Below are 71,387 nucleotides of genomic sequence, written 5' to 3' on the forward strand. Positions count from 1 at the left end.
ACCTTCAATTTTTATGTAGATAATTTTAAAAAAATTATTGAAGGCGTTTGTTAGTAGAAGATGCCTTTAATAATTCCAAAATTTTTTAGAAAAAAATTATTGAAGGTGTTTTGTTATTAACAAACGCCTTTAGTAATTATGTACTAACAAATTTATTAAAGGCGTTTATCATCAAAAAATACCTTTGATAATTCTTAAAAATTATAAAAAATATTTTGAGTAGAAAATCACCTTCACTAATATCCCATGATAAAGGTGGAGGGAATTATTGATGGCTTATTATGTAAAAAATGCCTTTAATAATTATGAACTTCAAAAGTTTAGAACAAATTATTAAATGCATTTTATAATAAAAAGTGCCTTGATAAACTCAAAAATTTTATAAAAGAAATTATTCAAAGCGTTGTTATTTGCAAACACCTTCATTAATTATGTACAAAATTTAAAAGAAATTATTAAAGGTATTTTTCTTGAATATATGCCTTCAATGAATCTGAGTAAAATTTGTCTGGTAGTATATTGAAGGCATTTTACAATAGAAGAAGCCTTTAATAATCTCAACAAATTTTTAAAAAAAATTATTAAAGGCATTTATTACCAAAAAACGCCTTCAATTTTTATGTAAATAATTTAAAAAAATTTATTGAAGGTATTTTTCAGTAGAAGACGCCTTTAATAATTTCAAAATTTTTTAGAGAAAAATTATTGAAGGTGTTTTGTTATTAACAAACGCCTTTAGTAATTATGTACTAAATTTCAAGGAATTATTCAAAGCATTTTTCTGGAATAAACGCTTTTTATAACTATAGTTGTATATAGAAGGTGTTTTTCAGTAGAAGACGCATTTAATAATCCCAAAAATTTTTTAAAGAAAATTATTGACAGTGTTTGTTATCTACAAATGCCTTCAATAATTATATACAAAATTTAAAAAGAATTATTAAATGTATTTTTTTTAATATACGCCTTCAATTAAGGTGTTAAAATTTGTGTAGCGATATATTGAAAGCCTTTTGCAGTAAAAGATGCCTTTAATAATCCTAACAAATTTTAAGAGAAAATTATTTAAGGCGTTTGAATGGAATAAATACCTTCTATAACCTAGTTATATATTGAAGGCATTTTCTAGTAGAAGACACCTTTAATAATCTTAAAAATTTTAAAAGAAAATTATTGAAGGTGGTTGTTATAAGAAACGCCTTTAATAATTATGTACATAATGAAATGTACTCAGTGAAGCTGTTATTTTGGAATAAACGCCTTCACTAACCATAAAAAATTTAAGAAATAAATTATTGAAGATATTTTGCACTAGAAGACGCCTTCATTAAATTGCTTCAACATATAAAATGAATTAATCAAGGTGTTTTTGTAAAATAAAAGCCTTCAATAACCCCTTAAAATTTAAGTTGTGTAATATTAAAGACGTTTTCGATAGAAGATACCTTTAATAATCTCAAACAATTTTTAAAAGTAAATAATTAAAGGTATTTTTTATAGAAAATTATCTTCACTTATATTGTAAGATAAAAATAAGAGAGTTATTGAAAGCGTATTATGTAAAAAATACCTTCAATAAATACATAAAAAATTTAGATGAAATTAGTGACGGTGTTTTATATGGCGTAAACACCTTTAATGATCCCAAACAATTCTACTACGATTCTGTTGAAGACGCTTATAATATATTCAATAAATATTTAAGAGGGAATTATTATAGGTGTCTTTCTTAGTAAACGCCTTTCATAATCCGGTCCAATAAAAATCTTCTCAAACTTAACGCATCCAATCACCAACTTTAAGCTTCATCTTCAATATTATACTATTTCTCTTTCCAGACCAAGTACAATTTACTTTTCCTTTCCTTCAGCTTTTAGTATTCGAGCATCGTCTTTTAGAACCCTATTTTGACTATTCATTATTTACTTACTTTAGCTTTTATTTTATTCGACTATTTCTTCAGCTTTTGCAATTCATAATTTTTTTTTTGGTGTAAACAATTTTCTCCAAAACCCATATTATTTCAACCCTAACTACAAATACTCTTAGGTACTGTCTTCATTAGCAGCAGAGTTTTAACATTCATAATATCTGGTAATTGATAAATTACTTCATAACAATGAGTTTTGGTTTTGTGTAAGTACTAATCTTGTTATTATCTTTTGTATTGTACATAGTAAACTTAAGTATTGTACATGTTCATTTTCATATAAATTATTTATATACATTTGGTATGTTAATGTAGCAAGTACTAAATGGATAAGAGTTAGATGCAAAAGTTAAGATTAAGTCAAGAGTACAGAGATGGAGTAAAAATTTTTCTTAATTTTTCATTTAAGAATACAAGTGAAGATAATATGATATTATACCCATGTGTGAAGTGTGCTAATATCGAGTGGTAAATGCGTTAAGTTATTTTTGAACATTTAATTTGTATTAGATTTTTTTCAAGATATGTTAATTGGTATTTTCATGGAGAGTCTATACCGTTAAGATCTTTCACTAGAGTTTCTTCAACTTCAAGGGCTCCCTAACACCAACATGATCTTTTTATAGCAGATGACATTGAAGGTATGTTGCGAGATGCTTTTAACATTCATAACCAATATTTTGATAATCTTTCTCCCAAAAATGAAGGATTTAATCAGTTCAATGTTGAAATACATGAATTTGATGAACTTGGGATAGGTGTGCGTGACCAATAACCTAGAGGAGAAGCATCAAAGTTTTATAGGTTGCTTGAGGATATGAATGAAGAACTTTTGAGAAATTGAAGCATTCAAGGTTATCTTTCTGTGTTTATCTTTTTCACTTAAAATGCTTATGTAGATGGATGGGAAGAAACTCACTGACTTTATTATTAGAGTTTATGAAAAAAATGTTTCCTTTTGTAAAAATTCATGCATCTTGTAAATAATCAAAGAAGATGATGAAAGATTTAGGTCTCAGATATGAGAAAATTCATAGTTGTCCTAATGATTACATGTTGTATTGGGAAGATAAAAAAAATCAAGAATCTTATCATTTGTGTGATATTTCTCGTTAGGTGGATAAAAATCCCGATGAAAGGTTGAATGGAGATAGTGATGAGGTATGTGTCAAAAAGAAACCTGTTAAGATTTTACACTATTTTTCATTAATACCAAGACTTCAATGACTCTTCATGTCTTCTAAAACTGTAGATTCTAAAACTGAATTGATGGAGTTAGATGATAAATCTTGGGCACAAGCACATCGATATGTTCTTTTTCATCATGACTCAATTGAATCATTTCACACGTAAGTTTTTTAGCCAGCAAATTATTCATTTCATTAAGTATAATTTAGCATCAAAGTTTTTTGTATTGTTAATACCTTATCATGATGCTTTATAGTGAGTATAGAAATAATTTGAGAGATCTTGCACATTATTGATGATTAAACCCTCGAGAACTTGATAAGTTATTCACTGAAAACTTTTATGAATGGTTAGAAGTAACTGTAAGTAATGTCATAATTTCCATTATGAGAAATCTATATAAAATGCTTACGGTATAAATGATATAATAACATATATATTTATTTCACTTTTATAGGTTTGGAGTGAAATTCTTGTTAGTGAAGAGGTGAAGTATCTTTCACACTGTCTGAACCAAATTGTGAAACGATACAAAGATTTCATCATCAATGGATTTAGATTTCACACTAAATTTCGTGAGAAATTTAGAAGTACACAAAATTCAAGAGTTGTTGTGACTTCATCAACTACTAGCTATGCTAGTGCTAGGGACACAAACCTTTTAGAAGGAAATGTTGACTATTATGGCATGATTAACGACATCATTGAGTTGAATTATTATGACAAGTAAAAAGTTATCTTATTTCGGTATGATTGGGCTGATGTGAATAGTACGAGGGGTATTAAGAAAGATTAGTATGGATTTACACTTGTGAATTTTTCTCGATTAATTCACACTGGACAACAACTCATCGATGAACCTTATATTTTTTTCATTTAAGTCAAACAAGTATTTTACTCTGAAGATCTCAAAGAATTAGGTTGGTTTATTGTTATTCGAAACACACCTAGAGACTTATTTGTTATGGGGTTAAATACCAGAGATGATGTTGAACATGGAACTAACTATTATCCTTTTGCTAAATAAAACTTAGATGAAAATATCTTCAGTACATATGCTTAGTAGGTCTCCGAAGATGTTACTGAAAACATAGATGACCCATAAAATGGTGCATCTATAATTTGTAATTCGAATATTTAAGATATAATATAGTAAATGATTGTATGTAATTAATATCACATTCGATATTGTATAATTATTGTATTCTAAATCATACATTATCTTTTGATTCCCTTAAATTGATATGTTCTTTATAGATCATAGGTTTTGATTTCTTAACTTCTTAATGTCTTTATATATGTTCTAAACTAATATCTTTTTTATATTCACTTTTATGATGTAGGTAAGCTAGAATACAGAGAAGTAGATTGATAGGAAAACATATCAAAGATATTAGTTCAGAATCCTCTGTAGCACTTGTAGATATTGGCTATGGACTGAATCTTTTGGAGAAAAATGAACGTACTGTCGGATTTAACTCCATCACTTTTAACCCTTCAATTGATATTGGATTTGGCAATATGAGAAGTCCAAGTTTAGATAGTACCCCATCAATTGATTATGCTTTAAATTTGAAGCAGGTATGATATACTCCAATTTTAAAGTTTGAGTATAATGATAAAAGTATTACGATTTTATAAATTTATTTTTTATTTGTTGCAGTTGATAACAATGGTCAATGAAGGACTAGAAGCCAGACAACTTTGAAAGAATTGTTTGCACTACCTCCTAACGAGTGTATTGTAGTGTCTACAAACTTTGATAGATAGTCAATTGGTGAATAGGCTCAACTGTTGGCTGAATTTCTAGGCATGCTAGCCTGTAATGGAGTGAAATTGCCTATTCATTATAAAACACGACATAAAGTTTCAAAAGAAGTTAAGGCTGATGCTTTAAACTTTATTGAGGTGTTAGTGTATTTAATTAGACATAAAATTTTTTTTATTTTACATTTTGTTTACTTATTCAAACTTTTCTTATTGTATTATTACAATCAAGATTTGTACTTGAAATACCAACTTTATTTGTACTTAAGTTATTGGGAAAGAAATAGAAATATTATAAGTATAGTTTAAAGAATAAGTATTTCGATAGAAAAACTACTGTAGAGGCGATGATGAAAAATCTACCACGTAATGTGATTAGGTAGTAATATAAACAATTAGTTAGATTTTGATTCTCAAGAAAAGGAGAGGTACTAGTTTATAACTTTATATAGTAGAATGAAATGATGAAAGTATTTTATGGTTTAAGTTGGTAATATTTATATTTTTTTCATATATGCAATTATTTTTTATGACAAGAAAAAAACATATTGTGATTGGTAGCAGAAAGCAACAGAAATATAGCCATACAAGTGGATCAAAAAGTTTTGCAAGAAAGCAAAAAAAAATAGTAAATATATGATAATAAACTTATTTCAATGAATGAACTTTTTCTACTGTTAAAAGGTAAATATGTAAATTAATAGTTATTGCTCTGTTTTAATAGTTTTGATAGTTTCAATACATGATATTAAACTTATCGAAAGTTTTGAACTTAGTTGACACGGACAATCTGTATGAAAAAGTTACTGTTTATGTATATTTGATTAAACTTGGTTTCTACGATTCATATGGGAGAAAAAGTTGTCGTTTATGTCTATTTGGGACTATTTTTGCATATAAAAGTCAAATATACAAATTAAACTTTTGGATGGCTTTCAACATATTGAATGGCTTCAATCTTTGATATTAAACCGAAAAAATAATTGAATTTGGTTTTCATGATCGATATATGTGAAAGTCTAAAATATTTTTATTGTTTGTGTATGTTTAAGATTATTGTGTTGTTACCGGGCCAAAATATAAATACATGAGATTAAAATTATTCAAAATTTTAATACTTGATTGACAGGTTTAATATGCATGAATAAGTTACGATTGATATGTATCTTATCAAATAACATATATTTTTGTATAGAAGAATGAGATGTGGGGTACAATTAGATGTGTGAAACTTTTTCACATAACACAAAAAAAAAGATAGATCTTACATGAATGTCGAAACATAAGAAATTATGGTAATTTGTATCATTTATTTTAACAAAAAGTAAATATTTACTCTTTTTAACATATTATCAATTAATCATTAAACTTGATAGTTGTATATGATAAATTCACAAGAGAAAGCGAAAGAAAAAATGACTGCTGAGATTGAAATAGCATATGATAGTTCTCTTAATATACAAGAAATGAAAAATCGGATATTCATAGAAGTTGCTGGAAAATAAAGGCATGGATGGGTTCGAGGCCTTGGATTGGGTCCAACACCATCTGCCTACTATGGACATAGCTCTCAGCAATTTACATTCTTAGCAAGTCAGTCTTCGCAAGACATTTCAATATTGAGAGGGGAGTTACAAATTATGCAACAACGTTTTCAGCAAATTGAAGCAGAAAGAGAACATGAGCATGCCAAAATTGAGGAAGAACGTGCTAGAATAGAGCAAGAGCATACAAAATTTTAGCAGTTGCATGATCGATTTGATCATCTTATGAATTTTGTGCAACAATAATTTTCAGGAAATGATCTTGATGCTCCACCAGCTTATGTATTATAATTAGTAAATATTTAAATTTTTAAATATAAAAAAAGCTTACATTAAAGTGTTAAAAATTGTATGGTATTATTCAGTAGGTTCTTGAACACGTTAGTCACCAAGGTGGAAAATTTTCTTCATCAATTAGCAGCTAGCAAAATGTATACAGTCATCCATTTCATACATTTTAATTTTGATTTTGTTAATGTATTAAAAATATTTGAATGTTATTATACTAATTATTAAACTTTGTATTAATTAGATATATATTTAAACGTGAATTAAGTTTATATTAATTTCAGTTTCTGAATTTAAGCTCTTTAATGAAAATAAAATTTATTAACAGAAATTAAAAAACATACATTTTTACATAATGGCGGCATTTGTATTCAACAATGTCGCTAAATGACTAATTTAGTTGGCTTTTATATCATACAACGCTACTAAAAATAGCGGTGCTCTTACCAGCAAATGTCACCAAAGCAACGGTATTTTTCTCATAAAAACATCACTAAATTAGTGACGTCTCAAAGATACAAATACCGCTAATATAGAGGTATTTTTAGTTACAAACGCCACTAAAGCAACGATATTTTTCTCATAAAACACCACTAAATTAACGACATCTCAAAGATATAAACATCGCTAATATAGAGACGTTTTCAGTTACAAACGTCACAAAAAGTAACGGCGTTTCAAATATAAACGCTGCTAATATTGAGGTATTTTTTCGAAAACGTTGCTATTTTTCATGATGTTTGTATAGCGGCCATTCTGAGTGGCGTTTTTCGCAAACGTCGCTAAACTTTTAGTGGCGGTTATAAAAGCCACTAAACATTAAAAAAATGTCATTAAAAACCTAAAACTCTGTAGTGACTTTCAATACAAAAATATGTCTGATACAACTTAACCTACGCTTTTTCGACATCTGTTAATCTTTGAAAAAGGGAGAAAAAAATGAAAATACAGCAATATTATGATTTTGAAAGCATAAAAGTCATACAATCACATGATTTGTAGCAATACTTGTTAAAGATGATAAATTAACAAAATATCAGATTTTGATGACTTGAATATTTTAAAATTTAAACATGATACCAAAAAAATAATATAAGAACATGAAAACAAAAAAAAAATTGAGTTTTGAGCTATAGCCAAAATGAAATAACTTATTTTGATGTTTTTGTGAGAACTTTATTGAACCGTTGCCAAAGCCCAAAGTATAACGAGTCTTAAATTTCCAATGAGATATAACGTAAATTCGTAAAAGTGGTGGGCAGTGGCGGGTCTCCACACCCATGGCGCTTTCGATAATCGCATAACCTTATTATAGTAATAAACTAAAAGCCAACGACCATATTTATTGCACTTTTCTTACTATTTATGTTCAACGGCGGCGAATTGGGTTTTACACCACATGCACATCGACTTTATCTACGTAGTTTGTCAGAGCCGCGTGTGAGAAAATACACTATTGTTTAAAATGAAATAAATCTAGCATCAGTTGAAAGTTTCTAATTAAGCGAAAACAATTCATGTATGTGTAGGTTGATCCAGTACACTTCAATTATATTAGTTTAAGAACGTAGCATGTGAAAATGGTTGGTAAGCATATCTGTCACTTGTAGTCAACTTCTCCAATGGACAGAAATCTCTATCGTGATTTCTTCGTCAACTTTTGCACCTTCTTTCTTTGTGGGGAGGGGGGGGGGGGGGGGGGGCTTTAGAAAAGTTGATTTTATAAGAGAGTCTGTATATAGACTGCGTTTTCATTGAGAGGAACTCCTTTTTGGATTAAAAATATTAATGCACATTAATAATGACAAGGATCCAACCCCATTGATTCACTATAAATTCCGTGCAAAAGTGTCCCCATCTTCATCAAAACAGTAGTACCATCACATCAAGTTATGGCCACTGTCCCTTCCTCTTCAACCCCCACCACCGTTCCCAATTCCTCATTTCAAACTTCATTCTTTCCAAAAACATCTCAACTTTCCTTGTTCAAGAGGAAAAAGCCTTTCAGCTTTGTCTCTAATAAAGTAGTGCCATGCAAAGCCACCGATGGGAACCAAAAAAATGGAGACTCTTCTCTCAACAGGTTTGATAGAAGGGATGTCCTTATTGACCTAGGAGGTCTCTATGGTGCAACCAGCCTTGCCAATGACCCATTTGCATTAGCAGCCCCAATAGCCGCGCCCCTGACCTGACCCTTTGTGGTGATGCAACTATTAAAGGGACGGAGACCATCTATTGCTGCCCACCGTCAAATACTAAGGTCATAGATTTCAAACCACCGCAATTTTCCATGATACGCTCTAGGCCTGCTGCACATTTAGTTGATCCTGACTACTTAGCTAAATTTACCAAGGCCATGGAGCTCATGAAAGATCTTCCTGATGATGATCCACGTAGTTTCAAGCAATAAGCTGTACATTGTGCTTATTGTAACGGGGCTTATGATCAAGTTGGGTTTCCCGATCTTGATCTTCAAGTTCATTTCTCATGGCTCTTTTTCCCATTCCATAGATTATATCTTTATTTCTATGAAAGGATTTTGGGCAAGTTGATTGGTGATCCAGAATTTGCCATGCCATTTTGGAATTGGGATGCTCCTGAGGGCATGCCTATACCCTATCTGTCCACTCTATGATGAAAACCGCAATGTGAACCATCAGCCACCCGTATTGGTTGATCTTGATTACAGTGGCACTGATGAGGAAGAAACAAAGGAAGATCAAATAAAAAGTAATCTCAATTTTATGTACAGGCAGATGGTGTCGAACAAGACCCCTTCTCTTTTCCATGGAGCGGCGTACCGTGCGGGTGATAAACCCAGTCCTGGAATGGGTGCCATTGAGAGCATTCCTCATACCCCGATCCATAGGTAGTGTGGAGACAAAAGACAGCCACATTCAGAAGACATGGGGAATTTCTATTCTGCAGGCAGAGATCCATTGTTCTACGCTCATCATTCCAATGTAGACCGAATGTGGTGGATTTGGAAGGCATTACCAGGAAACAAGAGAAATGATTTCACTAACCCAGATTGGCTTGATGCCTCGTTTATTTTCTACGATGAGAATGCAAATCTTGTTCGTGTGAAGGTTCGTGATTGCCTTGACACCAGAACTTTGGGCTACGGTTATCAAAGAGTTGATAATCCATGGCTTAGAACCAAGCCAAGTCCTCGAAAGTTTGCCGGGAAAGGGGGAAGGCATCATCATCATCATCATCATCATCATCATGGTCGTGCAGTGGCTGCCGAAACAAACAATAAAAAAGCGTTATCCGCAATGCCTTCCCTATAGTTTTAGACAAAATAGTGAGCATCGAGATTCTAAGGCCAAAGAAATCAAGGAGTAAGCTTGAAAAAGAAGATGAAGAAGAAGTATTGGCGCTGCAGAGCATTCAACTAGAAAGAGATGTAGCGGTGTAATTTGATGTGTACATTAACGATGAGAATGATGAGGCACCAACTGGACCGGCAGATTCGGAGTTTGCAGGGAGCTTTACGAATCTGCCGCATAACCATAACCAAGGGAAGAAGTTGGAGACAAACTTGACTTTACCGCTATCAGATTTGTTGGAGGATTTGGATGTTGAAGGTGATGATAATATCGTGGTGACTTTGGTGCCCAAAGAAGGGAAGGGTCTTGTTGCTATTGGTAACACTAATATCGACTATATCCGAGACTGATCAATTAATTTGTTGCTTGTTCCATTGAATCCGGGAAATATTTTTCTTCATCCTTGTGTTCTTGGGATTGATGGATCGATCGCTATGTTCCCTTTGTTTTATGTATGTATCTGAAATTATAAATAAGGCCATCACGTATATGTTATTAGGAATAAGGAAACCTATTTAGATTTTATGTTCGGGTCTTGTCGTGCATGTATTATGTGTTTGTCTTCCGGATAAATGGACGAGATATTTTTTTTTTCCGTGTTTAATAATGAAAAAGAAACTTCTAACTTAATTAATAAACTTTACTTCTACCATTTGTTTTATAAATTAAGAGAAAATTTAATGTTACCAGTGATGAAAGAATGATATGAAGTAATTTACGGGGGGGCGCGAAGTCTATAAGTTTAATCAGTAATTTATGGTAGTTATTATTGTTTTTATAAATTACAATTATATTATTATTTATTTCTTTTAATATTATTAATTAATCAATATCATTATTATCATTGTCATCAACCAATTAAATTATTTTCTTTTTTATTATTAAACTCCTACATACAAAACACAATATTATAGTTTCCACATATATCAGTTTAATTATTTCTTTTTAATCTTCAATTATTATCAAAATTATTTTTTTAAGTGTAATTGAATTGTTATGGACCGTATAAGTGTTACACAACAACATATCAACCGGAGGATAGAAACTATTCTGCCTTAGCTTCATACGGTGGTTCACTTTTATTGTAGGTTTGATAAATTTGTTATTTGGAAGATTGAAATTTTCATAAAGGAAAACGTGACATTTTATTTAGTAATTTGGTTTTATTTCTCATTCTTTTTGTTAATAAATATGGATAATGTCCTTTACAGCTCTTTATCTATTAGAAAATGTTTAATGTGTTATTTGAATTTAAAAATGTTTAATAAAATATTTTAACTTTGAATATGAATATCAAATTATCCAAATCTTTAACATTGATAAAAAAAAAAAAAGGCAAATGTGATTGTCAATCAATAAAAATTTAACACATATACTAACACTAAATATATGAATAACATATGATTATCATGACATTCATGTGATTGTCATGTGTCATAATTAAAAAAAAAAAAAAACTAAACAAAAAAATTCTAAAAAAACTAAACAAAAAAACTAGAATAGTAGTAAAGTACGATCAATCAGCACTTGTTTAAAAGAAAAAAAAAGAGTTTATTTTTTAAAAAATATTAATTAATTATTTATTTTAAGGGTTAATAATTGTGCATAAATAGAAAGTACATTAAATATAAACTAAAAAAAATTAGCATTTTACAATCTCAGGCAGGGGAGTTTGCTAGTATCTTTAAAGCATTTTTCAAACGCCGGAAGCAGTTTTAATTTCAAAGGCCATAAAAATCACAATTCGAACAGAAGTAGCATTAATTTGGTATGTGCTATACAATACTTTGCATGGGTATTATAATTAATGGTGTTAAGGATCAGTCTCGATTTCGTGAGCCAGTTCTCGGGTCAGCTTGTCTGCACGATCATCATGTCCTCCAGCAAATGTGTAAACCCGGAAAGCGAATTGGAAAGCCCTCCACAGCATTTTAACGCACACCTTCTTCTGTGCTTCCGCTTTGGTTTTGGACCCTTCATTTTCTGCCAACTTTACTTCTCTTCTCTCCTGAATTAAGTCCCAAAAATGGAAAATACAATTATCATGTGCTAGGTAAATAACAACCCTCAAATTTGATTGAGATTTGAGAATTAGTTATATTTATGACATATATTCTGAATCGAGTTACCTTCATTGCCAACTCCATGCAGTTGGAGGAAATATCAACCATTGCTTCTTTTATTCGTACAAGAATCTGGAAGTCAAAATCGATATTGTGGCTCTTAAATTTCTTGGATTCTTCATCCTTGGCTCTCTCCAGGGCATCTACATCCCCTTTGATCTGTTAAGTAATTGGTATTAATTTATCATTTTGGTTAGTTGTGGAGAATGCCTTGGAAGGTAAGGATCAGAATGGTATTATCCAAGAGCAAAATCATACCTTGTTGAAGTAACGTTCAAGCTTATCAAGAAGCTTTGCCAAAGGAGACTCAATCTTCCAGTTTTGTAGTTCAGTCATCATTGATTCTAACTTCGAGTAAAGTGCTGATGCTGTTCTTAATGCCTCCAACTTTTTTGTGGGGAAGCCTTCAAACCTTGCTAGAACCTTTAGTCGAAAACATTTGGAGGTAGGACAACGATGCATGAAGCAATAGAATCATCAGTATAAGTCAATAAAAGTAGATAATTAGCTAAATAAACGGTCTCAAATTAACCTGAGTTTCATCTGTTAAGTTCTCGAGAATGGATTCTACATATTTGTGGAACGCAAGCAGCTCAGTCATGTCCTTTGTATTGAATGTGCTGATGGCAGTTTTGAGCTCTGTGATTGATTTTGAATATTTCTGAACATCTTCTTCTATTTGTTGGAAGTAAGCTGATCTGAGACCCAAAATAGAGTAAAGAATATGACGAATTGACGAGCCACTTATTCTTAAAACGGAATTGACTAGATTAAGGTTCATGTGCCTATTATTTCTTAGAGTGCTGTGAGAAACATACCTCTTCGTCATCTCTGCTAATGCATCAGCCATCCCTTGTTTCCCACTGGCGCGGCTTCCAACCCCACTCTTTTTTCCATTAGATGATTGGCCTTGCATAGGACGTCCTTCTACTTTGCCCTTGAGAACCCGGTATAGATTGCCCATATGACTTGATCTCTTCAATTTAGTATTCGCTTTCTTGGGGCGCAAGGATTTTGCTGCACCAGGTGGAAGAGGTGGTGGAGCAGCTCCATTCGCCAGGAACATGGGAGGTGGTGCCGGGGGCAATGGTCCTGATCCTTTTGAAAGCATCATGGGTGGTGGTGGGGGCGGTGTTCTTAACGCGCTTCCAGATGGTGGTGGTGGTGGTGGTGGTGGTAGTGGTGCCCTTTTTGCCACTACTTTTGACTGCAATGGGACTGGAGGTGGTGGTGGAAGGGTTGCTCCTGTTGCCCCTATATTTGACTTCAATGGCGTTGCAGGTGGTGCTGGCGGCGGCAATGGTATTCCAGTTGCTGCTGTTTTTGTCAGCGTTGAAAGTGGTGGTGAGGGCAACTGCGGTTCTAATGCTACTAGTGTTGGTAGTGCAGCTTCTACATTTGGTTGTGGCATTGGGAATAGGGGCGGGGGCGGGGGCAATGGTGGTCCTCCTGATACTACATTTGGCTGCAAGAATGGTGGTGGTGGTGGTGGTGGTGGTGGTGGTGGTGGCGGCGGCAGTGGTGGAAGTGATCTTATGTCTATTTCCATCTCTGTTAACAGTTTTCCTGGCTGTGATGGTGAGGTTGGCGATAAAACTTCTGCCGATGGAGCTGATGGTGCTGGTGGTGGGAGTAGTCTTATGTCTGTCTCCATATCTGTTGACAACTTTGCTTGCGATAACACTTCTGCTGGTGTTGGTGGTGGTGATGGTGATTTTTCTGTAGCTACTTCTATGTCTCTCGACAACTCGGAAGGTTGCATCTCTGATGGTGATGAGGGTGGAGTTGGTGAGACATTTGGTGGTGCTGCATTGCTTCCATCTGTTGTTCTATCACCATATGCATAGGCTGATTTAGAAAGTGGATCCTCTAATGTCTCATTTTGAGAAGCGGAATCTCTGGTTTCATCAACAATTAATGCTTTTATCACTGAAAAATTAACCTTTGCTTCTTCCTTTTGTTCCTCAATGACAATCTTCTTTTGGTTCAAAGAACTGGGAACTTGGACTCCCATTTGGGGAAGCATGTGCAATGTCAGTCGCTTCACATCAATAGGATTCAGTTTCCCCACTGCTTGAACCCTGAGAGACAACAGAAGAGGTGAGGAATAAGAAGATTTTAGAGAAGCATTCATCAACTCAGGAAGGACTGAAGTTGGGGTCACTGGAGAATGGCAGCAGGAGCTGTTGTCTAAATAAGAATCCTTTAAGATCTTTCCGAATGTGTTAGCCTTTGGACTGAAATCTTTGTTTTCGTCATCTTCATCCATCATATCAAATTTCTCTCTCGCTATCTTAACCAAGCCATTCAGTGTTGCCAAAGCAATTTCAACTGCGAAAGGTAAATGGGGAAAAAAATGGGAAACTGTTATCAATTTCAATCAAGAATTAGTTAAGTTCAGAAGGTAGCTAGACTCCTTTTTGATACCAGAGTACAGGAACAGGATAAACACAAATGAAGATGTACCCAAAAGTTCTTGCTCGTACTTTCTTTCTTCAAAACCTTTAAATCAATTTTTCTTTGCCTTTTTATCATATTCAAACAAAGACATAACAGAGAATAATAGTGATTGCCAAAGGTAAAATCTTTGAGAAAATTTACTACATACCGAGTTTATCAACATTGTCGCATTTGTCATTTTCATATATATCATATTTGCATTTGTCTATCCACTCATCGCTCACCTTTGATGTGTCTCCAAGGTTTTGCAATGCCTTGCAAAAGTAGATCAGCACCTGTTTAGGCATTTCATGTAGATTGTTAACATAGGATTAAACTTGAAGTTGTTCTAGAATCTAAATAGCTACTTTTAGCTAGTTTTATGAAAAGTGGCCAACCTCATCAAGAGGTAATCCTTTCAATTCTGACACATGGAAGTGGGGTATGCTTTCGGGGTAGAACTTATGGAGATCTTTCATTGTCCCTAGCAGCAGCTGCAGAAAAGACATATAGGAAGATAGAACTATTGAAACAAACTTATAAAGAAGGTATTTCTGCTGCTGCTGGAGAGTTGCTAGAAATGAAGGCAGTACTACCTGATCTGTGGAAACAGAGGTACTACAAGGTGGTAGGTCAATGATGTCCCTAAATGTTATAATTTTTTTCCTAAGCTCCATCATCAGAATGAAGTTGCAGGCTGATTGAGATGAATTATCCTTCTTGGAGCCCTTCATTTCCTTTTGATTCTTGGCCTCCTTACATATCTGAGAGGTCTTGAGTTCCTGCACAAGTTGAAATTTTCTTTCAGGATTGCTACGAACAATAGAATTAATTAACCAACATTAATTCCTGATGGACTAATCTTAGTGATGCATTATTTGTGAAGTACATTATAACATCAGAATTTCAATTCAACATGTCCACACATATAACCCATACAAAGGTTGAAAGAGAAGAAGGGAAAAAAAATTGCTTATTGGTCAAATTTGGTTGATTCTTTATCAGTCAGGAAGCTTACATGGAATTGCATTTCTTGCAGCAATTTGCAGGTTCCTATTTAGGCCTTCCAAAATGGTATGCAGTTCTTAATATGCTACAGCAACTCATGCGATCATTTAGCAATGGAAAAGTTGTAGAAATTTAACCATATAAAAATCATAGGAGAACTCTAGGAAATTGAAAAAAAGGATCTTTGTTGAAACAGGAAGTTGAATGTTAACAGAAAACCTATGAGGGAGTTGGAAAATGCTATAAAATATGGCCTTTTAACAAGTAAATATGTTCTTCACAATGCCAAAATGCTGGATTGGACTGAAATTTAGAATCTTAATAACAAGGCTGCCTAATACAACAACTCTAGGTCAGATTCAATGGTCTTATTGACTTGTGCATTTAGATAATAGTTTTGCAGATTGAACAACAAGAATAATAAAGAAAAACCAAGGGAGAATTGTAAACATTACCTGGACAATTTTTAATGGTTTGCGACCAAACAATATTGATGCCAAACCACAGCAAATTGCTGGCATGATCACCAAAACGTCGACCAATTAAAATTTTATAAAGGCTTCAATGAAACAATGATAATGATATTGATATTGGATAAACATTAAAAAAATGTATATATACTTACATGAGAATAACAAGAGAAGTAATATTTCAACAAGTAAACAAAAAGGAAACATTGAAAAATCCAGTTGCGGGGTTGTGCATAAAAAAATTTGATTTCGTGCAGCGCATTAGGTAGCTGGCTGGAATTGTGACCTGAAACCCAAAAAAAAAAAATCCTTAAATGACAAAGTCAAACAATTGTTTTAACAATGTTTGGAACTTTCTCTAAAAAGAGAAGTCAAGGATAGAAAAATGAAAGAAATGGTTATTTATGGACTGCATTTTCATCTTGTTTTAAGGTATCTGTCTTGTAAGCATGATTTGCTTTTGACATTAATTCCTTTATTTTTTTTGGCCAATAATTCCTGGTTTAGTGTCTATGCTTTTTGGAGTTAGTTTTTCAATCTCCAACCAAATATTGAGAATGGGTTTAAATTTGGATGGTTGCCATCTAAACTACAAGAGCTTTTCACTTCAGTAAGATCATGAGTTGGTTTTCTGATCATTTCATCTCAAAAGCAACAAGATTTTCTTATTGTTTCTTCATTTTACTAAATTTAATTCACCTTTATCATTTTGAACAAAATAAGCTGCTTAGTTGATTTCCCATATTTTTATAAATGTTTTAAATGTCTCAAAAAAAAAATGGAAACCATAGTGATGTTTGAGTTATGGTTTAAGTTAAATATAGCATGGAGCGGTGGGCAAAGCTTATAGTACAAGAAATCAGGGAATGACAACCTATGATTTATTTTCTCTGAATTGACATTTTCTAACTTGTGAATATGTTTTCTAAAATGTAAAACAAATGAGGATTAAAAAAAAATAAATCAAGAGACAGCTAGCTGACCCCTCAAAGCTATACCCCAATTGCGCATCGAGTCTTGATTTAGCTTGCATTCTTCTTTCAAGGCGGTATGCAAATGCGAGAAACCCCCATCAATGGCTATAACATTTTTAGGTAATCTGTTTTAGGAGATTTTTGGCATCCTAGTTTGAACCCTTTAAGATATGTAGAATCTTGTTTAAAATTAGTCTTTCAAAATTCAATTTGTTTTACTAATGCAATAACCATGGCAATATAATAGTGAAAATGACAGTTAATGATTCATGGCTGATAGTGAAAATTTATTCTGTCGATCATTAACGTTTATCTTAAAAACTTACCAAAATTAGCTTTAAGAACTCTCAAAGATGGGTTGTTGAAATCCAACGCAACACTGATGATCATGAATCATATATCTCAAAAAGAAGTCTTTAAGTATACAAAGGAAAGAAACTACTTATTTCCATGACAATAATGACTGACATTCAGAAACAGCAAAATACAATAGGACGAAAGTAAAGGAAATATATGAAGAACTAAGGACTGTATGTTTATGAGCTTGTTTAATAGTTATAAATTATTAAAACAAACAATGACGGAATGAATTGCAGGTGTAACTCAGAGATATTGAAAAAGTACATAGTAAAAGCTGCAAGGGGCTCTAGCTGCTGGAATATTTGATCTGAAGAGGAAAACTGTGCAACGAGGGATGTTCATATAGAACCACAAAAGCTAAAACATGTGTGAGGAGTGTAATTCCATGTTCTAGGCAAATTTAACCGCTGCAAGTTTCCTTACCTTGAGAGATTTCAGGATTGAATTCCATCCTCCTCAAATGTAATGGTTTACCCATATAAAGATTGGATATCATCAAAGAGGATCTCAACCTCTTTCTTAAGTTGCCCTAAGTTTGATAGAACTCACCCTGTTTGTTGCTTGAGCTATGGAAAGATTTTTGTTCTTATCACTCTTTACAGAACTTTTTGCTGCTTTACTTTCTAAGGGCGATTTCTTGGATACAGCTGAAGCATAACCAGAAGCTGCAGTTCTCTCTGCAATTCTTTTCTGCCGTTCAATCAATAACTCTTCCATCTTCTTCCGCATCTCCTCTTCCTGGTAGCAGGTATCTTACATTAGAAGCTAGAAAGAAATAGAAGGGAAAGGATTATAACAACATATTGGTTGAAAGACAGATTAACCATTACCTTCTCCAACTTGCTCTTCTGAATTGTAGACCTACTAACAGGGGAAGGTTTCTTGCTCTTAGACATATTTTCAGCTTTGCTCTTCCCTAGGGGTCCATTGAAAACTTTAAACCTTGCCTCTTGGGCCTGCTTTTTCTTCTCAAGGATACCATTATGCTTGGCAATAGTGTTCTTATGATTGGAAGGAACCTTCTCATCATCACATTCACTGGCTGCACTTCTATTTGCTTCTGCGAATGATAAGCCAATTTGATAATCCATTGTCCAGGAGTGTCTGGAGGACTCATATCCAGGTTTTCTTTCAAGCACCATGCAAAGATCGTTTGGCTCATGCACATCAAGTACCTTATGTTTATCTTGTGAAGAATCTATGGTGCCATCATGTTTGCTAGGTGAAGTTAGATCTGCAACCATACTTATATCTGTTTTCCAAAGGGAATCATCCTGATTATCACCTGCTTGCCGAGCGGCAACCATGAAAGAATCATCAATAAGAACTTCTTTCCTACTTTTCTGAGAATATAACGGATCACTCTCCACTGATAAAACTTGATCACCATTAAAAAGCATCTGCTTATTGGCTGAATCTGAATCCTGGCTTTCTGGCTTTACAGAGTGATTGCCAACACACCAATCATCTTCCTTTCCAGACCTGATTACAGCTGACTCATTTGCACAAGCAGATATGAGATTACCAAGCTTATTTCCTGATTCTGCCAGTCTCTCTGGACGTAACAAATCCACTTCTACACAGTCTCCTCTCTTCATGACTAGACGATAATTCTCTCCATCAACGAAATCATCCAACTTCACCCTAGTCTCATTATTCACGTCCCTCTCAGTCATAACAAAAGAATCAGTCGGAATTGTCCGCTGAATTGGAACTTTCTGTGATTCCAAGTTCAAAGGAGTGGTTACAGAAATTTTACCATCAAAGTTTCGAGCCATGAAATGTTCCTGAACATCCTCAGCTGGCTTCCATTCAACTTCATTCACACTTGCACTTTCTTCTTCCCTCATCAGAAGGTTTTGGAAAGCTTCCCAGTTTTCATTTCTTTTCCCTCCCTCTAATTTTTTTACATGAAGGTCATCAGAATCACTCTGATAAAAAGCATCAGTTGATTTATTTGCAATGCCATTGCTTCTTTTGTCGTTTCTTGAGTTTAACTCGCTCGATTCCTTCAGTGATTTAATTGCATCATCCACTTTCTGTTTAAAGGAATCTGTATCAATTAGATCATCCTCCCCAGAATAAGATCCATCTGAAACTTGATCTTTCTCTCTGCTTCTCTTGGGAGAGATGTAGTTAATATTGCGGATGACAACTGTTCTGGATGACTTCTTATGGTTTTTCTTCCTATATGGAGGATCTGGTGATGACTGCCTTATTTCTTCCTGTTGCATGTTTAAACTTGAATCACTTTCAGAGTCAGAACCACTGGATTCAGTTGGTCTTTCATCTCCTGAATATTCAAGTCCTTTTCCATTTGACAACTTCTTCTTTTGCCTGGAAGATGACTTCTGATTCCTGTTGGGAGGCCACTGCATATTCAACGGATACGGAAGTGGTACAGGTTGCATAGGGAGGAAAGGATATCCTTGATACGGAGGTAGATGGCCTTGTAAATTATACATATGCTGAGGTATCTGATTTGGCCATTGCATTGGCACTTTATATTTTGTGGTAGTTGATGGTGTCTTATCTGATGCAGGTAAATTCTCATCTGCATGTATATCAGAGGAGCCAAACATTATCTATTGGAATATTTACAGATTTTGTATCTAGTGAAAATAAGAGATGATATGCTCACCATCCTCACGTGTTCTAAGAAGCATGGTTCTAATCCTAAAGTATATCCTACATTCAGTGAAATCTAAGAGGATTCACTGATATCTAGTTAATGTTCAATATGTCAAGCAAGAAGTAAGAATGTTTCCAAAGTGGGAATCGGATAAATGCTTTGCATTTCTACGGAAAAGTGCAGGTGGCTCAATAACAAAAAGCAGTCTGCCATTTATATAGTAACAGGAATGATGATGATAAGTAGCCTGAGTATTGACTTAACAGACGCACAGCTTGAAGTATGGTTGTTGTTAAGCTGTAAAGAAGAGGCAAGGAAAAGCTGTATATCTCTGAGATACCTTTCTTGCAGTCCACAGCTCCAGCATATGATGGGTCTGGTTTTGATGCTTCTGAAGATTCATTTGGAGCATGATCACTGCTAGATGCACCATTTATGGAAAAATTTGACATGATACTTGGATTGGGGATGCCAATTCCATTTGCAAGCACAATGCCAGATGTTCCCGATAATGGCATTTCTGATTGTGAGCATGCCTCCACTGCTGCTAATTCTTCCATCCAAAGACGGTCTGCATGCTTTTTCTTGCATAAGTCCTTGAAATTAATGCATGCCTCCCTAAAAATAATCAATGCTAAATTATAATATTCAAATTGGGCTGGATATCAGGAAAAAAAGAAAAAAATAAAAAAGCAGCTGGGCTTATGTGTGACTAGTTTGTGATAGCCAAACCACTTGAGTGCATCTGCAGCATGATGATGCCCATTTCAAAGATAATTTCATGTACAGAAGAGTTCATCAAATTCATCATGAACAGATAAAGATGTAATTTCAGTTTTAAGAGAAGTAAAGTACTATATAAAATCAACCAAGAGGTCCAAGAGATCAGGCATTATCAGCAATATGGTATCTAGCCATGTAGCCCAAAGAAAGTGAAAAAAGGTAAAAGAAAGACAGTAATCAAAAGCATTGAAGGTTGGGATTAAATGCTAATGATTCTAGCTAAGTAAAAATTTATGGCAATAATTAGTCAAGCGGTGAAAAAAAATCGTTTTTCTTATCACTGAAGAAGAAACTGCTAATAAGATCTGAAAGTGCAAATTCTGATATGAAAAAAAAGAATGACATGAACGATTAGGGAACATTCCTATTCAAATACTGTCATTTGACTTAATTAATTTCAATCACTTTCAAGTTTGCCCATTTTTATTTTGTTTTTACTCTCAAAATATAATTATTTCTTGATAATATTTGCAGTTATGGTTCATATACCTTAACCTGGATACTCCAAATGCATCTGCAAAAGAAATGAGATCTTCCATATTTTCCAAAGCAAACCCAGCAACTAGCCCACGAGCATAAGTCATTGCTTGCTCTTTTCGAAGCAAGGCTTTCCTAGTTTCCAGCAGCCTTTGAAGTTGAACCCTAACCACGAAAATGACTGAATGAACGAATGACAAGGGTGTCCATTGCACTAGGAGTAAGAATTAGTATCACCAAATGTAGGCCATTTAAGGATAAGATGAGTTACTTGGAGTTCTTTTCCTGTATAATGTCATCCTTTGTCTTGAGTTCACCATTCCGCAGATAACAAACACAATAGAATAATTCAAAAAAAAAAAAAAAGGGATGTGAATTTCTGAATAATAAAAAAATCACATATAGTCTATGAATTATTCAAAAACCAAAAAAGGAATACCTTTGTGAAATCAGTTGATTTCCTTGTATTAACATTGGCATCTGAACCGTATACCAAAAAAAAAAAAAAATCAATTAGGAGATAATTTGCAGTTTTTACTTTGAGCAAACAAAGAAATTACAGCAAAATGAGAACTTTAGCCAACAAATTTTAAGTCTTCGAACATACCTGCCTCCTGCCTTCCATCCGCATTAGCGTTTAATTCATTAGCTTGAACTGATCTCTCAATTTGCAAGATTTCTCTTTCTATGGCGACAAATCTTTCCAGAACTGCTGGTGTGCTAACAAAGCACACAAATCTACAAAACATAGAAAAAATTTGAGTCTAAAAGGGCTTCCAGATTATTCTCTTTTAAAGCATTCACCTTATAATGAACTAGCTCATCAGAATCCACCATCAGATTGTAGTGCAGGGTAAATTTATAAGAATCCAAGAAGTGCAAGGACTAAATGCTTGATTTCCCAGATGATTAGCCAAGTCGATCGCAAACATAAGTTTTGGAGATAAATTGGCACCAAAATTGATTTTGTTCATATATCCAAAAGAATTATGGCCCATTATATAGAGAAATTAGATCAATAAACTCTTCCACTCATTGCAAAATAATCATTCCCCCTAAAGATAAATTCCAACTCTAATGAAAAAGAAAAGAAGAAATGAATCAAGAATCAGTTGCAAGTTACCTCTCAAAGGTAGCTTTCGTGAACCAGGGGGTACCAGGGGCAGGTGGCTGCAGAGTAATCGAATACCCACCTTTTGAAATCTGATCTCTTGCAAATTTGAGGTGAGAAACGAAGGGTTCAAAAATCCCAGAAGCAAGTTTCTCATTCTTTCCTTTGGAGAAGACTACCAGATCAAATCTTCACAACCCAAAAAGGAACAGATTAAAACAAAGTAAAAGAAAAACACAGAGTTCAGTTCAGTGATTCCATTACATGAAAGTCTAAAGTAGCAAATTGTAGCATACCTAGTTCGAGTAGGAGTGAGTTGAAACAGAGCACGATCAAGGAGAGTTGTCGAGTCCATTGTTAGAGAAACTCAAACAAAAAGCATGATATTCTTGAAGTAAAGTGGAAGCTTTGGGTTTGGTTTGGTGTTTTTTTTGGGAAAGTGTTGGCAAAGCGCAACGTGAAGAGTTAATGAAAGTGTTGGTCACATTGTCAAAGATTTAGATTTTGTTTGTAGGAATGAACGACTGTACATGAATGTGAATGAAAGTGAAAGCCAGCGGAAGCTGGTGAAGCTTTGCACATGCTGAGAGTGAATGGAAATGGGAGGCCCACAAATAATGATAGCAATAATTTTATTCTATGAAATTTACAATGTTATTCAAAAATCCAAAAAAAAAATTGTTGAGTTGAGGGACAATTCGCTTGCAAAAGATTTTATTTGGCTTAGTGGCTAAGACGGTACATCAAAATTTTGATTTTGAATTACATTTTTTTTTGTTATTTTAAAATTTTATCTTTTTAATGTAATAAAAAAAATTTTATTTCTACTTTTAGCAACTTTTGTCTAAGCATTATGTAAATTTAATGTAAGGCTTTATAGACATTTGCCACTTATAATATGTCTCGATTTCAGAGATAATTTTTTTTATTTTAATTTTTTTTATAAAAAATCAAAATATTGTTTTGTTACATGTTTTAGTTTTTTTTTTTTATAAAATATTTTACACAAACTAGTTTAATATTGAGTATTTAGTTTGTAACTAATGGAACTAATATAAAAAAAATATCAATCATGACAAGATCAATGAGATGATTGTATAATTAATTGAGAGTGGTTGTTTCCTAAGAAAAAAAAGTGTTGGGTTTGAATTTATTTAGCAACATACCATATAATATTTAGTAGTATTAACTTTTTTTTTATGGAATTAAGATAAATTTCAAAAAATTACTATGTTGGGCCCTATGATTATTTTAATTTCAAGATTTACCTGAAATCTAATTGCCCCTCTCCTTTATTAGGCTGCCCTTGACTCCTTAAGCAGTTAGATTTTGGCTCCATCTCCGATATTATATATAGACAATAATGAGGTAATACTATTTTTTCTCTCTTTGAATTTTTATTACAACGAAGGAGGAAGGAAAAGTTAAAAATGATCTTTGACGCATTCAGTATAATTAAGATATTCTAGAATAAAATAATAAATTATTTTAGTATAATTAATAGTGATCAATTTTTAATTAATTTTTGATAATTTCAAATAAAAAATTAAAAACTCAAAGATCAATAATCAATGATCTTTTCTTAAAAGAGCACTACTTTTAGGGATGGCATTGGGTCGGGTTCAAGGCGGGTTTTGTTCGCCTCGAACCCGATCCGATTTTATGCTTTAGTATATCCGAATTCGATTTTATCCGATTTTTTTTAATATCTGAACCCGATCCGATCCGATATTATATAAATCGTATTCGATCCGATCTGAAATTAATAAAATATTATTTTTTAAATATAAAATATTATTTTTTAAATATAAAATATTATTTTTAAATATAAATATTTAAAAATATTATTATATAAATATATATAATTAATTAATTAATTAAAAAATAATTTTTTATATAAATATCGGATCGGATCGGATCGAGTTTTAGACATACCTGAATCCGATTCGACTCTGATTATTTTTTAATTATACCCGATCCGACTCGATTCAAAAATCAAAATTAAAAATAAAAAAATCTAACTCTATAGAGTCGGATCGGACTGAAACCGTCGAAGAGGGGTTGATTGCCGTCCCTAACTACCTTGCAAATGGCCCTCAATCTCAATCAACTTTCAATTTCCATTGCACGTGAAGAGATTGTCGAGAGATGAATCCAAGAAAGTGGTTGAAATTTGAAAATTGGGTGGAAGGTTTGTAATGATTGATACGTTGGTTTGCTCTCATAGTCTTGTTGGGGCTATTAGAATTTTTTTGGCCACAAAAGTTCCCAAGAAAAAGTTGGCACCGACTTCCTTTTTTGTTTGTCAAATTTAATTATAATGTACCCAAACACTTTCACTAATTTAGCAAAAATTTTGTTGAAATGAATTTAGAATTAGGTTCAACAATTAATTTATACAATTATTTTAAGATATGATATTTAATTAATTAAATTAATTTAATATTTATAATTTATAATTTATAATTTTTTATTTTTAAATTGTATTTTTTTAATTGTCAAAATTTATCCCAAACAATATAAAAGATTAAAAAAAAAAAAAAAGAGGAACTCCCCTCTTAGATCTACCCTAGTTAGAATTTGTTCCTCTGCACTGTATTCGTTTTGAAGACAACCATGAGACAGCTAGATATCAAACCTTCGCTGGAAGTAATGGCAGTTTCCTATTAAGATTTAAGACCACTCCCTCTATTATTCTCTACCATTATTAATTTATGGTACATGTGGGGTTAGGAGTGGACAACCAAGCATATAATTTATCAAGAATAAGCCAAAAACTATCTTTGGCAATTTCAATTTTCCCCTTCTATATTGCAAATTGTATTGAGATTCATTAACATAAAAATCCCATTTCCCTGCAATTTCAACATATGCCCCCAATGGATGAAAAGTTATATATACGTGTATATATATATGTATATGTCCATTTCTTTTTCTTTATTTTTTTTAAATCCAAATTTAAGGACAGTTTATAATCACATTTTGGAGCAGCTAGTTTCTAGGAATTGATTTTCTAACATGAGAATTTTTCTTCACAATTTCACAACCATACCAAATACATCAACCATGTGCATTTGCATGTTCTAATTGAGGAAAGTTTATAAATAGAGTCATCGTAGGTTCCATTTAAAGGTCAACTTTACGCACATGACTTTCACAGATCAGTAAAATTCCTTCATTCCTTCCTTCTAAAGCTCTTTCCAGTTTCCATCGTAGAACAGTTGACCTACCGACACAAAGACAAAGTGACATATAAAACATATATATCGTAGGATTAGGATTGAATTGACATTTGTCTATTCTGCGGCAAATTAATTGGCTGTAATGACTGGGAAGTTACAAATCTGTCATTGTTTACGAAGGAAAACAAAAATTTAAAACAGAATCGTCCTTGCAGAATTGATGGTGTTAATAGCGAAATTTGTCCATATTGCATGATCTTGACAATTCCTAATCACTGGTGGATTCGTAGTAACAAGAATTAAAACAACTACTTTCTGATAGAAATTTTCAGTAGCCAACAATATGTTTATTGACAGAATGATGAATTTCAATTATCTGGATACAATCCCTTTTATCACTTTAAAAATCAGTTACTTCGATTAATTTTTTTCACATTACGTATTTTCTAACGAAATTTTCATTGATTCAGTTTGAGTTCATTCTTCATAGGGAATAACCATGTGATTTGTTTATAAAAAAATTTAAACTCTTAACTTCAATAATCATGATTTTATCTAAAATAATCTCAAATATAAAAATAAAAAAAAATCCTTTGTAAGCAAAATCATGCGTCCGGACTCCGGATGATGCAACAGTTTAAGCATCTAAAGGCTTCCCATTCAGGGGTTTAGGGCCCAGAAAATTCCCTTGTGAGGCCCATTTCATTGCATGATTGCAACAAGCAAAAAGGGGAAGAGCAATGGGGCCGAACAGAGGAAAATTTTGGGGTTTGGAGTTGGGAGTTTCAGGCAAATCTCGTATTGATCAGACTCAAATCTGGATGACTAAAAGCTTGTAATTAAGTTTAGACCCGAAAGGTGAAAGAAAACCCCTGTTTCGGAAGATCTCATCTAAAGACAATTCTAATATACTTGTAGTGGTGGTATCCGCAGGGGCCGGATCAAATCAGACCAGTCCAGTCAAGAAAGAATTCAATAAAGTTGATATGAAACCGAGTTCAATTTGATTTCCACATTTTCGAGTTCATATGACTAGAAATAAGTTAGGCTAACTATTCAGTCGCAGGTTTGCTCTAAGTTTCAGTCATAATTATGACTGAATCAAACTAATCATTTTACAGGTTTTCAAATCAAATAAAATTTGATCCCATAATTCTGATTAAGCAATATTAATTCATCTTTTGGATCATCTGAATTTATTTGTAACGTCTAACATAAGCATCCTATAATCTTCATTTTTGTGTGTGAGTATGTGTGTTTTATACATCAATTAATTCACCCCAAATAAAATCATATCTCAATTTTGACCCACTGCTATTACGATATTTATTTGACAAAACTTGTAATCTAAAAACTATATTATTCATTAAGCAAAACTCATTTTTTTATTCAAAGTTTTGAATTTGTTTGACATTGTGAATTATGATTGTAAGTCAAAGATTTTGTTTAGCTACACAAAATCGTGTTATTAAATTTAAAATTTTGGGGTACAAACTAGGTTTAATATGAAGAGAAAAGAATAGATTATAGGTGTTATAATTAAAATTTCAAACTTATTCAATATTACTTTTTTAAGGATAGCTACATGAATTATTTGGATTAGATTTTGAATTCATTACAAAGTTTAATTTTAAATTCTTTTTTTAGTACATAAGAGATTATAGCCTGAAGATAAAGGATAAAGTTGCAAGTATTAAAGTTCGAATTTTAAATTTATTAAATGTCAAATCTTAAAAATTATTATATGAATAAATTAAATTAAATTAAATTAAATTTCACATTCTAATTTTAAATTTTTTAACCCTAAACTCAATTAACCTTTAGAAATCATAAAAATTCTTCAGTAATTACTCAGAAATTAAAATATGTTTTCCTCGTTTTTCATAATTGAATTGGAGATCTTCAAATTGAATCTTCAATTTTGAATTATCCATTTTGAGGCAATTTAATTTTAACTAATATGAGACCGAAGCGTACCCATCCCAATTTAAGGGCTAAACTTTGGTAATTACTTTAGTTTGTTGTAATAAACAACATTTTACAGTCTTATTTGAATCTAAAATTACAGTATATATATATATATATATATATATATATATATATATATATATATCAACACTTCTGACCTAATTACAAGAGATATGTATACAACTTTGGTCGGCTGGAAAACTATAACAGAAAAACATAAGAAGCTTCATTAAATTTCACAGCAATGAAGAAATTTGGGTGCTTGAGTTGTCTAATATGTTATAAATTTCCAAATCTTGGAAATCAAGCATTCTGTAATAACGAAGAAAAGTTGCTTCACGTTTGCAGCCTTAAAGTACGACTAATTACAAACTTTTTACAATTTTATATCCATTTTCGGCATTAAAATGAAAAGACAAACTGTCCCCAACTTGTTTGCCATTATTATTCTTTTTTTTTTTTTTCGGCCGATACCTTGTTGCCATTCTTCGAGAACCACGTTTTTCAATTGTTAAGTCAAGAATTCAAGCCATACTTTTAGAAACAACAATTCCTTTGGATTCATTGTTCAGCTATCATTTTTTTGTTTCCTAAATTAAGTTAGCGTGATATAATTAAAAGTTGGATTATGATTTAACGAATAATTAAAAGTTGGATTATGATTTAACGAGAATTTCTTTTCAACAAATATTTCGTGAATATAATACATGATTCATATGCATAAATGAATGAAATTAGTTGGTTGTTATTTTTTTATCTGCATGATAATTATTATTGTCACACCTAACTAATTACCAATATTTTTTTTTATATAAAGAAAGCCACGATTTAGGGATAGATGAATTAAAATGTTGTAGTTGTAATTTGAAAATATCTGTTAGATATTATTTTTTAAAAATAATTAAATGAATCAATTGAATTAAATCCAGATTCACATCGATCATATTTTATAAACACTTACAATTCTATTAACCAAATTGAGGATATTCACACTTAAATTTTCACTTGAAGTAATTACATGTTTTCTTATTCCTTATAAATCAAATTGATTTTGGTGGGCTTTTAAGGGTCTTAAACATTAATAGCTTTACCGGCTGCTAATTATATATGGATTGAACCGTACCACGTGTATCATAAGTGATGATAAATTACCATACCATGTCTATCATAAGTGATGATAGATAATTCATTTTATCTGAAAGTGGGATTTGAATGTAACAAGTGAACTGACATTTTGCATTTGCAAGAGGCACGTAAATGGATATGTTGCATGCTTCATGAAAAAAGTTCATATTATTCTTCATTTGTAATGTATGTGCCCCACGACTTTAATTTCTAATTTCATTGCAAAATGGCAATATTGGTGGCCAGCTAGTAGCTGTCCTAAATTCACTAGAAACACTGCCCCTTCTTGCTTTTATTTTGAATGAAAAAGAAATTATATATAAATTTGAAAGTTCTTAGAAACCCCAAAATTTCTTTAGTATATCCATAGTTCGAACTGATCAAAATGGAGCCTAAAAGTTTTAATATTCTAAAAATCACTAGATTGTAAAAATGGTAAAGAGAATATCACCTCAAATGCTATCCCACATTTGATTGTAGCCTTTTTTTTTTAAGTTGTTACTAGGTTTTCTAATGGGCTCCTAAATCTTTGTTGGGCAATTTTCTTAAGTTATAAATTATATTTTTCAAGAATTTCATTTTTTTGAAAATGATAAAAAACTGAAATTCTTGAAAAATAAGAATAGAAAACTTACATGTATAAATAGAACAAAATTTGTGAAAAGAATAGAAAAGGAATTCACTATTTATAATTTTCAAGATTACAGTATACTTACATATGAGGCATTGGCCTACTGTTATGGAGGACATCCTAAAATCTTGAGATTTTAAATTTAAGTCTCATTTTGTGTGAGTTTCGTTCAATTTTATATTGAATTATCCAATTGTTCTAATTTGTTGGATATATAATTTGTTTGTTTGATTATGCTATACAATATAATTAATATTATCAAAGGAGTGAAAATGGTTAAATACTTAAATTCATTGATCAACTTTGATTTTTTTGATAGTCTGATATCCCTTGATTTTCTTGAGCTGATTGTATTTTTAATTTTTTGATTCTCTTGATTTGTTGATCCCTTGATTGCATACGTTGATTGGCACGACAATAGGAGCCTAGATGTTTGTCTTCTACAACTTATGAATGTGCTTAAGTGTGAAGCTTAATATTTTTTTCTATAGAAAATTAAAGGCCTCACCACAACACATTTTCTTTTGATGTACAGTGGTATCATTATCATCATTATTTGATCACATTTTTTGTTATAAAAAATGGATTTAATTAGAACGAAGGAAAAAAAAAAAAAAAAAACCAATTGAAAGGAAAAGGGGACTATACCCTACATGATGTCATTTTTTGTGACCACATGAAGGGCCCAAAAAAAGGTTCCCCCTAATCTTTTAGTATTTTATTATTTCTTCTTTGTCTAAATATACATTATCTTAAGAACATGCAATATTTCACAAGAGAGACTTTGTCAATGAATCGAAAATTAAATAAAAAAAAGATATTGAACGTGTTTGAAGGATTATGCAAGTACATCGGTAGAAAAGCTTCGGGGGTCAAGCGATCAAGGCATTTGTTTTCTGTTTTCTTTTATTTTTTGTACATTGTCAAACAAAACCGTAGAATTTTAAAATTCTTCGCTTGAAAATTAAAATTTCATTCATTAAACAAAATTTTTCAGATCTCTTAGAGACCTATAAATACCTCATCTCTCGGCGTATTTGTCCCGCTCAAGCTCTCTCCAAACAACTTCCAAACAAAAACATTAAAGGCCAAAAGCCAATCATATACCTTTGAAATAAATATTATTCCTCTTTGCTTTAGCCATGCAGAAGCTTTGTTTTTCATCTGCCAAGAACTTGTGTCGTAAAATCCTCCAACCCCGAACCTCAATCCTGGCAACTACTAAACTCCCTTGCGATATCTTTATTAACCATCGAGGAATTGATACAAAGAGAACCATCGCAGGGTTGCTTCATGATCATTTATTCAGGCTGGGGCTAAGGCCTTTCCTGGATAGCAGGAACATGAAGCCTGGTGACAGTTTATTCGACAAAATCAACCCGGCTATTCGGAATTGTAAACTGGGTGTAGCAATCTTTTCGCCCAATTATTGCGATTCCTACTTTTGCCTCCACGAACTAACTCTCCTAATGGAGAGTAAGAAACGGGTTATTCCAATATTTTGTGATGTGAAACCGTCTCAGCTTCAGTTTATGGATTATGGAACAAGTTCTGATAAGCAACTGCAAAGGTTTAGCTGGGCTCTTGAGGAGTCAAAGTACACCGTTGGACTTACATTTGACACTTCATCAGGGTATGAAATACCTTTCCAATGTTCTTTTTTCACTAGAAATGGTATAATCATTGAATGGAATTTCTAATTTTATTTTTTTGTTTCTTTTCCGTTTATGGGTATGTAGGGACTGGTCGGATTTCTTGAATGCTGCAACCGATGCTATCATTAAGAACTTGGTGGAGTTGGAAGCAGAAAATTCAAGCAAGAAGAGTACATATATTGTGCAGGGTCGTGACTAACGTATATAATACGAATGAAGATATTCTTTATTTCTTAAGGCATCACCTCTGTGCCTTTAACCCCAAGTCTTTTTTTTTTTTTTTTTTTGGTTCTTTTATGTCTTTCTTCAATTTAATCATTTTTAGGATGGGAGATCTCCAAATAAGTTGTAAAATTATTCTTCTTCTCCTTCTTTTTCTTTTTTCCTTTTTTTTTTATGAGATCTCCCATCATTTAAAATAAGTGAAACAATGAAATAGGTTAGATTCAAAACCTGTTGTAACATATACATTAGGACAGAATCAATGTTCTTTTGTAATAAATTCAAGATTCAATAAAATTGTTATTTTATTTCTTCACCATTCAACTAAGCCTAGCCAGGTCGTCTCTATGTCTTTTTTTGAGACTTGAAGACGTTGAGCTGGGCCGATAGAACACCGTAATTTCAAGGATATGAATCTGAATTGATACCCAGAAAATTAATTTTGTAAAGAGCAACGGAGATTTACTTTCATGTTTGAAAATTTCCAGGACATTGCATAGATCGATCAACGCACCTTAATGAAGTTTTCACGAATTTCTCTCGTTGTTTTTGGGCGGGAATATATAAAAAATCTGTTAAAATGGAAACAGAAGCAAAGTCAAGGCTTAATCTATTTTAATATGAAATATTTGACAAGCATGAAAGCTACCTAAACTGATTGTATAAAACTTTCAGATTGAAAGTCCACTGAGGATTGACGTAAGCATATTATATATATATATATATATATATGTATATGAGTCTTAAATTGGTTGCTTGCAAGGTGTATATGTTAGCTTAACTAGTTCCAAAAATCGCGCGATTGCATTGAAAATCTGAAGTTATGTTCTTTTTAATATATGTTTTCTCTACATTAATTAAATAATGGATATAACATCAAATGCATGATTTGGCACCGATGACAGGTACATAATGTTGTAATTAAATAACTATTTGTATGAATAAAAGAGATTGTAGCTTAAGTATAAAAAATTATTGTTAATATTGAAATTTAAATTTTAAAATTATTGATATTATTTTTTAAGAGTGATAATATTAACCAATTGGATTAACTTTTCAATTCAATTAATAATTATTTTGGTGTGTAAAAAACTATTTGTTTCATAGCAACAAATGAAAAACCCTTTTTGAAAAAGGGCAAAAGGGGAAATGGATGGAAATTGGAAGGAGTTTTTTGTTTTGATTTGGGCAAAACCTTTAAAGGGGAAGATCTATTAGCGTTGACCTTGAGGCGTTGAAAAATTACTGATTTAGATGCCTAAACCAATTGAAATTCTTTGACGCAATCTAATTGCTGGGATATTTCCCCGGGGAATGGTAGTTTTTAGATTTCATTGTTTATTGAAAAAGAAATCAAAGCACACTGCCATTCTTAATTTCTAATTAAATTTCTTATTGCTGACTACATGGTAGCATATCAAAAATCGAAAGGTATTAGGCAAGTGCAATATTTTAGGAGAATTAAGTCGGACGATATTTGTACAACCGAGCCACTTACAACTTATTTATTTATTAAGCTAATCGAACAACATATACATTCAAAAAAATTATTAAAAAATTACATCGTTAAATTTGAAATATATATATATATATACACACGCTTAATGCATATTATTTGAGGGATAATGAAAATGAATGAAAGTTTATTTATAAAATAAATGTTAATTCAATTTATTATTTTTAATATAAAAGATGTTACAATTTGAGATAGAATAAGAAATTATAAATAGTGAGATTTAAAATTTAAACCTATTAAATATCACACTTTAAGAAAATGTTTGGTATGGTGTAATTTGTTTAATAATCATAATGATTTGTACTCAATAATTATATCATTTTATTTAGTAATAATTTAGAAATCTTATCTGTCATTGATTTTAAATCACTAGAGTATTAAAATCACTACTTAGGGAGTAATCTCATTTTCGAATGAAAAAGTTTTATCATTATGAAAAAATAATTTTTAATATTATTTTTTGACTATTTTATTCTCATAAAAAAATATAATTTACATTACCCGTAAAAAACTTGCCACTAAAATTTTTAGAAAAATAAGTTTTTTAATAACTTATTCTAAAAAGGTTTTATGTTATAAATTTATATTGATTAAAAAATAATGAATTTATTTAATAGTTTTTTTAGAATTTTTTTATCAAAATTGATTTATACTTTGTAGTTTGTTTATAAAATAATGTTTAACTATTTCATAAATTGTTGATTTAATTAGTACTAAATATTTTTCTTTTTTGTAAGATTATTTTGGATATTTTATATTATATAATTTATTTTTTCATATAATATCAAATACGGTGATTTAAAAATACTAATAATCTATAATATTGTACAAAGTATGGTAATTTAAAATTACTGGTAATCAAATTACCTTAATGATTTTATATCATGGTAATTAGATCACCATGATAATTTTGAAAATTTTTATAATATTATTCAAATTACTATAGAAAACATGAAAAATGTAAGGAGATGTATGAAAAAAAGAAAAATAAGCTAAAAAAAATATTAATTTGCATAAGAACAAACTTGCAAAAATAATTGAATATATTTTATAAAAAGAAATATGCATTCTAAAAAAAATTGTATTAGCAATAGAATTCCAAAAGGCTGCAAATTAAAAGATAAAAAATAACATAATACATTATATTTATAATTTTTAATTTGTAGAATAACTTTTGGATGACGTTTAGGATTGAATAAATAATTTTCAAACTGATATTTAAAAAAATGAAAAGGATATAATAAATGATAAAAATTAAATAAAATTTCTTATTTATTTTTTAAATATAAAACTGATAGTTAGAGTTGAGATGGATATAGGTCATATTATTTAGATATTTAATATGAAAAGATTATTTAAATTTTTAATATTTTACGTAAATTTTTGAAGAGATAATTTGTTATTTGATACAAATTAAAATAAAAGAATACAATGATTTTTTTAAAGATTATTATAAATTTAATCTTTATAACTTTAAAACAGGATGAAAGACTTCATAATTAAATAATTTATAAAATAAAGTTGTCTTGTAAAAAATTAAAATTATTTGGATAAAATCCATATTTTAAAATTTAAATTTTAATAAATATCTCTAGATTAATTTGATTTATAATTATAACTTAAATAATTTTGATATTTGTAGATTCAAGATTATCTAATTTGTAATTAATAGAAGTTATATTTTTTAAAAAAAACTATCATGTAATTTAAAAAAATTATTCACATAAACATCTATGTGGTAAATCTTATCAAATATCTATATATGTTGTAAATTTGTAATATAATAATATATGTGATATAATTTATAATTTAATTTTGATACATGGTAAAACTGTAAAGGTGTAGCAACTAGAATTGACCCCTTCCTTTTGGCATCCCAAAAAAATAGTTCAAAAAATTTAAAGTCAAACTGCGGCAAGTCCAATTTTTTTCTTGTTAATAATGTGGAAGATCACATCATTATCTTCAACAATTGAGATTTGATATAACAGTTATTATCTGATTGGTTCAATCAACAAATTTCAACAATTATACAAGCTTAATATACTACATGATTAATATTTTATAAAATTGTTATAATAGGATTTCATTTTCAAAGAATCTCTCGTGTAAATAAAAATCCACTTTGATAAGCCTTAAAAACTGAAAAACTTAAAAACTGATCAGCTTAATTACTAAGAGAGATAAAAGTTTAAAGATATGAATCTTACCAAAAAAATCTTGACTCATTCTGTTGATAAGCCTCAAGGATAATGGTTTTATCAAAAATTGCTATAAATACAGTAAGTTGGAGAATTGTCATACTGCACCAAAATTTCACAGTTCCCTTTCTTTTGATTTGATATTGGATGAAAAGAGTGGTTTTAAATGTCCCATAATATTTAGTTTAGGAGTAAAAGCAAAAATCATATTTAAGAAGGTTGTGCACCAACCGACAAACCAGTTAGCCGGTTCAAGTAAAAGGATTGTCTCATCCGATTTCCCATCTGCATTTGGCATTTTTTGAATCTTTGATTTCAAAACTCCAGTCTCCATCTCAATTCCCCTCTCTGTTTTTCCTTTGTCTTTAATATGGGATTCATTGTTAACTTCCTTTTTATTGCTGTTTTCAACCTATGGCTCGTCCACGAGGTGGCTAGTTCAATGAACATCAGTAGCAGCAGCCATGGACGTGATCAAGGTTACTCTCGGTTCCTTCTAGACGACGGGGTTGCTCGTACTCCTCCAATGGGGTATTAATTCTGTTACTTTTGCCTTAACTTTGACTTAAGGCAATTACATTTATTAACTGAGGTAGATCATTGTTGTAGATGGAATAGCTGGAACCATTTTCATTGTGATATAGATGAGAAGACTATCAAGGCTACTGGTAAATTTTCCTATTACTCAATTATCTTTGTTCTAGAGAAAGTCAAATGGTTTAACCAATAATAAACAATGTTCTTTCTTTCATGGAAGGAAAATGGTCAAACTGATATTATTTTTTTTCTCCTTTGTCATTTTCATTTTTATTTAGTAAAAGCAGAACTTGCTTTCAAAGGTTAGATTTTGCTAGCTAACTAAACTAGCACTTTTCAACATCAATACCCAATCTTTAAAATTTTTTACTTCTTAAGAAAATAGTTAATTTGACTATCAATCAAGCATTAGAGTCAATAATAGGTGCAAGTATTTTTACCTCTGAAGTCCTCAAAAATAAAAAAGGGTTTAATTGAACTTGAGCCTACTTTGGTTACATTATGCATATGTATCAGGTATCCCTCACTCTTTCTTTTTCAAAACATTGATTAGTATTTTGTTGCAGAATTGATGAATAGATGCTTAAGACCACCACCATGCAGTTTACAGCCTTTAGAAATCACACTCTAATTCCTTCCATTTTCTTTATATTTGACTTTGAACATTCTAACAGTGGACACTCTTCAATCTGCAGTCTTTTATTGCAATAATTAATTTTAGTTTGAATTCATTAATAATTTACGCTTAATACTGATACATGAATGAAAATTATCACTAATTCTATAACTATATTTAAATAAACTGAACCGTCTTTTACATCAGAAGAATTGTCTACACTCTTCTTTATTAGGATCTGAATAGTTCTAACCATTGAATTCATGAAATTAAACTGTAGACTATGAATCATCTTCTCTTTTGCTTTTATCTTTGGTCTTCATGACTCATTCTAATATATATTTAATATTGCAGCATAAATGCTTAAAATTGAAGACCATGATCTTTACTCTGCTTGAATAGGACCATCCAATTATTCAGTGCACCTAAAATTTGTTGCATCTTCTCTACACCCACTTTCAATACACTGACTTTGAAATTCAATTTCATTCTCAAAACTCCTTCATTTGGTTGTTGGGGAATTTATTTGCTTTGTTTTCTGATATCTTGTGACCTGTTACTGTTAATTGTTAGTTGACAGAGTAAATATTGCCTCTGCCTTGTGTTCTGTTCTAATGTATTGAAAAATCCTCACATAAATTTTTCAAGGAAGAACTGAACTATTCCCTCATGTTTTGACACGGGCAAGATTCCAATCCTGAAATTGCTGGAATCAGAAATCTTGGTTTAATGTTAGGATTTGAGCTAAAAGCTTTGGCCTCTAATGGATATAAAATATAAGGCTCATGTTTTAAGAAGTAACTTTGATATTCTTCTTAACATGGATTTTTACTAGTTTGATTTTTTCCCAAGAACAGCCGATGCTCTTGTTTCAACTGGTTTGGCAGGACTTGGATACAAGTATGTAAATCTTGGTATGAATCAAAACCAAGCTTTTCTTACTTCGTTTTGCTCATACCTGTGAATTCTATGGACAATAACAAACAAAATATAATGGTGATCACATGAGTTTTCACTTCTCTTTCTAATCGTTTTTGTAAAAGCAGATGACTGTTGGGCTGAAGGGGAAAGAGACAAGAAGGGTAATTTAATGTCCAAAGCCACTACCTTTCCTTCTGGCATTAAGGCCCTTGCAGATTATATTCACGCTAAAGGCTTGAAACTTGGGATATATGCTGATGCTGGGTAAATGTCCCTCAATTATACTAATCATGTGTACAAAATTTGTTCTTATAAAACTAAAATATGGCAAAGTGTTTGAAAGTGTAAACTTTGTTCCAACTCCACAGTAATAGAACCTGCAGTGACAGAATGCCTGGCTCTCTTGGTCATGAATATCAAGATGCAAGAACTTTTGCAGAATGGGTTGGTATCCTTAAGTTTGAGACTATAGAATTTGCTCAAATACAGGATTCTGGCTAATGGGGGAACTTCTTTTGTAGGGTGTTGACTACTTAAAGTATGACAACTGCTACCATAACGGTTCCAAAAATCGAAAAAGGTAGAATCATCTGTCACTCTAGTTTATTATGTTGAGCATGTTAAGAAACTAATTTACGTGTCCTTACAAAGTTAAGAACATTTAGTTGTTATGTAACATACAATTTACTTTGTGAAGATACGCTGTGATGAGTCGGGCATTGCGAAAAGCTGGCAGGCAAATTCTTTACGCTTTATGCGAATGGTACGTGCATATGAATTTTATGACACCAATTTTACACTAAAATTTAAGGACTGTTCTTAACACAGAACTGTATACTTCCAGGGGACAAGAGGATCCAGCAAAATGGGCAGGTTCATATGGCCATGCTTGGAGGACTACTGGGGATATTAATGACACCTGGGCAAGGTCTAGTCCTTTTTATTCTTTTATTAATGTACGCTCATGCTGATTAACTGATTATGGTTCTGGATTTCGTAGTTTCATTTGAGTTTTCTTTTTCTTTTTCCCCATTTGCAGCATAACGTCGATTGCAGATGCAAACAACATTTGGGGAGGATATGCGGGACCTGGCAGGTGGAATGGTAACTGCAAATTTAACTTCTGGAATCATTTTTCTATTCAGTGCAAAAGGATGCAGCACTCTTTCAATAAACATAATTGATTTCTATCTACTTTGTTCATCTTTTGTTTAATAATATTTCACTAATTTAAGCCGCAATCACAAATTCACACTAGATCCTGACATGCTGGAAGTGGGCAATGGAGGGATGAATGTTGAGGAATATCGTTCTCATTTCAGTCTTTGGGCTCTTATGAAGGTTTGTCTCTCTTAATTCTAGCCTTGTTTTTCTATCTTGCACTTTAACTGTTGTGATTAATATATGGTAACCTTTTGTTGGCAGGCTCCTCTGCTCATTGGATGCGATGTTCGATCTGCAAGCAAAGAGACTCTAAGTATCCTTGGAAACAAGGAAGTGATAGCAGTTAATCAGGATCCACTAGGAGTTCAGGGGAGGAAAATACGATCCAAAGGTGGCCTAGAGGTATTTTCTTTGAACACTATATTCTTCCATGTCATTTCCAAAGAAGTCATCTTGCCAAACCCTCCAATGAAAAAAAAAAAAAAAAAGAAGTTCCTAACTATAACTGACCACAAGTTCCTCATGAAAACGATACAGATTTGGGCAGGGCCATTATCAGGGAAAAGGGTGGTGGTAGTGTTATGGAACAGAAGCCAATGTAGGGCACCTATATCTGTGGGATGGAGGGAAATTGGACTCTCTCTCTCAAGTCCTGTCATTGTTAGAGACTTGTGGAAGGTATTGTTTAGCCTTACATTCCTCTCTGATCCAATGGTTTAAACTAACTTGCCTTCTCTTTAGCTGGACTTAACCTTTACGATGTTGCTATTGCAGCACTCATTTGTTTCAATGAAAAAGCGCTATAGAATGACTGCATACGTTCCTGCTCATGGTTGCAAGATGTATGTTATGACGCCATTGAAAGGTTGAAGGAGGCGCTTAAAACGTACAAGTTTGGCGTCAGAAAAGTAGAATTCTCATTTGAGATAGCTTAATTTGGGATAATTTAGTGGACGTCTATTTTTATTTTTTAGCTTTTTTATTTCTTTTTCTGATAGTGCAAATGAAGTTTGGAAGATTAGGATTGAGGACTATCTGTTGCAAAATAAAGTACTCTTTCATCAAAAGAAATAAATACAATTATGTTTGAGTTAGTCCCTGATAAATCTTCGATTTTCTGTCTCATATGGATGTAAATTCGTTGTCTTGTGATATGAACGAAGAATGTAATCACACTAGCATCAAAAGCCGACTGTTCTTGCCTAAAGAATAAGTGAGTTGGCACAGGTAATGTTGTCGGTCACCTTTGAGCTCGGCTTATGAGACCTAACCTTCTGTGAAATAGGATACAAGCGCTCCACAAGTGTGCAAGCCACAACTTGGACAAATCTAAATATTCAAAGATTTTCTTGGGAAATCTTGTTTGCATCTTGGATCATCATTTCTTGCTTCAACTTGCGAAGCTTCCTTTTCTTTCATTCGTATTTTTCTCTCATAACTTAAAAATTCTAACACCTATCAGAATTCAACCTCTTTTTAAAATTTTACTTTATCAGAAATCTCTAAGCAAAGCGACACTTTTTCTTTGGTCTTCCATGTGATTGCCTGAAGTTAAACTAAGATGTTTTATTGGTTGTATGTACCATATCCTAATAGTTTCAAGTAAATCATCGCAGTGACACCTGATTTCTGCCCTTTCCAAGTTGTAGTCTATCAAAAAGTTTTACAATAAACCATCAAAAACATATGTTATTACCTCTATTGTTTTAAAAGTTAGCTCTGCAGCAGAAAGTTGGCTGGTATTTCACCTTCTGTTAACAGTAAGAACCATTATTATTTTGTCATGTACTTGGAAGTGGCAGGGGACCAACATCTTTCCTGATGAATTTTGACTAAGACATCCATTTGTGTATACAGCTGCTAGCTACAGATATCTCTGTAACCACCTTTGAATTTTGAAGGGAAATTCATTGCTCCACAATTATAAGGACAATCACACAAAGATACTGTCAATCTCTATTGAAAATTAAAGAACTTTCATGAAATTGATTTTCTCCTATGAGATTTGTTGACAGGGAAAAAGAAAGAATGATAATAATGATAATAAGATGATATGCCATTATGATAAATTCTGAAAGATCATCCCTGTATTTTCAAGCAGGCACTTCTCTAAGATTATAACAAAGGTTAAAGGCAGTTTTTCTGGTACCAATGCTCCTACTAAGTGCATCAGATTTTTTCGTTACAAAACCATTGTTGATTAAAGCTCCAAAATTTTCAGTTTAGGTAGTGAAACGATGGAATTCCTATGTTAGCGTTTGATATTTTTTATAAAATCATTATAATAATGTAATTATTGAGATGATTTTATTATTAAGGTAATTTTAACACTCATGATTTGAAAGCACTTTATTTAATTAACAATGATTAATTCTCAAAAATTAAAGATCATTGTGTTTGGTGTTACTAAAAATTAAATATTATTTTGTTTAAGAGTACAAAAATAACCAAATTATTATAATAGTTATATAAATTAATAATTCTAGGTTTTTAAAGATAATAATTTGTAAAATATTAGTAATATTTATTTATTTTATAATAAAATATAATTCAATTATTAAATTAATAAATGTGTTTATTGATAGGTAAATTTATTTTTATAATATAAATTATGAAAAAAAATTAAAAAACAAAACCAATATATTAAATTCATAATAAAAGAAAAATAAAAAAATATATTATGTATAAAATATTAAAAAAATATGCAAATTATTTTGAATTTCTTATAATGAATATTAGTTTGAAAATATAAAAATTTATAATATAAAATAATTATAATTTTAAGATGCAACAAAATTTTAATTCATATATTAAATGAGTAAAATTAATTATTGTTAATTTTATATATCACTTCATTTCGATGATAAAAGTTTGTCACTCTTTTATATAGAAATTAGATCACATTCTAAGGTAGTGATTTGATCATTCTTAGTGATCCAACATTATCATTTTGCAGGATCACCAAGTGCTTACTAAATATAGTGATATAATTACCATATATAAATCATTATAATTTTTAAAGTGATCACTCACTACGTATATGGATAATTGTCTAAATCCTCTTTTAAATTTGTAATGTTTGGAATTCAACAGATAAGCTGAAGGCTATAGTAACAGATAAGGCAGCAACACATAAAGCGCTACCAAGGAAAGGCTATGGCAACACCAAAGGCATGCATTTTCTGACTATAGTAAGTAAACTCCAAAACATAAAGCGCTGTCAAGGAAAGCATACTACCTGTAATTTATATATATATATATATAACATGTCATACCCTAAACCTGAGAGAATTTAGGGCATAACAATGTTGGATATTCATGAGATGAATTTTAAGCATACAAAATAACAGATATCAAATTAAATCAAAAATCAAAATCTTCAATAACCTCAACGATAATGTTTTATAGAATTTCAAGTCTACAAAATTATACTCTTTACAAGTTGATCGAATATATTAAAATTTTTATTAACAATTTTTTTAAGATTAATTGTAAACATTTTATTTAGCCCGGGATTCAAACCAATTGAGCTCAAATCTAATCCAAGCCCAATTGTCTAATTTCCTACTCTCTTTTTTATATTTTGTTTGTCTTATTTATTTATCTTTTATTTATTTGGTTTTAAATTTTTATCATAAATCATGTCAATGAAATTTGTGGAGTAATTTGACTACTAATCAAAGATAATTTTGGTAATTAAGACTAAAACATAATCGCTTCAAATATTAAAGCATGGTTGAAAAAAAAATCAAATTAGGGAATCAAAGTCAAATTTAACTTGAAAAATTTTGAGGGATTACAAAAATCACAAAAAATTGAAACAATTTCAGAAATTAATTAAACCGATTTTAAAGAGAATCAAGAAAAAAATCAATTTAAAGCATAATCAAATTTGCAATTCTTTCCATTCAATGCAAATCCCTAAAATTTCTTGCAGAAGATCCTATATAAACATCAATCAACCACACAAAAAAAAAAATGAAAAATGAAATAAACATGAGCAAAGGAGACCATTTAAAGTCCACGTACTTCAAACTTGGTGTATACCAAACCATTTGGCCAGAAAATTTCAAAGATGTAGTGTAGTAGTATGGAAGACAAAATATTGAAATAGTTGACCAAAAATTGAATCAACTAGGCCTTGATTCTTGCTAGCCTAAACTTGGAATAGGCTTGGTATGTCTTGGAATAATTTTGGGTGTGCCCCCATCCATTAAGGTAATTTTCATATTTTATTTATTTGTATATTTATTCATTTATTTCATTTATTTTATCTTTTTTGTATGTTTAAAATAAAATTTAAAGATTGTGAGTTAAAAATAATAATGAATTTTTAAAAAATAAATTTATGAGTGCTACCAAATTATTGAAAAATTTGTCATGGGTTTAGAGTTAATGAATTTTACTAAACCATTAGAGAATTTCATAATAATTTTTTTTATGAAATAAAAAATTCTAGCTCTACTAAACTATTAAAGGATTTAAATTTCGAGTTGAATATTACCAAACTATTAGAAAATTTAATAGTTTTTTCTTAAGATAAAGCCATAAATAAATTTTCAAATAAAAATCCCACTAAAATATTGGGCGGTGTGCATCGAAATAAAATTATGACAAACTATTGGAAGATTTCATACATTTTCTATAAAGAAATTTACAATGAAATTTCACCAAACTATTGGAAGATTGCATCAAAATAAATCTTACTAAACTATTGAAGGATTTTACTAATTATTTTCTTGAATAAAATATATTAATGAATCCTTCAACTGAGCCTCTTCAAAGTAAAACATTAGTCTCTATGAATATTTTTGAAGTGAAAAAATTATTTTAGATTGTTACCAAACTATTGGACTAAATTTAGGATTAATTTTCAATAATTAAATTATTTGGTAAATTTATATGAATATTCTAAGGCTTGGATAATTTAGAATCAAACTGGAACCGTCATTTAGATAGACGCTGTAAAGGTGCTATAACCTTCCTCACGTGTAATTGCACTTTCGAACTTAAAATTTAGTTTCGTGGATCAGAATATACTATTTAAAGATACCTAAGTTAAACTTGAAACCTCTTTTTAAATGTGACAGATTCGATCAGGTGATCAATCTCACTTAAACAAAAAAAATTATGGCAACTCTTTTAATCTATGTCTAGTGATAGATCTATAGATTTAGACGTTATGACAATTTGAAGATTTTACTAGGGATATTAAAGGTCAGGCCAATAAATGATTTCTTGTTATCCAAGCTCAACTTAATAAATTTGAAAATTATTTTATTATTTTTCTTTTTGTCTGTATTTTATTTATTTACTTATTTATCCTATCTATCATTCACTTGCATATGTATAATATGAGCTTTACACCCGAGTTTTATCCTTTATGAGGGAGTAAAGTATTTATGCCTTCATGAGATTTCATGTTTCCATATGGGCTAACAAAACATTCCTACTCAAATTAAATCATTTTCGCTTGTAACCTATAATGGGTGATGATTGTAGTGCTTTATTAGTCTATGAAGGACAATGATGTGAGCAACAATTAGGGAACCATAGAGTCAATCCTAAACCACATATAGCGAGCTGTAACACCCATAGGTAAAACTTGTTGGGATAAGATTCACATATAAGTAAAGAATCTCACATTACTAAAAAATTTGAATGAGATGTCTTATATATACATGAAAGACCCAAGAACCTAATAGTTTAAGTTTTTGAGCTTAAGTAGTATCTGATATGTATATGTGGGCTCTTTAGTGTGTTTCTATAGGTTCCAAGTGTAGCAAATCTCTCAACAACTGGTATAAGAGTCAAGGTTATGGGTTCAAGTCATAATGGTATTGCTAGATGAGAGATTGTTGGCAGATCAAAATTTGGTCACATCTATCAACTCCATGTGTTCGAATGTTAATATTAAAAGGTTTGACGTAGATGCAACAAGTATATGATAATATGCAAAAGCAAAACACTCAAGTAGGTGAGATATTGAGTCAACCTGGAGTGCAAGCTTAAAAGGGCATTGAAACAACTTAGGTAATAAGGTTGAGTGTTGTGGCTTAGCCTAAAAGTGCACTAGAGGTGAGGTTGCCTAACCCAAAAAATATGTTGATAGAACTTACTTGCACGAGAAAGTCGATGTGGGACTTGATTAGAACTCACAAGATAACAAGAAAGATTGTTGGGATAAGATTCACATGTGAATAAAAAATTTCACATCACTAAAAAATATGAATGAGATGTCTTATATATACATAGAGGATCTAAGAACATAATAATTTAAGCTTTTAAGCTCAAGTGGTGTCTGATATATATGTATAAGCTCTCTAGTTATTCCTATGGGCTCTAAGTGTGGTAAATCTCCCAACAGAGCTATGTTATTCCCTTTTGTAGAAATAATGCAAATTAAGTCATATATCTTTCAAGTTATGTATTAACTTGTTTTGTTTTGTTTTCTTTCTTTATATTAGATGTTAATTTTCTTCTTGCTTGCCATTTTCTTTTGCATGAATCCTGTTAACATCAATAAGTTTGCATTTATTTGTTTATTTGTTTGCCTATTTATTTTTATTCATTTCATGTATCTCATTCATTTTTAGATTATCATCATTTATTCATCATGTCATTGCACAATAGAAATCTTTTGCTCATCTGAGGTAGCAATTCAGAAGATATGAGAGATCAATTATAAGCATGAATCCAAGCTTTGGAACTTAACTAAGAGGAATTTAAGTTTAACCTATGAGAAATAAAAATACAACTTACCCAGTTGGTGGAAATGGTGAAAAATCTTGAAACGACCAATTCTAAAAATTCTCATCAACTCCAATTCGTGTGTGCATTAAGCAACCACTTTGTCAAAGTAAAAAAGCCTCTTACAATATCGATGTCAATCTAAGTCATGTCAATGCATATGATGATCCAAGAAAAGATCAAGTTAGAGAAAAAGAAAAAAAAAAGACCTTTTAACCTTATGTCGACTCCTTATATTGGCTAATATCCAAATCCTTAACCACTTATTCCTAAACAACTTCTTTTGGCATCCCAAATAATACATGTTCCTATTCAACCTCCACAGATTGGCCCATACCTATATACCTTTTCGATTATGAATTATGCTTTCAAAACCTTTGTGCTTATCAACCAATCTAGTAGCCAAGCTTTTGAATGAACCCTTGGGCATATATATCAAATTCTATTCCAAGACTTGTACCTGTGAGTCAAACAACTACTCAACCAAAAAATCATTGAGTAAAAAGAAATAGAAAGCCATAATTGATCCAATCTCTGTGACTTACACTAAATTATTCCCATTGTTCTTTGAGAATTATTTAATCTTACCAATTCCTCTACAGCCACTAAAAACTCCTTATCCTAAATGGTTTAAAGCTGTGATTTGGTGTGAATATCAATTTGGGAATATAGGCCATTCAACAGAAAATTACCTTACTTTCAAACATAAGGTGCAAAGTTTAATCAGAGCTAGTGCATTGAGTTTTGGGGATAAATGAGAGCCTAAGATTGTTAAGAGATTATTACCTAGTCATAGTGGTTGAAGAACTTACCATAGTAGTACTAGGATCTTAAAGTTGAAAAATATGACCAGGCAATAGATTTTAAAATTTTTCTTATGCATGTTTTTGGATGTTTTTGTTAGACCAATTTTAAATTTTAAATTAAATATTTCTTTCTTTTTCTTATTATGTGATAAAATTCAATGCATGCATCAATTCATTCATATATAATTTTTTTTCTTTTCTTGCATAAATTCGTAATAGAAATCATCCCAATTCCTAATTGTGGTAATAAGGTTCAAAAGTTTGATCGTCAAGGTAATCTCCTTACCACTTATAGAGCCAAAACAATATAGTCGAATTGAAAAAATAGAGAAAGCTTAAGATGAAATGAGAAGAGATTTAGCATAGATAATGAAAATGCTAAAAATTTTTAATAGAGAGAAAAAAATGAAAAAAGCCCGCATACAAGTATCCTAAGTGGCACAATCATAACAAGCACAATCTTTTAAGGCATACTATTATTCCAAAATACCTGCAACAGCTTCACCAATTTTAGTTTTTAATGATTCTGAAAAACTAGTAAAACTAAAAAAAAAAATTCATTTGAAGCAACAGAGGATACAGTGCTAAAAAAAAGATGGATCTTATAAATGAGAGGCTTTGAGTTATTAAAAAAATAAATTTCTATGGATCTATGGATATATAGGAGCTTTGTTTGTGCTAAGTGTGATTGTTTCGCCCAAGTTCAAGGTCCCAAAATTTAAGAAATATGATGAGACTAAATGTCCAATGATGCATGTCACTATTTACTACAGAAAAATGACTGTCTATGCCCATGATGATAAACTCTTGATTCATGTATTCCAAGATAATCTTAGGGGGTCTATTACGATGGTATGTTCAATTGAAAATAACTCGAATCACTTCATGAAAAGAATTGGCTAGAGCATTCATAAATCGTATAAGCACATTGTAGTGTTAGCTCCAGATCGATTGTCTCTACAAAATGTGAAGAAAAAAGATATTGAGAGCTTTAGAGAATATGCTCAAAGGTGGAAAGATGCTATTGCCTAAGTTCAACCTTCTTTGACAAAAAAAAAAACTATAGTCTTATTTCTCAACACTCTTAAAACTTTATACTATAGAAGGATGACTGAAAATGTAACAAAAAATTTTATTGACATGGTCATATCATGGGAGATAATAAAAAATATCATAAAAAATGAAAAGCTTAAAGATGATAATGCAGCTAGCGTAAAGGATGTGGGTGTACCGAGAATGAAAATAAAAGATATTCAAGCTATGATGTATGAAGGGAAATAGGTTGAAGGCTTTATCCCATATCATCCTTATCAACTCTATTACCTTACCATAAATAACTTTTCTCAAAATCATTTTTTTCACTAGCCAACCCAACAATCAGTTCTTTATAAAATCCTTATTCCCAATCTGTTACTTGACCTTTGAACAATAAAAAAAAATCAAGAAACATATTGGAAAAAATCTCAATTCTAATTTTTGATCTTCTGCCTCTCTTGGTAAAGTACCAGTACCTCATTTCAATACTTTTAAAAGCAATTTCAAATCCATTAGCCAAGAGTTATGATCTAAATGATAAATATGATTATCACATTGGGGTAATTGAGCATTCGACTGAAAAATGCATGCAATTGAAAGAAAAGATTGAAAGTCTCATCCACAGTGGCACTTTGACCCAAGAGCTTTTTGAGTAATGGAAAGTTGCTTTATCATAAGTTGATTGTTCTTTGTATATTAATTTCTTGAACATGAAGTCATTGGTTTCAGATGAGTTTTGATTGTTTGGGTTCCTACAAATGCATGTAAAAAATCTCAAAATTTTGGTTATTATTATTAAGAATGAGCATCCTAAGCTATTTTCTTGAACATTTTATTCTTTTCAATTGAAAGATTAAAAACGTTGAGAATTTCTCAGGATAAAATTTTTAGAACCTCACCTCATTTGACCATGATGAAACTTAAAAATTATTTATCTTCATTCGGGCTACGAACAATGTGATGGTCAATTAATTTGCAAAATCTTTTAAAGCATTTTCCTAAGTTTTCTGGATTTTGGTGATTTAATAAATATCAAGGTTATTTCAAACACATCACCACCTAAATTTCTTAAGTTATATTTTCTCAATTTGTTTAGTATTTTGGCTTGTGCTATATTCATTTGCTTTTTGAATCCTTTACCAAGCGATTCTCTGTACTCATTTTGGGACAAATTTATTGAAAAAACCAAATTTACTTGATGTCTTAAATAACCCTTTTGACCATTCTAACTTATTAACATTCGAATAGGTTTGTTATCAAAATGCATTATGAGTATGAGTTGTAAAAAAAAAAGTAAAAAAAAAAAAAGAGTTTATTGTGAAATCATGCGTATGGGGCATTTAAATGAACCTAAAGTCAATCAAAAAATGAGTTGTCTCCTAAGAACTTATTTTCAATAGGTTTCCATACTATAAATGAAAAATAGCTATCTTTTAAAAAAAAATTCACAAAAGAAGAAAATATTCATTTGTTATCCTTTTTTAACCTATTGGTTATCCTTTTTGAATGAACTTTAACCAAGGATCATCTTTTAAATCTAGGGACAAGTTTTTTTTTTTTTTAAAAAAAGGATCTTATCAAGATGGTATGTGATTTTGTATTGAGTGTTAGAAAATAATACCTTATGTTAAGGGGGTAAGCTTGAAAAGATGAGTTCCAATTTAAACTCATGTAAAATATATATATATATATAAAAGGTGAAAATGCCAGTTTTCAGAATTAAAAAGATGTCTTTAAAAAAAATGATCCTTGGTTTGATCATCTTTAAATATAATTTTTAGGCCTATTTATCCTTTATTTCAAAACCTTAAACCCTAGCCTATGCTATGTCCTTTAAAAAGTTGATTTTGATCATGTAAAGTTACCTAAGTTGGAAGCTTGTTCCTTAAGAAATCATTATGATTTGATTTTCCTTAAGAAATCATTATGATTTGATTTTAGATAAATTTTGAATACTCAAATGTATAATGGAATAATAAAAAAAAAATTTTAAAGTGAAAACCTGAAAGGATAGTCTAGAGCAATATTGAAGAAAGCAACTCATGACCTTTTATGTAGCACCAAGAAGCCTTTTTGAGGGGACGTTGAAAACTTTTCTTTAAAAGCCTAAGGAGATCAATCTTACTATGAAGGTTTTCTTTAAAATTTAAGCCTTGTTCATCTTTTAAACTTAAAATTTTGAGCTTACCATAGTTGGTCTTAATATTTATTAAAATACTATATATCAAGAACTGAATGAGTGCCAATAGATTGCACTTTAAAAGGCGATTTTTATTTATAAGCTCAGATGAAAAGATGTTCTTATTCTCATTTAGTGGCCAAATTCCTTTGATAATTAAGATCTTTCTTGATGTGCCAAACCATTACATCTTTTTAGAAATACCAAGTTGTGATTCATCATCCTCATTCTAGGTAGTAATCACCAGTTTTTAAGAGATTTGATCACATACAAAAGAGAGTTGTGTGGGGCAATTTCTATTGTTATTCTTGGGAAGTTTTAAGAAATACTTGAGATGTATTGAATCTTAATACTTGTGGTGGGAGATAGGTGAATGCTATAACAAACCTTTTTAGTGCAAGAAAATGTCAAATGCAAGGGATCGATATTGAAGCAACTCACTAAATGAAAAGAATGGTTTTCAAGAATGAAAATATTAAAAATGTTTGTTTTAGTGTGTGAGAGAACTTGTCAACTAATTCAGAGGCTATGTCATGGAAAGATAAAAGGAAGAAAAAGTTTTAAGAATCATATCACCATAATTAAGGATATGTTGTATAAATTGCATGCATTACATTCATTGTAAGCATTTCATGTATCACATTCATTTCATGTGTTGCATTTATTACATATTCTTATATTGAATAAGATTTTACCTCAAGATATATTTACTAAAACTTTTAGGTATTAGTTTCGAAAAAAAAAAACCTCTGAGTAATACTTTTTAAAATTTTTGAGTACATCCCTTAAGCTTTCGAATGATAATTTTAAAGTCCTCCAAGCATGATCTTTTAAAGCTTTCAGATACTTTTTTTTTTAAAGGTGTAAAGCTTTTGTTTTAAAGGAGCATTTTTCATTGTTAAGAATGATTTGTAAGACCTCCGGGCTTAATCTTCAAGTTTTTTAGATGAGATTTATAAGGTCTCTGAGCATGATCATCAAAAGGTGTCATCCTTAATTTTTTTAAGAAGTTATGAGCCTTTGTTTTTTAATAGCCTTTAAAAAAAAAGTTAAATGATTTGGGTCTAGACGTTAAGATTATCTATATCTTTATACAATTCTTGTTTCATAAAAATTATGCAAAAATAGGCAGCTATAGACACCCTATTTAATTTGGAGTTCAAACCAATGGGCCTAGATCCGATCCAAGCCCAATTGTTCAATTTTTTAAATTTCTTTTTTATATCTTGTTTGTCTTATTTATTTATCTTTTTTTGTTTTATTCTTTTATTTATCTGGTTTTAAATTTTTATCATAAATCATGTTAATGAAATTTGTGGAATAATTTGAGCACTAATCAAGGATGATCTCAATAATTAAGTAAAAAACATGATCTCTTCAAATATTAAAGGAAAGTTGAAAAGAAATCAAATAAAAAAATCAAAGTCATATTTTATTTGAAAAATTTTAAGCTATTATGAAAATTAAGGAAAATCAAGACAATTCTAGAAATTAATTAAACTAGTTGTAGACATTTATTTATGTCCGGGATCAATCGAGTCAATTTTTATTATAGTTATTATTTTGTTATTAGTATTATTATTAATTTGTTATTATTTTATTACTATATTATATTATATTATTATTATATTACTATTATATTATTATTATATTATAGTATATTACATTATTATTATTATTATATTATATTATCACTGTTATTATTACTATAATTATTTTATTTATTCATTCATTCATTCATTATTATTATTATTATTATTATTATTATTATTATTATTATTATTATTATTTTATTATTATTTTTATTTTTATTCTCGTTTTCTTTTCTTTTCTCTTAATATGGATTTGAATAAAGAAACTGAATCAACCAAAACAAAAGGGAACTAATTTACATAATCAAAGGATTTTTAGTCTAGAATCAAATTAGTTAGATAGATTACTAGACCGAGGCCTAATATCACAGTGGACAGAATCCAATCTTGAGATTTAAGCCTGGATTGATTCTGTCTTATCCCTAATTGTTCTATCAAGATTGCTTATAAATTTGACAATATTCCAAAGAACAGAACAAGGGGTTGAATTTTGGAAAAAGCTCTACATTGAAATTTTGAGAAAAAAGTTTCTGGGTTTAGGTTTATGGAATTTTGGATTTAGACTTTTAGGTTTGGTTTGAAGTTTTTGGGTTTGGATTTAGGTTGTTGGGATTAGGGTTAAATTTCTGAAAGGTTTTTGAAGGAATCTTGAAAAATCTGAAAAATTTTGAGATTTTTCTGAAAAACTAGGTTTTGAGGTTGAAAATATGAATTTTTTGATGAACTTTGAATTTTTTGACAAACTTTGAATTTTTTGATAGGATTCTAGCTAGTTTTCCATAAATCAATGGTCAAACTCAGTTTTCTAATAAGTGTTCTTGAGTTTTTTTTAAAGAGAAGAGAGAGAGGATTCTGCTAGAAAGAGAGAGCATGGAACTTCTGAGAAAAAACTGAAGAGTGTAACTTTTATACGGTACCAAAACAACACTGTTCTGAGGGTCTCTGACTCATACGTAGACCCTTTGATGTGCGTGCTGACTCGCATTTCGACCTAACTCGATCACAAGTTTTTTTTATTTTTTTTATTATTATTATTTTTTATTTTTTATTGACTTTTATTAATTATTTTTTTTACTGAGCAATTTATTATTTATTAAATATTTTATAAAAATTCTATTTTCATTTTTGAAAAACAAAAACAAAAAAAAATCTTTTCAAATAAATTCATAAATCCTATCAAACTATTGGAGAATCTTCATAGATTTAAATTTTATAGAATTTATCAAACTATTAAAAATTTTCATAAATAGATTTCAAAAAATGAAAAATAATTTATATCCTACCAAACTATTGAAAGATTGCATCTTAAGTTAAATCTTACCAAACTATTTGAGGATTTAATGAATTTTCTCAAAATAAAATTTTATAAATATTTTTCAAATAAAATCTTACCAAATTATTGAAAGATCTTCCTCAAAGTAAATCCTATCAAACTATTGAAAGATTTTACTAATTTTTTCTAAATAAAATATATTAATAAAGTTGATGATGGACCTTCTTCAAGGTGGGATACTAATCTCTGTAAATACTCATAGGAGAAAAAATTATCTTAAATTACTACCAAACTATTGTGGGTAATTTTAGGATTAATTTTTAATATTAAATATTTTGATAAAATATAAACATATTTAAGGCTTTGATAATTTGAAATCAAACTAGTATCATCATTTGGATAAGTACTAGTGGGTGATATAACCTTCCTCACACATAATCCTACTCCTAAACCTAAAATTTTATTTTGTAAATCAAAATCTACTATTTAAAGATACCCAAGTCAATCTTGAGACTCCTCTTTAAATGGAATAGATTTGATTAGGTGGTCAATTACACCTAAATAAAAAAGATTGATTGAGACTCCTTTAATTTATGTCAAATGATAGGTCTATAGATCTATACGTTATGATAGCGATTTTAAAGAGAATCAAGAAAAAAAATCAATTCAGAGTCTAATTAGATCTGCAATTCTTTTCATTCAATGCAAATCCTTAAAATTTCTAGCAGAAGGCTCTATCTAAACATTAATCAAACACATACAAAGAAAAGAAAAAAAAATAAAAGAGAAATGAAGAAAACACGAGCAAATGAGACCATCTAAAATCCATGTGCTTCAAACTTGGAGTATACCAAACCATTTTGCCAGGAAATTTCAAAGATGCAGTGTAGTACTATTGAAGACAAAATATAGAAATAGTTGACCAAAACTTGAATCAACTAGGCCTTGAATCTTGTCAACCTAGACTTGGATTAGGCTTGAAGTTTGTCTTGGAATAATTTTAGGTGTGCTTCCATCCATTATGGTAATTTTCAAAAAAAATTTTATTTGTATATTTATTCATTTATTTCATTTATTTTATCTTTTATGTATGTTTAAACTAAAATTTAAAGATTATGAGTTAAAAATGGTAATGAATTTTTAAAAAATAAATTCATGAGTCTTACTAAATTATTGAAGGATTTTTCATGGGTTTATAATTTTTTATGAATTTTACTAAATTGTTGAAGAATTTCATAATAGAATTTTTTTTTATAAAATAAAAATTTCATTCCTACCAAATTATTGGAGAATTTAAATCTTAAGTTGAATCTTACCAACTATTGAAAGATTTAACATTTTTTTCTTAAGATAAAGCCATAAATAAATTTTCAAATAAAAATCCCACTGAACTATTAAGGGATGTGCATCAAAATAAAATCCTACCAAACGATTGAAAGATTTTATGCATTTTTTAAAAATAAATTTGCAATAAAATCTCATCAAACTATTGGGAGATCTACATCAAAGTAAATCTTACTAAACTATTAGGGAATTTTACTAATTATTTTCTTGAATAAAATATATTAATTAACCCGATAATGGAGCCTCTTTAAAGTGAGACACTAGTCTCCATAAATATTTACGAAGTGAGAAAATTATCTTGACTTGCTACCAAACTATTAGAGTAAATTTAGGATTAATTGTCAATAATTAAATTCTTTGGTAAAATTATAAGAATATTTTAAGGCTTGGATAATTTAGAATCAAACTGATACTATTTTTTTGATAGACATTGTATGGGTGCTATAAGCTTCCTCATACGTAATTAGGGGTGTAAATGATACATTAATACTCGCAAGCTACTCGGGTTCGATTCGAAAAAAACTCGAATTCGATTCGATTATTGTCGAGTCGAGCTTTAACTCGAGTAGCTCGACTTATCGATCGAGTCGAATTCGAATATTCTTATATCTGACTCGAGTAGCTCGCGAGCCTAATCGAGCTTTTATATTTAAATATATTTTTATTATTTTAATTAATAAAATATTTCGAGTCCCAGTTCGAGTTCAAGTTCGAACATGAATAATCAAACTCTTGTCGAGTATACGAATCGAGCTTATTTTTACATATTCATCGAGCTTAATCGAGAGAGCTCGAATAGCTCAAATTCGATCACGAATCGAGCTCGAGCTTGAAAAATAAAACTCGATCGAGCTCGAGCTCGAGCTGAGTATCGAGCCCCGAGTTGTGAGTCGAGCTCGAGCTCGAGCTTGAGCTTCTCACTATTCGGCTCGGCTCGGCTCGTTTACAATCTTACACGTAATTCGTTTCTTGAACTTAAAATCTGATTTCGTGGATCAGAATCTACTATTTAAAGATATCTAAGCTAATCTTGAGACTTCTCTTTAAATGGGATAGATTCTATCAAAAGGTCAATCGTACCTAAACAAAAAAAAATTGGTGACAATTTTTTTAATCCATGTCTAGTAATAGATCCATAGATCTAAATGTTATGACATCAATAATAAAATACTCACTGCAAAAGCTATACCAAGCTAAGGATAAATGCTAATCTCGTTAATTCAAGTTATTGACAAAATTAAGCCTCCAAAAGTACAACATCAAAATCTAAACAAAAAAATAAAAAAAATTAAAAGAATAAGTACAATTACTCAGTAAGCAACTGTCATCACCTCAGTTAGATTAAGTATGCCACAAAATATTTAGGCCAAAATCGTAACTAAATGATTCAAAAATATTTTGAGTAATTTTGTTTTTATAAACATATTTTCACAAACCATAGTCTCAAAAATCAAATTCTCATATTACAAAGCGAAATAAAATATCATAAAATTATAAATTTTATTGATTTTTCATAATATACTACGATCAAACTTAACCCTTTTAGCAAAAATTAGAATTAGAATTACTCTTTAGTACAATGGGACAAAAGTATATTAAAAGTAACTGGGTGATTACACTGAACAATCATAATTAACCTATTAGTGTCATTGGCTAGAACAAAATCATAGTAACCTTTTTAGTGCAACGGGATAGAAAGTATATCACCAATGGTACATTAAACAAAACCATCATTCTCAATCGGTAGCACGATTCGAAACCAATATTTGTATCCCAAAGTACATATTGACATCGCCAATATTTAAACTCCATTGGTAGAGTTAGAGTATAGCCATACTAGGAGACAAAACAAATCATATTTTTAGATTACCCAAATATATAAAACTACATTCATACATTTTTGCAAAACTTATCTTGTACAAAGCCAATTTCATATTTTTCTTTTTCTTTTCAAAGTATCTTATACAAAGATCACCATCTCATAGCTAGATACATATATGTATATCTAATATGCTAATAACATCATGTTCAAAGTAAAAAAAAAAAAAAATCACAATTAGATTCAAAGCAAAAGAATCACATATAGACATAGTTTGTATGCTTAACTTGATTTAATAAATCAAAGGGACAATATATCATATATAATATACCAAAATCCAAATTTATATTGACACTGATATTTAGCAAAAAAAAAAACCAAAATGATATAAAGTCACTAACCTAACACATTAAACCGAAACTTAAACAATAAATCACACAAATCTCTTAATGTCTTAATAATTCAAGAAATATTCAAAAATCAAAATTTAACCTAGAACATAAATTTAACAAGGCAAACCTTCCGTTGGTCATCCTAAGCAAATTAGGTTGTGCAGCAATCTTCATGACTAATCGAAACTATTTGAAAATATTTTTAGAATATTAAAATAAAATTTCTTTTAATATAGCAAAATGTTTAAAATTGAGTATAAATATGAAATTAAGAATTAAAGACATAAAATTAGTAGCAATATAAATTTTTATAAATATTTATTTTAATATTTAATAGCAATAATTTTTGTAAGTTTAAATCAAATTAATAGTTTTTTTAACAAGAATAATAACACGAAATTAATATAACAAAAATATATTAAAATAAGTAAAAATTCACTAAAAATAATATAATTGAAATTTATGTGATTTATAACTAAATACATCAAATATTGGCTGCAAATAATTTTTAAAATAATTAAAAATAAAATTTTCTCAAGTATGAAATTTTAGCATTTTATTAGTATTTGACTTATTTTGAGTCAGAAAATCTTTAACATTTCATAGTTTTTAGTGACAAAAGAAAGCACAAATTTTAAAATAGGAATGTAATACTGTAACTTAAAATTTCATTTCGACAAAAATGATTTCTAAAAGACTAAGTATTGAAGGTTAAAACTTTGTAAATTATCACAAAATAGCTCATATTTTATGAGTTTCAAATTCATAAAGTCTACTTTGAGATTTTGATTCTCTTAGCTTATAGATCATCTAAACAAAAGCAATAATATCACTAAAAAGATCATAGTTTATACTATAAAAAACATGTAAAATTAAACCAAATCACCTATCGAGATAAAAAGTTTCGACGATCCAAAGTTAGGTTATCAACATTGTCAAATACTTATTTTTTTACAATAAAAATTCATAACACGTAAAATACACAACCAAATTAGGTGTAACAAAAACCATTGTGAAGGTCTTGAAAAGAGCCTTCCATAAGTACCAAATATGCAGCTGAAGACCTCTGAAAAGTTGCCAAAAAATAAAAAATTTTAAAACTCAAGGTTAGGTTATGAAAAAAACTAACAAAATATCAAAATTTTCATGAAATTTGAAGTTTAATCTTACTTTAAGGCTTAATATGCAACCTTAGAATCTCAATATGGTAGCCGCCATTGGTTATTGCTCTCCGTTTCTGTTTGAAACCGTTTATTTATTTTATTCTTTCCGGTTAGAGAGAAAAGATTGTATTATAATAGGGTCGAAATCTAATAAATTACACATTGACCCCTAAAAGTGTTCTATTAAATAGTCCTTGTCAAATCATCTAAAATTTATTTTTGTAATTTAATTTTTTTCACAGATTCATCTAACAATATAAGAAAAAATAAAATAAAATAAAATTTTTATAATATAAAAAAATAATATAACTAAAATTTTGGGAGGGATATTACATATCATGCATTCGGATCGATTACATAGAAGGAAAATGACAGCTCGCCGGGTCAAAAACGTCTCTTGCTCTCCAAGTTCAAAAGAATAGTTTTTCGCATTGTTATTGCTGACATACATGGTAGCATAACAAAAAATCGAAAGGTAGGCAAATGCAATATTTTATCAGAATTAAGTCGGACGACATTTGTACAATAGAGTCAGTTACAACTTTTTTATTTATTAAGTTAATCCAACAATATATATATATATATTTAAAAAAATTATAAAAAAATACATTGGAATGTTAAATTTAGAATATATACTAGAATGCTACTCCTCTTCGCATGGAGAATTTTTAATTTTTATAAAAAATAATTTTAAAAATTTTATCTTTTTTAGTTTTATAATTTTTTTATATTAAAAAAAGAGTTTGAAAATATTATATCTAAAGTTTTTTTATATAATTGTTTGTGTTGATTGGTTATTGTTAATTTTTTTATAATTTATTAAAAAATCTCAAATTTAGTATTTTTAGTTTTTTAATTATATACATTTTGTTTTTAAAAGATATTATTAAAAAATATTTAAATTTTAGATCTGATAACTTTTAAAGAATTTTTATTATTTTTTGTAAAATCTTTTAATTGATTTTCATGTAAGTTATTTTTTTAATCAATTAATTTTAGTTACATTTTTTATGTCTTAATATGTGATTGAAATTTAATATGTTAATTATTTTTAAAATTTTGAAGGTTGATTTTTTTTTTAATAAGTTAAACATATTTTTATAGATTTCTTTTTATTATTTAGGTACTTGTTTTTTTCTTTGTAAAAGCATTGAAGGGTATTATAATTACTAACAACATATCATCTTTTTTGTACTCAACTCCTATTATATTTTTTATTATAATTATAATTAAGTAAATAACTTCTTTGAAAAAAGTTGTTTTTATTTTAAACAGTTCCTCATTATAAGTATAAAGTTCTCCGCATGTTAATATACTAACCTTTAAAAAATACTTACAAAAGAATTAAATAATAAAATTACACATGGCAAGCAATGAACTTGCCACATGTCACTATTCTATCCTTTAGGGATAGTTTTAATCTATAGGTTATAGATTTATATAGCCACTTTAGTCCTCAAAGGCATATCATTTGGGAGACAATTAAAAATTAATGAAAGTTCATTTATATAAAATGCTATTTCAATTCAAAATTTTATTAATATAAAAGAGTTTACAGTTTAAGATAAAAAAGAAATTATAAATAGTGGGATTTAAAATTTAAATTTACTGAATCATATTTTAAAAATATTTGGTATGTGATGATCTGTTTAAAAATCAAATAATTTTAATTTAATAATTATATTGTCTTATTTGGTAATAACTTAAAAATCTTACGTGTTAGTAATTTTAAATTGATAAGATCATTATTTGAGGAGTAATCTGATTTTCAACCTAAAAAAGTAAAAAAAATTTATCATTATAAAAAAATAATTTTTAATATTACTTTTAATTAATTTATCATCATAAAAAATATAGTTAATATTATCTCAAAAAGCTGGCTATTAAAAATTTAAAAAAAAACTAGATTTTTAGTTACTTATTCTAAAAAAAAAATTATGTTATAAATTTATATTAATTAAAAGAAGATAATGAATTTGTTTAATAATTTTTAAAAAATTATTTTTATCAAAATTGATTTCTACTTTATAATTTTTTTATAAAATATTGTTTCACTATTTCATAAATTATTAATTAAATAAATATTAAATATTTTGCTTTTTCTTACAAAATTATTTTGGATATTTTGTGCTTATGGTTTATTTTTTTCATATAATACTAAATACAATGATTTAAAGTACCAATTATTTATAATATTGTATCAAATATTATAATTTACTATATCTTATTATCAAATTAAGTTGGTCATTTTATCATGGTGATTAGATCACCACAATAATCTTAAAAATAATATCAAAATCTATTTAAAGATAATTGCATTAATCAGTTTAATTATATTAAAAATTCATTTATAAATTAAGTTCGATGCATTGTAAAACTGTAAAACTTTAGCAAACAGAATTGATCCCTTCTTTTTGGTACTGAAAAGAAATACTTCCAAAATTTAAAAATCAACCGCGGCAAGATTATTTTTTTTTTCTTATTCTCATGGTGGAAGATCACATAATTATCTTGTGTTTCTTATTCCCATACTTAATCTAATTAAATAACAATCGAGATTTGATCTAACAATTATTATCTGATTGGTTTAATGGATAAATTTTTTAGAAGCTTGACTCACGATATGGTTAATATTTTATAAAATTATTATAATTATAATAAGATTTCATTTTCAAAAAATCTATAAACAAAAATCCACTCGTTCAATTGATAATCCTTAAAAACTTATAAGCTTAATTATTTTTTTTTTTTGTAAAAAAAAATTTAGAGGTGGATAGATTACTCAATTTTTCATGTTAAAGTAAGATATGTCGTATCAGACAGTCTAAGATAAATGGTTATAAATCGTACATTCGAAATGATTTCAATAAGTGATCATCGACAGAATTCGAACCGAAAATCTTTTCATCGAAGATAACGAATCTAATCGATTGAACCAATCACTTATTCATATAAGTTTAATTATTAAAAGATAAGGTTCAAAGATGTGAATCTTACTAAAAAAAACCTTAATTCATTCTGTTGATAAGCTTAAAAAAATTAAAACAAGGATAATGGTTTTATAAAAAATTGCTATAAATACAGTAACTTTGAGGATTGCCATCGACCAAAATTTCACAGTTGCCTCTTTTTCGGTTTGATATTGGATGAGAAGAGTAGTCTGAGATGTCCCACAATATTTAGTTACGAGTAAAAGCAAAGATCATAGTTAAGAAGGTTGTGCCCTAACCGACAAACCAGTCAGCCTGTTCAAGGAAAAAGACTGTCTGCTTGCGATTTCCCATCTGCATTTGGCATTTTTGAATCTCTGCTTTCAAAACTCCAGTCTCCATCTCAATTCCCTTCTCTGTTTTTCTTTTGTCTGTAATATGGGATTCAGGGTTAACTTCCTTTTTGTTGCTGTTTTCAACCTATGGCTTGTCCACGAGGTGGCTAGTTCAATGAAAGTAGCAGCAGCCATGTACGTGATCAAGCTTACTCTCGGTTCCTTCTAGACAAGGGGGTTGCTCGTACTCCTCCAATTGGGTATTAATTCTGTTGCTTTTGCCTTCAGACTTTGTCTTAAAAGTGTTTTGAATGCAATTTAGGTAGATCATTGTTGCAGATGGAATAGCTGGAACCACTTTCATTGCGATATAGATGAGAAGACTATAAAGACTACTGGTAAGCTTTCCTACTACTCAATTGTCTTTGTTCTAGAGAATCAAATGTTTTTTATCAATAATAACAATGTTCTTTCTTTTATGGTCAAACCGATATCATTGTTTTCTCCGCTGTCATTTTCATTTTCACTTAATCAAAGCAGAATTTGCTTTCAAAGTTAGAACTTTTCTAATTTAAGTAGCACTTCTCAACTTCAATACCCAATCTTTAAAATTTTTTACATTTTAAGAAAATAGTTAATTTGACTATCACTCAAGCACTTGACTCAATAGTAGGTGCATGTATTTTTCTGCTAAGTCCTCAAAATTAAAAAAAAAAAAAAAGGTTTAATTGAACCGAGCCTACTTTGGTTGCATCATGCATGTGTATCATGTATCCCCCACTCTTTCTTTTTCAAAACATTGATTAGTTTTTTGTTGCCGAAATGATGAATAGATGCTGGAGACCACCACCAAGCAGCTTACAGCTTTGGAAATCACACTCTAATTCCTTCCATTTTCTTTATATTTGACTTTGAATATTCTAACAGTGGACACCCTTCAATCTGAATTCTTTTATTGTTCTCTTTTATCGTAGTAATTAATTTTTTCTTGAATTCATTAATAAATTTATGGTTAATAATAATACATGAATGAAAATTCTCACCAGTTCTATAACTATATTTATATAAACTAAACCGTCTTTTACTTCAGAAGAATTGCCTACACTCTTCTTTATTGGGATCTGAATACGTCCAACCATGGAATTCTTGAAATTAAACTGTAGATTATGAATTATCTTCTCTTTTCCTTTTATCTTTGGTCTTCATGACTCATTCTAATATATATTTAATATTGCAGCATAAATGCTTAAAATTGAAGACCATGATCTTTACTGTCCTTAAATAGGACCATCCAATTATTCAATGCACCTAAAATTTGGTGCATCTTCTCTACACCCATTTTCAATACACTGACTTTGAATTTCAAATTCAAACTGAAAACTCCTTCATTTGGTAGGAGAATTTACTTGCTTTATTTTCTGATATCTAGTGATTTGTTGCTGTTAATTGTTGGTTGAAAGAATAAATATTGCCTCTGCCTGTTCTGAATAATCCTCACATAAATCTTTTAAGGGAGAACTGAACTATTTCCTCATGTTTTGACACGGGCCAAGTTTCCAGTCCTGAAATTGCTGGAATCAGAATAATGTTAGGATTTGAGCCAAAAGTTTATACCACTGGCGGATATATAATATAAGGCTCGTGTTTTAAGAAAGTAACTTTGATATTCTTTTTAACATAGATTGTTACTAGTTTGTTTTTTTTCCCAAGAAACGCGGATGCTCTTGTTTCAACTGGTTTGGCAGGACTTGGATACAAGTATGTAAATCTTGGTATGAATCAAAAACAAGCTTTTCTTAATTCTTTTTGCCCATACCTTTGAATTCTATGGACAATAACAAACAAAATATAATGGTGATCACATGAGTTTTCATTTCTTTCCTAATCGTTTTTGTAAAAGCAGATGACTGTTGGGCTGAAGGGGAAAGAGACAAGAAGGGTAATTTAATGTCCAAAGCCACTACCTTTCCTTCTGGCATTAAGGCCCTTGCAGATTATGTTCATGCTAAAGGCTTGAAACTTGGGATATATGCTGATGCTGGGTAAATGTCCCTCAATTATACTAATCATGTGTACAAAATTTGTTCTTATAAAACAAATATATGGTAAAGTGTTTGAGAGTTTAAACTTTGTTCCAATTCCACAGTGATAGAACCTGCAGTGACAGAATGCCTGTCTCTCTTGGGCATGAATATCAAGATGCAAGAACTTTTGCAGAATGGGTTGGTGTCCTTAAGTTTGAGACTGTAGAATTTGCTTAAATACAGGATTCTGGCTAATGAGGGGACTTCTTTTGTAGGGGGTTGACTACTTAAAGTATGACAACTGCTACCATGATGGTTCCAAAAATCGAAAAAGGTAGAATCGTTTGTCACTAGAGTTTATTACATTGAGCATATTCAGAAACTAATTTACGTGTCCTTACAAAATTAAGAACATTTACTTATGTAAAATAAATTTTTCTTTGTGAAGATATGCTGTGATGAGTCGGGCATTGCGAAAAGCTGGCCGACAAATCCTTTACGCTTTATGTGAATGGTACGTGCATATGAAGTTTAAGACATCAATTTCACACTAAAATTTATGGACTGTTCCTATAACATAATTGTATACTTCCAGGGGACAAGAGGATCCAGCAAAATGGGCAGGTTCATATGGCCATGCTTGGAGGACTACTGGGGATATTAATGACACCTGGGCAAGGTCTAGTCCTTTTTATTCTTTTATTAATGTACACTTATGCTGATGAACTGATTATGGTTCTGGATTTTCATAGTTTCATAGTTTCATTTTTGTTTTCTTTTTCTTTTTCCCCATTTGCAGTATAACGTCAATTGCAGATGCAAACAACATTTGGGGAAGATATGCGGGACCTGGCAGGTGGAATGGTAACTGCATATTTAACTTCTGCAATCATTTTTCTATTCAGTGCAAAAAGGATGCGGCACTATTTCAATAAACATAATTGATTTGTATCTACTTTGTTTGTTCATCTTTCGTTTAATATTATTTCACTAATTTAAGCCGCAATCACAAATTCACACTAGATCCTGACATGCTGGAAGTGGGCAATGGAGGGATGAATGTTGAGGAATATCATTCTCAGTTTAGTCTTTGGGCTCTTATGAAGGTGTGTCTCTCTTAATTCTAGCCTTCTTTTTCTACCTTGCACTTGTTGTGCTTAATATATCGTAAACCTTGGCAGGCTCCTCTGCTCATTGGATGCGATGTTCGATCTGCAAGCAAAGAGACTCTAAGTATCCTTGGAAACAAGGAAGTGATAGCAGTTAATCAGGATCCACTAGGAGTTCAGGGGAGGAAAATACGATCCGAAGGCGGCCTAGAGGTATTTTCTTTGAACACTATATTCTTCCATGTCATTTCCAAAGAAGTCTTCTTGTCAAACCCTCCAATGAAAAAAAAAAAAGGGTAAGTTCCTAAATATAACTGACCGCAAGTTCCTCATCAAAACGATACAGGTTTGGGCAGGGCCATTATCGGGGAAAAGGGTGGTGGTAGTGTTACGGAAAAGAAGCCAATGTAGAGCACCTATATCTGTGGGATGGAGAGACATTGGACTCTCTCCCTCTAGTCCTGTCACTGTTAGAGACTTGTGGAAGGTATTGTTTAGCCTTACATACCTCTCTGATCTGATGGTTTAAACTAACAGGCCTTATCTTTAGCTGGACTTAACCTTTACGATGTTTCTATTGCAGCACTCATTTGTTTCAATGAATAAGCGTTATAGAATGACTGCATACGTTCCTGCTCAAGGTTGCAAGATGTATGTTATGACACCATTGAAAGGTTGAAGGAGGCCCTTGAAACGTACAAGTTCGGGGTCAGAAAAGAAGAATTCTCATTTGATATAACTGAATTTGGGATAATTTAGTGGAAGCCTGTTTTTATATTTTAGCCTTCTCATTTCTTTTTCTGATAGTCCAAAAGACTATCTGTTGCAAAATAAAGTACTCTTTCAACAAAAGAAATAAATATAATTATGTTTGAGTTAGACCCCGATAAATCTTCGATTTTCTGTCTCATATGGATGTAAATTTGTTGTCTTGTGATATGAACAAAGCATGTAATCTCACTAGCATCAAAAGCTGACTGTTCTTGCCTAAAGAGCAAGTGAGTTGGCACAGGTAAGGTTGTTGGTAACCTTTTAGCTCGGCTTATGAGACCTAACCTTCTATGAAATAGGATACAAGCAACTCCACATGTGTGCAAGCCACAACTTGGACAAATCCGAATATTCAAAGATTTTCTTTGGAAATCTTGAGTATGCAGCTTGGATCATCATTTCTTGGTTCAATTTGCAAAGCTTCCTTTTCTTTCATTCGTATTTTCTCTCATAATCATCAATTTGCAACACTTTTTCTTTGGTCTTCCCTGTGATTGCCTGAAGTTAAACTAAGTTGTTTTATTGGTTGTATGTACCATATCCTAATTGTTTCGAGTAAATCATCGAAATGACACCTGATTTCTGCCCTTTCCAGTTTGTAAGTCTATTTTTAAGTTTTACAATAAACCATCAAAAACACATGTTATTACCTCTATTGTTTTAGAAGTCAGCTCTGCAGCCGAAACGTGGCTGGTATTTCACCTTCTGTTAACAGTAAGAAACCATTATTATTTTGTCATGTACTTGTAAGTGGCAGTGGACCAGCATCTTTCCTGATGAATTTTGACTAAGACATCCATTTGCGTAGCTGTACTGCTACAGATATCTCTTTAACCACCTTTTAATTTTGAAAGGGAATTCGTTGCTTCACAATTATGAGGACAATATGACAAAGATACTGTCAATCTCTATCGAAAATTAAAGAACTTTCATGAAAATTATTTTCCCCCTTTAAGATTTGTTGACCGGGAAAAAGAAAGAACGATATTTACATGAAGTGCCATTAGGATAAATTCTGAAAGATCATCCCTGTATTTACAAACAGGCTCTTTTGTCAGATTACAACAAAGGTTAAAATGCAGTTTTTCTCATACCAGTGCTCCTACTAAGTGCATCAGATTTTTTCGGTACAGCATCATTGTTGATTAAAGCTCCAAACTTTTCAGTTTTAGGCAGTGAAGCTATGGAATTCCTCTATATGGATAATTGTCCAAATCCTCTTTTAAATTTGTAATGTTTGGATACAACAGATAAGCCGAAAATGAAATTCATTAGTTGAGAATGTTGTGGCTAGCCAAAACAAGTATCTTCAAACAACAGGCTCTTTCTCTAATCAATCATCATTTTTCCAAACTGGTCAAGGCAACTAGCTAGATATTCTTAGTATCAAGCTACTACAGCTTTTGACGCCAACGCATATGCATCGGCATTTACATTATCATTATAGCATTTCAGCCACGCAAAAACAAAGACAATTAGAAATGAAATTACATTAACATCATAGAGTCGATTTTCTTAGTTAGGCATTTAGGTAATGAAATTGCATTTCCCTCGTGCTTTTAAGAACTTATTTAGTGACAGCGTATCATCCATTGAAAATAACGTTCAACTAATTGGCTCTGTACTTGAAGCAGAGAACGGTAATTTTGGCCGCAGAATTCCTTCTAGTGGCAAAGAAAAGAAACCAAATGAGAGAAAAAGAAAACATATATAAAAGGGGCTGCAATTCTTGATTAGATTTTTCTTAAAACAAAAAAGAGTGAAGTAAATAAAGATGATTAGAGTTAATAGTCAGAATATGCAAGAGTAGAACTTTGAACTTAGCTTAAATAATTCACTCACTTTTTTAAAAAGTTCAATCTCCAACACTTAAACAAAATTTTCTTCTACAATTCTCCTTAAATTGTGGTCTCCTTTGTATAAAAAAGAATATGCTAGAGTGAATAGGCAGACACACATAAGGCATGCATTTTCTGAAGGCTATAGTAAGTAAACTCCAAAACATAAAGCGCTATCAAGGAAAGCATGCTACCTGTAATCTATATTTATAACATGCATTCGGATCGATTATATAGAAGGAAAATGACAACTTGCCGGGTCAAAAACGTCCCTTGTTCCATGGATTGTGCCTGTTCTTCTCTTGTTCTCCAAGTTAAAAGAATACTTTTTCGCATTGTTATAATTCCTATATGATTTCATACTTCTTTAGTATGATCTAAAGGGTAATCTTAAAATAAACTATCCAATTTACAAGCAAAAAAATTTCAAAATACAATCTTAAAATGAACTTACTAATGAAGCATGTTTACATAGGTGAATTTTTCATTGTTCTATGAAATTAAATAAATTTAAATTTTAAAAAAAATAAAGTATGGCTCGAAAACTCACATGCTTGCACACGTTACACGCTCCCTTTTTCTCTTGAAAATTAGTTTTTTGGACTGAGGTTGAGGCTGTTACATAAGAAAAGCATGACATGGAAAGCGTGCAGGCAGTTCCAAACCTCCGACGATCCCAGAAACCTGTCCCTTACCAATTTTCTTGCCTTTTGCCCGCTTATGTGGTCCCTACCACCCATTCCTTCCACGTGTCACCACAACCTTCACCAAAACTGCCACGTGTTATCTGATCATCGGTGCTTACTGGGCCCTTCATCAGAACCTAACAGTCAGCGACTCTTTGTCCCCCACCAGCCCATACCCCTTTCCTTAGCTTATAACATTAACATATAATCTTACTTTGTCCATTATTTTCATCTACCTTATCAGTAGTCTTCAACTCCATAGATATAAATGGAGAGTACAGATTCATCATCCGCCTCACCGCACCTGCAACTCCCGCCAGGATTCCGATTCCACCCGACTGATGAAGAGCTAGTGGTTCACTACCTCAAACGGAAGGCCGCTTCAGCTCCTCTACCTGTAACAATCATAGCAGAAGTTGATCTTTACAAGTTTGATCCATGGGAGCTGCCAAGTATACATTAAAATTTTCTGCTTTCATTGATCAACTCATATTTACGCAATTACTTGATGTACAAGTCTTTAAAATTGTGTAAATTTTGTAGGTAAGGCAACTTTTGGAGAGCAAGAGTGGTATTTTTTTAGTCCTAGAGACAGGAAATATCCGAATGGAGCAAGGCCTAATAGAGCTGCAACTTCTGGTTATTGGAAAGCTACTGGGACTGATAAGCCGATTGTAACATCTAATGGAAATCAAAAGGTTGGTGTCAAAAAAGCTTTAGTATTCTATGGAGGTAAGCCTCCAAAAGGGATTAAAACAAATTGGATCATGCATGAATATCGCCTTATCGACAATAATTCTGCTTCTAAGCCACAAATTGCTGATGTACCGAACAGGAAAGCTTCTTTACGGGTACGTGGATAATCTGTTAAAGTCCCATAAATTTAAGATCTAGATCATTTTACTGAGTTTTCTGTTTTCTCCTTCTCTTTTTGATTTGTGTTTTGGTTGCTGGTTTCAGCTTGATGATTGGGTTTTATGCCGGATTTACAAGAAGAACAATACCCAAAGGCCAATGGAAAGGGACAAAGACTATTCCTTGGAGGGAATGGTAGCAACACTGCCAACTTCTAGCCATCATAATCCTACCTCGAAAGCTACAAGTTATGGTTCATTGCTAGAACATGAAGAGAATTTCTTTGAAGGGGTATTAACAGGACAAGGCATGCAAAACAGTTCCATTTCACAAATAGCAGTGTCTTCAAGCTCAAAGCAAAATATTCTTTCCATGGCCTTATCTGCTACAACAACAAATTCAATCCCTGTTAAACGTCCACTTCCAGCTCCACAGTACTGGAATGAACCAAATCCAATAGGTTCACAATCCGGCAAAAGGTTCCAGGGTGATCTAAATAGTAGTACTACGGCTGACATTGATGAAACCAACTCCTTTGTTTCTTTGCTCAGTCAGTTACCTCAGAACGCTCCATTTTACCCTGGCACGCTCGTTGGATCTCTTGGCGAAGTGATGGTTTCTCGGCAACAGTTTATACTTCCTAGCATGAATTGGAACTCTTAGTTTGGATTGTAAGGTCTTGATGGGTGTAAGTAAAACTAATTAATACATCTTTTTTATAATCTGTGAAATAATTCCACTCAAGCAAGGTGATCTAAATAGTATTTCATGTTTTTATTCATGTCCTTTCCTTTTTGTTCTTTAGTACTTTTTCTTCATTCCTGATTAATAATAATAATAATAATTTTTTTGGCAAAATAATAAAGATATTGTGTGCAAATTTATTATAAATTAATAAATATTAGAATTCCAGTAAAATCTATTTGATTAATAATAAGTATATATAGGTTGTTATCAATATTGAAATAAAAATTCAATCATAACCTTTTTTTTGTATAATTAAATGTATAATCGTCTATTATTTTGTTATTCATTCAACTTTTAATTTAATTGTTTGCTTTATATTCAAATACATTTTTAAAGCAAAAAGGAAGTACTAATAACCACGAAATGATCATTGCATGCATGATTGGTAATGAAATTAAATTTTCAGGTGAATATAGGAATTATGTATAATATATATAGGCATAAAACAATTGATTAAAGTATATATATATATATATATATATATATATATAAGATTAATTTGCTATAATGTTTAGCAAATTAAAAAGTAAAAACTACAAATATAAAATGGGGAATGCCAAGCCAAACCAGAGAATATAATGTGATAGATACGAAAGAAACTGTTAGGGGCCATAATTTCCACAAATGACGTATGATTATGCCAAGCCCAAGGTCATAATCAAGGCTGTTGATTATGCAACATAAAAAAGAGAAGATAAAATCTTGTTGGGTTTCAAAAATGTCAACGTGGCCAACATGTGCTTTTACTTTATGGAATGTTGTCTCATGGCTCTAATGTTTCGCTCTCGTATTGGCTCCTCATAAAAGCACTTTGCCTAATTGTCTTGCCATTTTTATTGGTTCAAACAATGTCGATCATGTCCTTTGATCATTGCTTTTAAGAATGAAAATAACTCTATAGGTTCTATGTTTGGGTTTTATAAATAATTAAAAACAGGTTAAGAATAATTAAATTATTATTTTAAAAAAAGCTTTACTTATAATAAATAATCATGGACTTTCATGTCTGTCATTGAAAATTTCTCGAGTTTTAATCCTTTGGATAATTATAATTAAGGATATGATAGGGATTAGGATGCAATTTTCATTGAATTGATTAGACATAAGAAATTAAAGCATATCTATCCAATTAATTAGGTCAATATGAATCATGACAGCAAGAAACTAACTATATATACCTCCACAAAATGGTTTTTAACTTGTTGAGTATTGGGGGAGGGGGGAAATCTTACCTCATTGCTTAATTCCAAATTAATTCTAAGTCCACTAATCACTTTTCTTTGTTGGCAAAGATAACAGAGGGACTTTTCAAGTATACATATATGCATGTAATTTAGTTGAGAGAAATGGAAATATTAATCATGGTGAATTTGGGATCCTCATCTCATCTTATCTTGTGGAAGAACATTTCTTTATTCAACTAGAATCCTCTCTCAGCTTATCTTTAGGAGTATTTGTTTTTGTAATAATTAAATAAATTAATACCATTAATTTCACTATTAATAGTACTCATTTATATACTCCATTAAATAACAAAATTTTTTTTTTTGTTTAAACCACAAATTAGTACAAATAAATCCTTTTATTTTTTTATGATTATACAAAAAAAAATACTTAATTCTACAGTTGGCTACAATTTCTTTTATAAATCCAAACACATGCAACTCCTCTTGCTTTATAAAAAATAGTTTTTCATTCTAAAAGACATTGTTTTGGTTCCTTTTCGGGTCATAAACTTTGAATGAGCCCAAAACCTCGTTAGGCTTGGAATTTTTTATTGTCGGCCAATTGAGAGAGCGGCGAGTAGATTCTGAATCGTCGATAGTCCACAAAATGGTCTTAGTCTCTATTGGATATGGATTGGAAGGTTTTTAAAGGGGCTTAGCGGTTTACAAGATTGACTGGGCCAAGGCCCTTTTATATCCATTGATATAATATTGGTTTTTGATTTGATTTTCTTTTGTTATTTTGATGAGAAAGAAAAATATACATGCAATCTTACTCTTACATATAAAAAAAATAAAAAATCTAGGAATATGTAATAATATAAGAAATTGGCAAATAAACAATTAATATTACATAAACATCTCTTATTATTACATTAATTTAGAAATTAAACCAAAAGAATTAGGAGGATATCATATGATACAACATTTTAATAAAAATTGTTCTACATGTCAAGGTAAATAGATCCACAATCTAATAACAATAATGAATTTTATAAATTCAAGAAAAAATTAATTTTTTTTAAGAGGACACATGATAATTTTTTACTATCTTTTTTTTTTTTTCTACTTAAAAATAACCCGGTAGAAATTGTAAATATGTTATCTTTGTTTTTGTTTGATTAGGAGAGAGAAGAGAGGGACTGCCATTCGCATGTCTCACGCTAGGGCTTGGAAATACAATATTTGTCATTGTCCTTTAATACAGTCCAGTCATGAGTGGACCAAACAAACACGTTTTCATGCGTTTTGTTGACAAATATGTAAATATTTGAAAATTAGTTTTTGGTTTTTTATTTAAAATTATCAATAATTGAGTTCTGCCATTCAAATTGAAAATTCGAATATTACGAAACAGTAATGTCATTTTCATGCTTATGTAATTTTTCAACAAATAATACGTACATTGACCCCTTCCAACAACCAACCTCATCAGGTTGGCCGTCACCCTTTCTACATCTTCCAAAACAATATTGTTCGAAGTGACCTAACATTTCTGTTTTTTTTTTTTTTTAATTAAAATTTCAAACAATTAATAAAGACCAAACTTAACAATGGAAGTTAAATATATAACCTGGAATCCGATAAATATATATATATATATATATAGCCTGGAAAAATGTGTGTTAGATAAAACGTTTTAATGCATTTAGATGAAGACAACCACATTATAGAAATTTGAGAGAGACGCAACATGTGCTTCATGCATTAAAGTCAAGGGAATTTTTCAAATAAGTTAACAATGCACCATTAACGCTGCCTTCTGTTATGTACAAATTGACGAAGACCAAATGTCAGTAGTTGTTTCCATCAGCCGCAAATTCGTGCATGGGTTCATATAGCACGGAATTAATAACCAAGATGGACAATTTATGTGGTTTAAAGTTAATATTAAAATATAAAAAATTATAAATATTAAAATTTGAATTTTATACATGTTGAATGTTATATTTTAAGAATAATTGCATGATTTTAAATTCCGGCTTTCGGTTTCAAACCTACCCTCCAATTAGGGCAATTTGAGCCAATGCTTTCGAGGGTCATTTGTCTTGGCGCTACCAACGCCTAACCCGGTTAAGCTTTTAGATAGAAAACCAGTTCAATTCAAACCACAAAAAGGCTGAACCTCACGTGGACCACGTTCAAGCAGCTAGAAGCTAGAAATTCAAGCGGTTGACAATTTGATCACTCGACGGTTGCTATTAGTATGTGATTAAGTGCCGAATGCTCAATCACATCATGCATGCTTTTGAGGTAGAGAGAAACTAACTCTCATATTTAAATTTGATAATTTTTATATTTGTGTTTGTATATTTTATGTTAAATATATGTAAAATACAAAAATTATTA

General features: G+C 30.6%; 6 protein-coding genes and 1 pseudogene across 9 annotated transcripts; 5 read left to right on the forward strand and 2 right to left on the reverse strand.

The window, feature by feature from the left end:
* The first annotated feature begins 8,533 nt into the window (after positions 1-8,533).
* On the forward strand, positions 8,534-10,517 carry LOC111318758 (polyphenol oxidase, chloroplastic-like; annotated as a pseudogene).
* A 1,198-nt stretch (positions 10,518-11,715) lies between these two features.
* On the reverse strand, positions 11,716-16,140 carry LOC111275073 (uncharacterized). Its single transcript, XM_022860185.2, has 9 exons — positions 16,075-16,140; positions 15,208-15,393; positions 15,010-15,105; positions 14,781-14,907; positions 12,991-14,503; positions 12,705-12,870; positions 12,431-12,595; positions 12,179-12,331; positions 11,716-12,057 (listed from the first exon to the last, which is right to left on the reverse strand). The coding sequence occupies exons 1-9, from the start codon at positions 16,138-16,140 to the stop codon at positions 11,863-11,865; spliced, it is 2,667 nt and encodes an 888-aa protein (XP_022715920.2). The 3' UTR covers positions 11,716-11,862.
* Positions 16,141-17,426: 1,286 nt separating this feature from the next.
* Positions 17,427-23,011, reverse strand: LOC111275072 (disease resistance protein (TIR class)). Of its 3 annotated transcripts, none has more exons than XM_022860184.2 (9): positions 22,723-23,011; positions 22,439-22,615; positions 21,923-22,053; positions 21,755-21,795; positions 21,587-21,600; positions 21,328-21,480; positions 20,396-20,673; positions 18,254-19,977; positions 17,427-18,161 (listed from the first exon to the last, which is right to left on the reverse strand). In XM_022860184.2, the coding sequence occupies exons 1-9, from the start codon at positions 22,779-22,781 to the stop codon at positions 17,943-17,945; spliced, it is 2,796 nt and encodes a 931-aa protein (XP_022715919.2). In that variant the 5' UTR covers positions 22,782-23,011; the 3' UTR covers positions 17,427-17,942. The 3 variants fall into 3 exon arrangements, with proteins under 3 accessions (XP_022715919.2, XP_022715918.2, XP_089611592.1); XM_022860183.2 differs by having other exon boundaries at positions 21,587-21,621; XM_089755466.1 differs by having other exon boundaries at positions 21,328-21,496; positions 21,587-21,621.
* Positions 23,012-30,474: 7,463 nt separating this feature from the next.
* LOC111274245 (putative 2' cyclic ADP-D-ribose synthase BdTIR) lies at positions 30,475-31,325 on the forward strand. Its single transcript, XM_022858859.2, has 2 exons — positions 30,475-30,965; positions 31,072-31,325. Exons 1-2 carry the CDS (start codon positions 30,475-30,477, stop codon positions 31,184-31,186), a joined length of 606 nt encoding a protein of 201 aa, XP_022714594.1. The 3' UTR covers positions 31,187-31,325.
* Positions 31,326-35,115: 3,790 nt separating this feature from the next.
* LOC111318759 (alpha-galactosidase-like) lies at positions 35,116-39,257 on the forward strand. The gene is made up of 13 exons (XM_022921629.2): positions 35,116-35,457; positions 35,536-35,594; positions 36,937-36,993; positions 37,126-37,264; positions 37,369-37,444; positions 37,522-37,580; positions 37,698-37,763; positions 37,845-37,928; positions 38,040-38,104; positions 38,259-38,341; positions 38,426-38,566; positions 38,702-38,842; positions 38,939-39,257. The coding sequence occupies exons 1-13, from the start codon at positions 35,297-35,299 to the stop codon at positions 39,032-39,034; spliced, it is 1,227 nt and encodes a 408-aa protein (XP_022777364.2). The 5' UTR covers positions 35,116-35,296; the 3' UTR covers positions 39,035-39,257.
* A 20,430-nt stretch (positions 39,258-59,687) lies between these two features.
* LOC111274247 (alpha-galactosidase 2-like) lies at positions 59,688-63,976 on the forward strand. 2 transcript variants are annotated; one of them, XM_089755217.1, is made up of 13 exons: positions 59,688-60,042; positions 60,122-60,180; positions 61,493-61,554; positions 61,686-61,824; positions 61,929-62,004; positions 62,082-62,140; positions 62,255-62,320; positions 62,402-62,485; positions 62,606-62,670; positions 62,830-62,912; positions 62,988-63,128; positions 63,262-63,402; positions 63,499-63,976. In XM_089755217.1, exons 4-13 carry the CDS (start codon positions 61,730-61,732, stop codon positions 63,592-63,594), a joined length of 906 nt encoding a protein of 301 aa, XP_089611343.1. In that variant the 5' UTR covers positions 59,688-60,042; positions 60,122-60,180; positions 61,493-61,554; positions 61,686-61,729; the 3' UTR covers positions 63,595-63,976. The 2 variants fall into 2 exon arrangements, with proteins under 2 accessions (XP_089611343.1, XP_089611342.1); XM_089755216.1 differs by lacking the exons at positions 59,688-60,042; positions 60,122-60,180 and having other exon boundaries at positions 60,203-61,554.
* Positions 63,977-66,426: 2,450 nt separating this feature from the next.
* On the forward strand, positions 66,427-67,846 carry LOC111318760 (NAC transcription factor 25). Its single transcript, XM_022921631.2, has 3 exons — positions 66,427-66,662; positions 66,754-67,061; positions 67,171-67,846. Exons 1-3 carry the CDS (start codon positions 66,479-66,481, stop codon positions 67,726-67,728), a joined length of 1,050 nt encoding a protein of 349 aa, XP_022777366.2. The 5' UTR covers positions 66,427-66,478; the 3' UTR covers positions 67,729-67,846.
* The last annotated feature ends 3,541 nt before the right edge of the window (positions 67,847-71,387 follow it).

Source organism: Durio zibethinus, chromosome 26, assembly GCF_047325235.1.
Source record: "Durio zibethinus cultivar Kanyao isolate XHJ-2024 chromosome 26, ASM4732523v1, whole genome shotgun sequence".
Taxonomy (NCBI): domain Eukaryota; kingdom Viridiplantae; phylum Streptophyta; class Magnoliopsida; order Malvales; family Malvaceae; genus Durio; species Durio zibethinus.

What these genes read in the sequence shown, in the direction of transcription:
- LOC111318759 (XM_022921629.2), top strand. Translation starts at nt 35,297, where the DNA reads ATGGGATTCATTGTTAACTTCCTTTTTATTGCTGTTTTCAACCTATGG. An exon ending in GGTTCCAAAAATCGAAAAAG is followed by an intron (nt 37,581 to 37,697) that starts GTAGAATCATCT and finishes TACTTTGTGAAG; the next exon opens with ATACGCTGTGATGAGTCGGG. An exon ending in CTTTACGCTTTATGCGAATG is followed by an intron (nt 37,764 to 37,844) that starts GTACGTGCATAT and finishes GTATACTTCCAG; the next exon opens with GGGACAAGAGGATCCAGCAA.
- LOC111274245 (XM_022858859.2), top strand. Translation starts at nt 30,475, where the DNA reads ATGCAGAAGCTTTGTTTTTCATCTGCCAAGAACTTGTGTCGTAAAATC. An exon ending in ACATTTGACACTTCATCAGG is followed by an intron (nt 30,966 to 31,071) that starts GTATGAAATACC and finishes ATGGGTATGTAG; the next exon opens with GGACTGGTCGGATTTCTTGA.
- LOC111275073 (XM_022860185.2), bottom strand. Translation starts at nt 16,140, where the DNA reads ATGCCAGCAATTTGCTGTGGTTTGGCATCAATATTGTTTGGTCGCAAA. An exon ending in ACTTAACAGATGAAACTCAG is followed by an intron (nt 12,596 to 12,704) that starts GTTAATTTGAGA and finishes TTTCGACTAAAG; the next exon opens with GTTCTAGCAAGGTTTGAAGG. An exon ending in TTGAACGTTACTTCAACAAG is followed by an intron (nt 12,332 to 12,430) that starts GTATGATTTTGC and finishes ATTACTTAACAG; the next exon opens with ATCAAAGGGGATGTAGATGC.
- LOC111275072 (XM_022860183.2), bottom strand. Translation starts at nt 22,781, where the DNA reads ATGGACTCGACAACTCTCCTTGATCGTGCTCTGTTTCAACTCACTCCT. An exon ending in GGATGGAAGGCAGGAGGCAG is followed by an intron (nt 21,796 to 21,922) that starts GTATGTTCGAAG and finishes TATACGGTTCAG; the next exon opens with ATGCCAATGTTAATACAAGG. An exon ending in AGAAGAGCAAGTTGGAGAAG is followed by an intron (nt 18,162 to 18,253) that starts GTAATGGTTAAT and finishes ACCTGCTACCAG; the next exon opens with GAAGAGGAGATGCGGAAGAA.
- LOC111318760 (XM_022921631.2), top strand. Translation starts at nt 66,479, where the DNA reads ATGGAGAGTACAGATTCATCATCCGCCTCACCGCACCTGCAACTCCCG. An exon ending in TGATCCATGGGAGCTGCCAA is followed by an intron (nt 66,663 to 66,753) that starts GTATACATTAAA and finishes TAAATTTTGTAG; the next exon opens with GTAAGGCAACTTTTGGAGAG. An exon ending in ACAGGAAAGCTTCTTTACGG is followed by an intron (nt 67,062 to 67,170) that starts GTACGTGGATAA and finishes TGCTGGTTTCAG; the next exon opens with CTTGATGATTGGGTTTTATG.
- LOC111274247 (XM_089755217.1), top strand. Translation starts at nt 61,730, where the DNA reads ATGTCCAAAGCCACTACCTTTCCTTCTGGCATTAAGGCCCTTGCAGAT. An exon ending in CTTTACGCTTTATGTGAATG is followed by an intron (nt 62,321 to 62,401) that starts GTACGTGCATAT and finishes GTATACTTCCAG; the next exon opens with GGGACAAGAGGATCCAGCAA. An exon ending in GTCTTTGGGCTCTTATGAAG is followed by an intron (nt 62,913 to 62,987) that starts GTGTGTCTCTCT and finishes AAACCTTGGCAG; the next exon opens with GCTCCTCTGCTCATTGGATG.